Source organism: Megalobrama amblycephala, linkage group LG1 (assembly GCF_018812025.1).
Source record: "Megalobrama amblycephala isolate DHTTF-2021 linkage group LG1, ASM1881202v1, whole genome shotgun sequence".
Lineage (NCBI taxonomy): Eukaryota > Metazoa > Chordata > Actinopteri > Cypriniformes > Xenocyprididae > Megalobrama > Megalobrama amblycephala.
This window is the reverse complement of record NC_063044.1, coordinates 8413978-8479565: the sequence shown is the minus strand read 5'-3', so window position 1 is coordinate 8479565 and position 65588 is coordinate 8413978. Positions and strand designations below refer to the sequence as shown.

The 65588-nt window shown below is 38.8% G+C and overlaps 3 protein-coding genes and 2 long non-coding RNA genes across 7 annotated transcripts in view; 3 read left to right on the top strand and 2 right to left on the bottom strand.

Annotated features, from left to right (window-relative positions):
- Positions 1–7159: 7159 nt before the first annotated feature.
- LOC125243280 lies at positions 7160–11048 on the top strand. Of its 3 annotated transcripts, none has more exons than XR_007179008.1 (3): positions 7160–8199; positions 8286–10223; positions 10328–11048. XR_007179008.1 is itself a non-coding variant. In XM_048152810.1 (3 exons), the coding sequence occupies exons 1-3, from the start codon at positions 8143–8145 to the stop codon at positions 10516–10518; spliced, it is 384 nt and encodes a 127-aa protein (XP_048008767.1). In that variant the 5' UTR covers positions 7160–8142; the 3' UTR covers positions 10519–11048. The 3 variants fall into 3 exon arrangements, 2 of the variants coding, with proteins under 2 accessions (XP_048008767.1, XP_048008755.1); XM_048152810.1 differs by having other exon boundaries at positions 8286–8421; XM_048152798.1 differs by having other exon boundaries at positions 8286–11048.
- Positions 11049–21943: 10895 nt separating this feature from the next.
- LOC125243423 (gastrula zinc finger protein XlCGF52.1-like) lies at positions 21944–25037 on the bottom strand. Its single transcript, XM_048153079.1, has 3 exons — positions 24562–25037; positions 23148–23537; positions 21944–23063 (listed from the first exon to the last, which is right to left on the bottom strand). Exons 1-3 carry the CDS (start codon positions 24617–24619, stop codon positions 22486–22488), a joined length of 1026 nt encoding a protein of 341 aa, XP_048009036.1. The 5' UTR covers positions 24620–25037; the 3' UTR covers positions 21944–22485.
- A 3115-nt stretch (positions 25038–28152) lies between these two features.
- LOC125243853 lies at positions 28153–32776 on the bottom strand. The gene is made up of 5 exons (XR_007179150.1): positions 31740–32776; positions 31601–31646; positions 31381–31472; positions 31067–31194; positions 28153–30299 (listed from the first exon to the last, which is right to left on the bottom strand). It is a non-coding gene; the product is annotated as an uncharacterized LOC125243853 (long non-coding RNA).
- A 14066-nt stretch (positions 32777–46842) lies between these two features.
- LOC125242987 (gastrula zinc finger protein XlCGF26.1-like) overlaps positions 46843–65588 on the top strand; it is a 204154-nt gene continuing 185408 nt past the window's right edge. Inside the window, exon 1 of the mRNA XM_048152162.1 lies at positions 46843–48864. Coding sequence (XP_048008119.1) covers positions 47814–48864 — 1051 coding nt within the window. The 5' untranslated portion in view covers positions 46843–47813. The remainder of the gene's footprint in view (positions 48865–65588) is intronic.
- LOC125243763 lies at positions 59448–63053 on the top strand. The gene is made up of 3 exons (XR_007179116.1): positions 59448–59557; positions 59673–61623; positions 61739–63053. It is a non-coding gene; the product is annotated as an uncharacterized LOC125243763 (long non-coding RNA).

Below are 65588 nucleotides of genomic sequence, written 5' to 3'. Positions count from 1 at the left end.
AAAAAAACTATTCCTGCTGCCTGTTTTTAATGTTAAATCAAACAACAAATAACAAAGAAATCACTCACTGCTCTTGACTGAATAGTTTTTGTAACTTCAATAATGATTAATCTTTATTTATTTTATACAGTAAAGATAATATGCAGTGTTATTTTATATTTGATTACTTTACCCATTTTCTGTACCTGAAAACTACTGTTTATTTTATTTGAATATTTGCTTTATTGTACTTATTTGTGATGTTGCTTATAGTTTGATTGTTTGTTCTTATTTTCTTTATTTTTATTTGACAGTAGTCCTATTTTCCCTAAACATAGCACATACCGAACCGTACCGAAACCGTGATACGAACCGAACCGTGAGCAATTTGAACCGTTGCACCCCTAATATACACACACACACAAACACAGACACACAGAGCGGGTACGGAGAGTATTCAGACCCCCTTAAATTTTTCACTCTTTGTTCAACTACAAAATCATTTAAGTTATTTTTTTCCTCATTAATGTACACACAGCACCCCATATTGACAGAAAAACACAGAATTGTTGACATTTTTGCAGATTTATTAAAAAAGAAAAACTGAAATATCACATGGTCCTGAGTATTCAGACCCTTTGCTGTGAAACTCATATTTTTAACTCAGGTGCTGTCCATTTCTTCTGATCATCCTTGAGTTGGTTCTACACCTTCATTTGAGTCCAGCTGTGTTTGATTATACTGATTGGACTTGATTAGGAAAGCCGAGAAGAGAGAGGTAAAGAAGAACCCAAAGATCACTGTGGCTGAGCTCCAGAGATGCAGTCGGAGATGGGAGAAAGTTGTAGAAAGTCAACCATCACTGCAGCCCTCCACCAGTCGGGGCTTTATGGCAGAGTGGCCCGACGGAAGCCTCTCCTCAGTGCAAGACACATGAATGCCTGCATGGAGTTTGCTAAGATGGTGAGAAATAAGATTCTCTGGTCTGATGAGACCAAGATAGAACTTTTTGGCCTTAATTCTAAGCGGTATGTGTGGAGAAAACAGGCACTGCTCATCACCTGTCCAATACAGTCCCAACAGTGAAGCATGGTGGTGGCAGCATCATGCTGTGGGGGTGTTTTTCAGCTGCAGGGACAGGACGACTGGTTGCAATCGAGGGAAAGATGAATGCGGCCAAGTACAGGGATATCCTGGACGAAAACCTTCTCCAGAGTGCTCAGTGCCCGGTTGCATAAAGCACCTTAAGTTTTTCCCTTAAGTATGACACTTAAGGCGTGATTTCCCCTTAACTAAGGGAATGACTTAAGGGTGTTGCATATAATCTCTTAAACTGTTCACTTAGGTAAGGGAAACCGTTAAGTGTTTCACGACAGCAACCCAGGTTTTGCCGTTATAAAATTCTACTGTTGCCATGGACACGTTATTTGTTAATACATATCGTGGTAAGTTTTCACAGAAAACAACATAAGATGGATAAGGAAAACAAAAAAGAAAACCAAATATGAAAGAGAACGACCAGACGAGAAACTCAAATTGATAGTTTACTCAAAATTGAGATTTCTGCCGTCATTCACTCACCCTCATGTCGTTCCAAACCCATAAGACTTTCATTCATCTTTGGATAACAAATAAAGATATTTTTAATATTCTCTCATCATTTATGTCCATTTATTGAAAAACATCCATATGATTACGGCTGTGTCAGAAGCTCAAACGTGCGCGCAAGAACCAATGAGGTTTGTTTTTGCGTGTGATGTACGCACGTTTGCGCTTCCGTTGACCATATAAGATATGCGCTACATATGTGATTTCATCAATGTTTATGTGAATAAACCGCTAAAGTACAATTTGTTTATCATATAAAGCGGTCGATCGTGTCTCGTTAGAAGACTTGGATTGAACCTGCTCTCTCCGTGTAACACTTAAGGTGAAGTTTTATGAACCTTATGTTATACTTAGGGAAATGACGGTTAAGGGGCTTTATGCAACACTTAAGGGATTACTTAAGTGAAAAATACATACTTAAGGGAAATTCTTAGGGTTTATGACGTTTCACCTAAAGAAACCCTTAAGCAATACTTAACGGTTATTTTCTGCAACACCCTTAAGTTTAAGGGAAACATAAGGGCGATCTTAAGGGAAAATTACACTTAAGGTGCTTTATGCAACCGGGCACAGGACCTCAGACTGGGCCGAAGGTTTACCTTCCAACAAGACAATGACCCTAAGCACACAGCTAAAATAATGGAGTGGATTCACAACAACTCTGTGACTGTTCTTGAATGGCCCAGCCAGAGCCATAACTTAAACCCAATTGAGCATCTCTGGAGAGACCTAAAAATGGCTGTCCACCAACGTTTACCATCCAACCTGACAGAACTGGAGAGGATCTGATCCCCAAATCCAGGTGTGAAAAACTTGTTGCATCTTTCCCATAAAGACCCATGGCTGTTTTAGATCAAAAGGTGCTTCTACTGAATACTGAACAAAGGGTCTGAATACTTAGGACCATGTGATATTTAAGTTTTTCTTTTTTAATAAATCTGCAAAAATGTCAACAATTCTGTGTTATTCTGTCAATATGGGGTGCTGTGTGTATATTAATGAGGAAAAAAAATGAAGTTAAATGATTTTAGCAAATGGCTGCAATATAACAAAGAGTGAAAAATTTAAGGGGGTCTGAATACTTTCCGTACCCACTGTATTAAACTTTGACAAAGAGTAGCTTTTATTGTTATAATTGTGATTTCATAATATTTAGATATAAATCCAACAATACTTGTGAAAATTCAGTACTTCAGTCAGTCAAATAGCAAATAGTGGAGCTCTGCAGCATTTACTGGTAAAAGTGATTTTTTACATTTAAAACTGCATTTTCCAAAAGATGGGCAAAAATCTTACACTAAACCATGTCAAATTATCCATTACTATTTTTTCTGTAATTTAATTACATTTACTTCTGATGTAATTGAACTAAATACTGTGTTTAAAACAATTATATACAATACAATAGTGGATTTTCCATCAAAATTAGGGCTGTCAATAGATTCAATTTTAATCGCAATTAATCACAATTAATCTCACACTTATCGGGAAATTAAGCATACATCAGATTCAAGTGTGATTCTCACAAAACTGTATTTTTCAGCTTTTTTCAAGGTAAATAAATTTAGGTCTGCAAGAGGACACTTGCAGACTCCAAAAGGACACCAAATAACTAAATGATATAGTCCAAATAATTCATACATTTATGTACACTAAAGCATCCACAAAAAAATAAAAAATAAAAAAATAAATAAAACAATGTTTGAGAATTCACAGTGTATAGCATGCAACGTCAACTGGCGGCCCGTGGGCCAAATCCGGCCCGCTAGAGATATCCATCCGGCCCCCAGAATAATACTGAATTCAGGAATAGCCTTGTAAGAGGAAAAAGTTTAGGGCTGGTCCGAATACCATTTTTTGAGCTTCGAAGCTTCGGTAGTAATGAGCATATTTTTCTCTCTAATAAAGGCAGAATCTGTGTCTGTATGTCCGTTTGCATTTTTATTATTTCGAGAACCGTTCATCCAATCGACTTCACAAGGGAGTGCAGAGTCGCATTTGGTGTAATATAGATGGACACGCAAGACGTGACCCATTCAGAATTAATAAACTTTTAGTAAACTACAGTCAGAACAGCGCGAGCGGAAAGCGGCGCACCTCACGCGGGCAGGGCTCAAGCCTAGTTTACGCTGCACGCGTGTGCGGCGCGTTACGGCTGCGACGCGGCTACCGGAGCTGATACGCGGGCACTCTAGTCAATGCTCGTGTTTACACCAGCCGCGCCGCGGTGCGTTAGAGAAGCGTCCCAGAAGCGGCTCGCCGCGCCGCTTCGCTAAAGATATGCGCCTCGCCTATTTCTGACGGACGCCGCGTCCAAGACGCGCAGCTCAAATACAAAATAAAGTCAAAATAATCACTCTGAGTAAACTCCTGCTCATATTTCACATCATTACGATGCCAGAAACTGACGACAAGAGATTTGAAGTTGAAAAACTTGAAATTTCTTTGTTTTTGTTGTCCATAACTGGAATTTTAAGTGTATTAACTTCATCTGTATGGCTACCAGGGGCGGTTTCTTCATTAGGGCAATAGGGCGACGCACCACCAAAGTGAGAAAGGGGCGGACTTTTCCAATCACATTCAACCACAGAGTTACGCTAGCTGTCACTGTTAGGCTGTTTGTTCTGCCTCTGGATATAGTCCAATCAGCGTCGAGTCACGCTCTGTGGAGTACCGCCTCTTTTTGGGCGATTTCAGTCTGGCCGAGATTTGCCCCGAGTGCTCCCATAGACTTCCATTCAAATAACTTGAACAGCAGACACTGCAATGCATTCTCTATGGGTTCCGGGAGGGCTCGCACTAACGTGCCTTCGTCATCATACGTAACCTGAACTTTTCATACGATTGGTGGAAACAAACATACTTCTATTAATTTTCTATGCTGAAGTGACATCCAATAATTTCCTCAGTGCATTATTTACATTTAACAGATATATTCTCCATCTGCAAATGTTAGAAAGTCAAGAAAATATTTCAATTTTGCAGTCAGGCGTGGACGAGCCTTCAGCAAGCACAAACTTCCGTGAACGAGCGCGCCAAACAGACGGAGTTCAATCTGAGTAAAATACATTTTGCTAAAAATATTTGTTGTTGAAAATTTGTTTTTGTTGGCGAACATAATTATGCCATATATAGAATTTCGAAAACACAACCAAGTGTATTCGTACGATAGCAGTAACTGTGTAAAGTGACTGTTGTAGGGTAATCAAAATAATAATATTAGTCTGTTCTTTTGTTTTTATTTATTTTCATTTTTAGTTTAGTGTATTTAACTTCTGCTTTAAAAAACATTTTGTTTTTAGATTGTAAAGTTACAATTTTAGAATATAGCCTAGGCCTAATGCGATTTGACCCCTTTTTTGCACATAATATAGCATATACTATACAGTTACATTCATATTTGTTTTTATAGCCTTCAATATGAACATTGTTTTTAAGACAATATTGGGCAGGATGTAATTTTAAAAAAAAAATTAAATACAGATTGTTTTTTTTAGATCTCAGCCCTATTGCATGCTTTAAATACTGAATTTTCCATGTTTTAGATAAGCAGTAATGATACATTATTATATCACTTGTTAAATTATTATTTAAAGGTGCCCTAGAACATGTTTTTAAAAGATGTAATATAAGTCTAAAGTGTCTCCTGAATGTGTCTGTGAAGTTTCAGCTCAAAATACCCCATAGTTTTTTTTTTTATCTGCCTATTTTGGGGCATCATTAACAATGCACTGATTTATGACCCCGCCCCTGCCAATGCGTCTTCCCTGCCACACAAGATCCGCATTTACAAAGTTCACACAGTTTAACCCTCTGGAACAAGTCTTTTAAACAAATGTATGCATGCTTATACAAGAAGGATGGAAACAATGGAGTTTGAATGACTCACTGTATGTCTTTTCCATGTACTGAACTCTTGTTATCTTAACTATGAGTTTGAGGCTGTGCTCCGTGGCTAACGGCTTTTTGCTACACTGTTGGAGAGATTTATAAAGAATGAAGTTGTGTTTATGCATTATACAGACTGCAAGTGTTTAAAAATGAAAATAGCGACGGCTCTTGTCTCCGTGAATACAGTAAGAAACGATGGTAACTTTAACCACATTTAACAGTACATTAGCAACATGCTAACGAAACATTTAGAAAGACAATTTACAAATATCACTAAAAATATCATGTATCATGGATCATGTCAGTTATTATTGCTCCATCTGCCATTTTTCGCTGTTGTTCTTAATTGCTTACCTAGTCTGTTGATTCACCTGTGCAGATCCAGACGTTACTGGCTGCCCTTGTGTAATGCATTGAACATGGGCTGGCAATATGCAAATATTGGGGACGAGCCCCCGACAGTCAGTGTTATGTTGAGATTGTTTTCTGGAAGTCTTTTAAACAAATAAGATTTATACAAGAAGGCGGAAACAATGGAGTTTGAGACTCACTGTATGTCTTTTCCATGTACTGAACTCTTGTTATTTAACTATGCCGAGGTAAATTCAATTTTTTCAATTTTCAATTTTTAATATTGCATAATTTTGACCCAAAAGATGTATTGTTGGCTATTATATAAATATACCTGTGCGACTTACGGTTTTGTGGTCTGGGGTCACATTTAATGGAAACACTGAATTTTAAAGAGATGTTGTCTTATGGGTGTGGAACGGCATGAAGGTAATAAATGACAGAATTTAGATTTTTGAGTGAACTAACCCTTTAATTACAAGTAACCAGCCCTAATCCAAACCCTAACTCTTGCTCTACAGTAAGTCCACTTGAATGAAACGAATTCAGACACTGAGTGCGCCGGAAGAGCTGCTGATTTCACAGAGTTTGTGCTGCTGTTTAACAATCATTTGAAACTGGAAATTCATTCAGCATGAGCAAACCTTAATTAAACAATTTCATGATCAATTAAACAGGAATTTATATCTGAATGATATTATGCTGGAATGAATGGATTCAATAATATTAACTGTAAGATTATACTTCTGTATATTCTCTATTTCTGTAGATCTGGACATTTTAATAATGATCAAATGACTGAGTTCAGCTGTGAGAATAAAACCAACCTGTTTGTTCCTCAGTATCTTCATGTTTCACTCTGCATGTTTCTTCAATCTTTATTTCTTCAAACTCCTCTTTATTAAACTCAATCGTCATGTCTTCAGTTTCCTCTTTAATAAACTCAATCTTCATGTCTTCAGTCTCCTCTTTAATAAACTCAATCTTCATGTCTTCAGTCTCCTCTTTAATAAACTCAATCTTCATGTCTTCAGTTTCCTCTTTAATAAACTCCATCTGTAAGAAGAGAATAATTAACAGAGTTAAAAGTCTTCAATGACCTGTTGGACAAAAAAAAAACACTCAAAACTAACGCTGCAAATTAATAAACTTCATATTTCAGGCATTTATGATCTACATTTGGTATTTAATGAATTATAGATTATATTTAAATGATTACACTTGGATGAAAACATGATTTGTTAGTTTGTGTTTGTTGTTCTCGTTCATGTTCACTGTTTGAGCAGCACGTGTCGTGATTCACTGAATCATTTCTCAGTATTTGATTCAATTGACTCGGAGTTGAAAAGTTAAGTTTCTCCATCATGACTCTCCAGAGACTGAACTCGTGTTCATGATAAACTGATTTATGATATATAGAGAGAGAAATGAGACGCAAGTTTACTGTGTCTCATCGGTGGATATGAGCTTTACTCACACAAATATCATTCATTACAGTTAGATAAACAATAACAATGTTACATTAAATAGTAAATAAACTCATTTAACATCGCTGAAAAAACTATTGAAACTACAAAACTGTTTCTGTCGATTAAAACAACTTAAATTCTTAAAACAAACCTTTATTCAGCAGAATCACAGATCCAGGAGCGCTGCGCAGTCTTATGACGTCATGTCGTCACTCCAAAATAAAAGTCATGCATCGTCTACAATCAGAAAAAACAGTGACAAATATGGTACAAACGATGTTTAAAAAAATATTTGTGAAAAAACAGAAGAAGGGATGTTTTGAAAAGTTTTTTTTATTATTATTTTGTTAAAAACCACAGAGGAGCTATATACTATTTTTGGCAGGTGTTACAGAAACATTTTTACAAAAAAATCTTCTGATTTAACCTTGAGATTTGAAGTATTAGATAGCTTAGATTTTTTGCAACACCATCTACGATGACACTAATAATTCTTAATTTCTGATAGAAATACAAAATCAATCAGTAGTTATTAATAGAATAATGAGACACAAACCTTTATATTCTATTGCGTTTGGCCCCATTTATTTAATAGATACAGATTTTACACATTAACTTTAAAGTGTAAAAAAGGCAACAGTTATTTTTCATTATATGATAAACATACTTTTTTCTAGATCATTTAAAACTTGTCATTCTGATGTTGTTTTTTTGTTTGTTTGTTTTTTAGAGATCTGTGATTCGTGATGATTCGGATGATCTGTTTGAAAATTCCAGTGTAAACAGTAAAGATGACCATACAGACATTCAAGATGACGTCAGACGGAATCATGCACCATTTGCAATGAGTGAACAACATTCTGCTTGTACCACAGCATCAAAAAGAGCAAAAAACACCAGAGTAAGTGTTAATTACTTTAATAGAATAGAATAGAGAATAGCCCATGATAGAGGATTAAATGAACTGAATGGTCATTGTCTGTCAAGGCTAGAGCGAAGATTGCTGAGTACTCAGATGGTTCGAGTGAAGATGAGTTATCTGTCAGTGAGGAAGAGTACATTCCTGACACATCAGAGAGTTACACATCAGATAGTAGCATGAGCCTTACTGCTTCACCAAAAGGTAAAGAAAAAAGTTACAGACTTTGCCAGTCCTGAGCAGTTCAGCTGTGAACAGAATCAAAATGTTCAGTACTCAAAGCAGCGGTGACTTAGGGAGCTCCCAGAACCACGACATAGCCAAAGTTCCTGACACATCTTCCATTCTTGACAGCGCAACATCAGTAGTTATCCCAACTATAATTAAAAAGAAAGGTGGATTGAGAATGTACAGCAAAAAACAGCAGTGCTTTTTTTGTGACGGTGCTTTTACAAAAATTTCTAGACATCTGGAACGAAAGCATAGAAATGAGGTAGAGGTAGCGAAAGCATTAAGTCATCCAAAGGGCTCAAAAGAAAGGAGGATGCAACTGGAGTATCTACGCAACAAAGGGAACTTTGCTTACAACAGTACTGTTATTAATACAGGTGCAGGACTGATGATTTCACGGAAACTGCCCAAAAAGAACCTGGATGGGGAAAGTTTTATGCACTGTATTTACTGCAAAGGACTCTTCTTAAAGAAAACTCTGTGGCGACATTTCAAGGTTTGCAAATTCAGGCCTGGTGATGAGAAGCCGAAACCTGGAAAAACCCGTGTCCAGGTTCTTTGTGGCTTTGCACAACCTCCCCCACCAGGAGTAACTCATGGTGTTTGGAAGCTGTTAAATTCCATGAACCAGGACCAAGTGGCACTTGAAACTAGAAATGACTGGTGCATTTTAGAGTTAGGAAAGCATCTTTACAACAAGTATGGATCAAGAGTTAAAATGCATGAACACATCCGCCAAAAGATGAGGGAGTTTGGAAGACTCCTAATATGTGCAAGAGAGGTATCCCCCCTTACATCTATTAAAGAGCTCATTCATCCCTCAAACTTCATGCATACCATCAATGCAGTTAAAAGGGCTGCTGGCTACAATGAAGATACCAATGTATTTGAAAAGTCTAGTGTGGCTGTGAAACTTGGACAGAGTCTAGACAAAAAAGCAATGCTCATTGAGAGCCACTCTACTATTAGTGGAGATGAAGAGACAAAAGCTCGGCGAACACTGGAGGAAGCAAAATGGAATTCCCCACAATTACTTCCATTCACCGAAGATGTTAAGCTCCTTCATATATATCTTGATGAGCAAGAGAAGACCCCTCGCAAACTCTTGTTATCGCAGCCGTCGTCTCAGCAATGGGCAAAACTGGCCAAGATTACGTTAACTCAGGTTATGCTTTTCAATCGTAGATGAGAAGGGGAAGTGTCCCAGATGCCGTTGTCTGCATACATCTCCAGCAACCAAACGGACGCTCATCCAGATATTACCATGGCCCTCACATATTTATAAAACAAACTGTGTCAGTACTTCAGGCGTGTAGAAATCCGAGGCAAAAGAGGCAGAAAGGTTCCCGTGCTTCTCACACCTTCCATGCAAGAATCAATCAGCCTGCTTATTGAAAATCGGAGTAGGTGTGGAATACCAAATGAAAACCCTTTCCTTTTTGCACGTCCATATGCAATGACGTTTTTCAGAGGCTCTGATTGCATTCGAGAATTTGCTGTTGCATGCGGCGCAAAAAATCCTCAGACTCTTACTTCAACAAAGTTGAGGAAACAGATCGGGACACTTTCTGAAGTTCTTAATCTTAGCAACACCGAACTAGATCAGTTGGCAGACTTTCTGGGCCATGACATTAGAGTTCATCGTCAATTTTACAGGTTACCCGAAGACACCCTCCAACTGGCTAAAATCAGTAAAATTTTACTGGCTCTTGAAAAAGGACGCTTGGCAGACTTTAAAGGGCAAAATCTCAATGAAATCAACATTGATCCAGAAGGTAGTATACTATACAGTATACACCATACACAACATGGGTTCAGATTTTGCTTAAAATAACATTTACCTTGTGTTTATATATTTCTGTATTTTCTACCTTTTTAGAGGAAGTTACAGTGGACAGTGATTTGGAGGAGTCCACTTCTAGTCTGAAAGGTAATGATTACATATTGTCAGTTTGTTCCATTTATGTTTGCCTAATTAATGGAACATCGGATACCCATGTTTCTGTTGGCTGTAAAAGGTACAGTAGATCTGTTTGGTTAGGCTATCTGAAGATCTTCAGGATGCATTGACATATACATGGTTTATGGTTTAAGACGGTAAAGGGAGGGGCTGAGGTAGTTAAAGAAGTAGGCCTGTAAGGACAGAGGCCCTTTCAATTTAAGTAAAAGAATAAAGCTGCAGAAAGCCTTCCGACAGTGCATGGAGCATTCACATAAACACTTTCATTGGTGCAGTGACCCAGATTGGGACAGATTTATGGGGATAAGTGTAAAGGAGACAGCATTGCAACTGCTGGCATTTGAATATTTACAATATTTATATTGTTTGAATATTTTGCTAACTTAACATAAGTTGCTTATAACATATATTTGCCTGTAGAATGTTGGGTAAATCCCTCCCTGATGCCTCATAGGACCCATTTTGCTACCCAATTGACTTTTGGTCAGTTTGCACATCCATCTACCACGCCGGATACCCAGATTCAAGACCCACTTGGGGAGTGGTTTCTGGTATCAGAGGTGGAAGTCATTAATTACAAATACTCAGATTACTGTAATTAAGTAGTTTTTTGGGGTACTTGTACTTTTATGAGTAGATTTTCAAGCCTGTACTTTTTACTTGTAATATTCATTAATCCATGTAATCTACTAAGTTACTTTTAAAATCATAGTTGAGTACTGAGTACAATTTTAATTCATATCCAAACCTTTTATCTGCATTTTTGTAGCCAGTAAGGTGATTTGATAGCAAACAAGCCGATGAAAACCGGGTCATGAGGACGGAAAACAAAACAAAACAAAAAAAGGACGTTAATGATTGATCTTTCATTGATTCTGAATGAAGAATTTAACCAGTTAAAAATGTATTCATGGATATTTAATCAATAGTCGTGGCTCCTCATGTAATTTAGTTTTTTGTCTGCCGGAGACATTTGCTTAATAAGGAAATACAAACTTAAATGAGAAAAAAATTAGGGAAAAACACTTGTTTTGCATCTTATCAATTATTAATGATTAATAGATTGTTGGCATGTTAACTTCTGGTAAAGGAAAACACACAATTTCCAGCCCTAGTCTGGAGAAGTGACGGTGACATCAGTGGTTAAAAGTAACTAATACTCTGAATATTTTCTTTTAAATTTTTTTTTTTAGTTTTTTTTTTAATTTATTTTTTTACAAACTGGACTTTTACTTGAGTATTTCTCTAACACCGGTACTTTTACTCGTAATTGAGTAATATTTTAGCAATGCACTTAATTGTACTTGACTACAGATTTTCAGTACTCTCCACCACTGCCTGTTATGCACAACAACACCTAATTAGGCTAATTCATAATGAAGCCAGCGAAGCAGTTAAGTCGTTTGTTAATTCTCTCACATATCCTTTAATTTACGAATTTTACTGTATTAAATTGTTATTTGGTCAGGCAGTTCGGACATCTCTGGGGCCTGTATAGAGACAGAGCGACACGCGTCATAGTCTGAAGACCACGCCCACCGGGGGGAAAACAATCCAACCGTCTCCATTGACTTTGTATTGCGTGAGGCTGCCTCTTTGTCTTTTCTGACTCATTACAAAAAACAGAACAATGTCTAAAAGCTGCTATGTGACCAGGTGTACAGCTAACAAGCTAAAAAAAAAAACAGAAATAAGTTTTTATAAGCTGTCGACCCCAAAAAAACGAATGTTTAAGGACACAAAAGCGGATACAGGCAGTGAGACAGAGCACAACGGATCATATTACTATAAGAAATACACTGGAGGGGAACGTAATTGGCGACAGGTGGAATAATTATTTGACATGGTTAAAAATAATGAATGGTTTGTTTTTGTTGGTTTGTTTAGCATATGTTGTCGCCGATTACGTTCCCCTCCAGTGTATTTCTTATGCTGCGTTCACACCGAACGCGTCTGGGGCGTCAAATTCGCGCCAGACGCGTCTAGTTGGACGCTTGAACATTTTGAAGTCAGACGCTTCGGACGCGCGTAAAATTCGCTCAATTCGCGCGTCTAAACAAAGTGTGTTCAGACGCGAATTCGCGTCATGGGAGGGGCTTTCATCTCTTTCTGCACAGATCCTCTGAATAAACACATAATCTCGTCAGATGGAAACCTGTAGCGGCAATTTAACTCGGTTATGCCGGCCGGATTTTGAAGGTGGGCTAGTATCAACGGCTAAAATCATGCAAAAAGTTTTACAACTAACCAGATTGTCCGATTTCTTCGCTTATTCTTTTCCAGGCAAGGTCCTTTTTATTCCTGTCTCGATAAAAATATAATGACACATCATAGAGCTCAGGGTGGCAGCGACATCTTTGTTCTGGTCTCCACCGCTGATCACATCATAAACACGTTACTACCAAAGCAGAGTCCCTGATTGGTTAACGCGCCGCGAATTTACGCCAAAGTTCAGATTTTTCAACTCGGGCGTTTGGGCGTCAGACGCTCAATTCGCGCGTCAGCCGCGTGAACGCTCAATTCGCGCCGCGCCATTCGCGCGTCAACGGCCGATTCGCGCCGCGCTAGACGCTTGATTCGCGCCGCAGGACACCTAGACGCGTTTACATTGACTTAACATGTAAATCAGACGCCTCAGACGCCCCAGACGCGTTCGGTGTGAACGCAGCATCAGACGCGCGTAAAATTCGCTCAATTCGCGCGTCAAACAAAGTGTGTTCAGACGCGAATTCGCGTCATGGGAGGAGCTTCTGCCTGGCGCGGTACTGTACCTTGCTTGATAATGGCGGATATGGATGTTGCTGAGAGAGTAGGTTGGATTTATTTACTTCGTAAAGCCCATCAGCGGCGTCGGCGGGCTCGCCGTGTCTGGGTTCATGAGATTGTCCAGAGACGCTCCCAGTTTGGTGAGTTTCACCATTTACTCCAGGAGCTGCGTCTGGATGACGGCCGCTTTCAGCGGTACTTCCGTCTGTCTCGGTCCCAGTTTGATGACCTGTTGGCCCGCATTGGTGCGCGGATTTCGTACCAGGACACCAACTACAGGCGCTCAATTCCAGCGCAGAGCGCCTGTCCATCTGTCTTCGGTCATAAATACTAATATATTATTTTCTGGTTGGATTAATTAACATTTGTAAACTTTAAATAACACACACATATATATATATATATATATATATATATATATATATATATATATATATATATATATATATATATATATATATATACATATATATATATATATATATACACATATATATACATATATATATATATATACACACACACATTGATTACAGATCAAAGTGCATTTATATATATATATAATTGCACTTTGTTTAATCAATAGATTTGTGTTTTGTTATGAATTTGACTAATATAATTTATTATCATTATTTATCATTAAAAGTTTTGGATTTCATGTCCAGGTACTCCTATCTGTAATCAATATGCATGTACTAGTAAATTTATTGTTCTATAGTGGTTTTAGTGTGCCATCTATAAACTGTTTTGCTGCTGTAGCAAACAAATCTCAGCATATGGTAAAGTACAACATTAAGCATTAGTCCATATAATTATTAATTAATACTATATAAGTGCAAGTACATTTATAGTATTTATAACTGTTTTTTTCAGGTTTCTCGCCACTGGGGACTCATTTAGGACCATCGCCAACAGCTTCAGGGTTGGGGTCTCCACAGTCTGCAGCATTTCCCCGACGTGGTCACTGCCATCTGGGACTGCCTGGTGGGGGAGTTTATGGCTGTGCCCTCCACAGATGACTGGAGGTCCGTGCGGAGGACTTCCATCAGCGGTGGAACTTCCCGCTCTGCTGTGGAGCACTGGACGGCAAACACGTCGTTTTAAAGGCACCCCCCAACTCAGGATCCCAGTTCCACAACTATAAGGGAACCTTTTCTATAGTTCTCCTTGCGGTTGTGGATGCACACAGTCGCTTCCGGGTGATTGATGTCGGGGGATACGGCAGGACGAGCGATGGTGGGATACTGGCCAACTCTGCCTTTGGTCAGGCGCTTCGTAGTGGCACACTCCATCTGCCACCTGACCATCCAATACCCGGAGTGGACCACAGAGGACCCCAGCCCCATGTCTTTGTAGCAGATGAGGCCTTCCCGCTGCGAAGAAACCTGATGCGTCCATTCCCTGGGCGTGTCCTTCCCAGAGAGAAGCGCATCTTCAACTACCGCCTCTCCCGTTGGTGGAGGATGCTTTGGGATGCTGTCTGCGCAGTGGAGGCTGTACCGCCGCCTGATTGAGGTCCACCCTGAAGTTGCGGAGAAATGTGTGAAGGCGACATGTGTTCTCCACAATTTTATAAGGTCCTCAGCAGCGAGACAGGCACCTGCAGTGAGGAGGTTGTGGCCACCGGAGAGGAGCCGCTGCCAGGTCTGGGACGGGTTGCAGCCAATAACTCCTCCAGAGAGGCACTCCGAGTGAGAGACACCTTTATGGCCCACTTTTCTGCGGAGGGAGCAGTCTCATGGCAGCCCACTGAATAATTTTTCTCTCATGTCCTCCCAAGGACTGACCCACAACGGCTCTTTTAAGAGCCACCCACAAAACTACAAAGAGCTTGACTATATATAGTTATATCTCTTTTATAAACATACCTTGTATTATAATGTGTTATTCTCTTGTTTTTTCCCTGTTTGCAGGTAATGGCTGCACCTCAACTCACTTGCACTTATCAGGAGGTTCTAAAGTGACTCTGATGTTGCCTCGGTTCCAGGCTTCGTCAGCTCCATCACAACATGCACATTTATTTATTCATAACTGTCACATAACACTAACGTTTGCTGAGTGGCAGGTTATCCACAACAGTTGATAAGGTGAAGTGATTAAAACATGATAAATAGTAAAACTTTAAATAATTTTTTGCACAGGTCTGTTTAAAAAGAAACAATTATTTGTTGTCTTGCTATACTGTGTTTTTGCAATATGACATAGTACAAATAAACAAATGTTTGCCATAAGTAATCTAATCTTACTGAAAAAATAAAATTATTATTTTTTTAAATCAGACTGGAATTTCCTGTGAGATATATAATGGTTTACTCTGTTGTGTGCCACACCAAACTTTTGGTCACTACAAATATAGAATTAATAAAAACATAAAAATGATTGTCATTAATAATAACTTTAATAATATAAAAATAACATTTGAACTATTTACATGTGACAAATTAACATTAATAACTTTATAAAAAAAAACATTTAAACTATTTACATGTGAGACAGGAATAAAAAGGACCATTCATTGGAAGAGGGACGATGGGATAGTGAGGGACACAAATTAAAGAGGAGAAAGGAGACAAAGTCTGTTTCATTCCCTGCAGAAATTGCTGCCTCATTTAATTTAAAAAAATCTACTCCGTAGGATCCAATGTTTCCAAATTAAGCAGAACAGTGCTGCTTTCATAAATTAATTTATGCATTTGAAATTTGACGAATTCCTTCGTCTGAGGCGGCAACTTCTGCAGGGACGGAAGCAGACTTAAAAGAAAATGCTCATCCTCGGAGCAGGGAGGAGGTTGAGGCCTGGATCTCAGAGCTGTTAACAGCTCCTTTTCAAAGTTCACAGACTCTTCCCGAGGCCTTCTCCTCCTCTTCGATGGTGGTACTGTAAAAAAAAAAAAAAAAAAATAGTGCAATGAGAAGATGTTCACAGAAAAGTTTAACTGAAAATCTGAAATAAGGCAGTGCAAATGAGCAATAACTCAATTGAGCAGAAATGAATACTGTTTATTGGAAGCATATTAGCAAAAGAATAAATGCCTGTACACACCAGTGGGTACAGCAGCAGCTGACGGGCCAGCCTGAGCAGGAGAAGCAGCAGCAGGCTCTGGCAGAGGGGACTCGGGCTCTGGTGGAGGTGACCCAGGCTCACTGCCTTCCAAAGAATCAGCGGGCTCTGCCATGGCAATAATACATATTTAATACAACGCATTTGCATATTATACTGGTTAGAGAAATCCTTTCGTTGTTCACCTGAAATACATAAATACACAATATTTTTTCTCTGTGTGGCTACACTTGTAAACACACCTCCTGTCTCCCATAGCCCTGCTGCTGCTTCTGCCTGACTCTGGTGGTCATACCCTGCGGTCTGCTCAGTCCTGTCACTACTCTCCATATTCCCGCTCGTCTCCCGCGGGGAGACGAAGGGGTCGAGGAAGGACAGGACCGCAGAGTACTTCCACCTTTTGGCTGACTCTGCTGCTGCTGACCCACTCCTTTTCTCTGTCTCCTTTCTCCTCTCTTTCAAATATGTGTCCCTCAGACTTTTCCATCGCTTTCTGCACAGATCCTCTGAATAAAAACATCATCTCGTCAGTTGGAAACTAGTAGCGGCAATTTAGCGCGGTTATGCCGGCCGGCTTTTGCTAGCTTGCAGGTGGTCTAGTATCAACGGCTAAAATCATGCAAAAAGTTTTACAACTTACCAGATTGTCCGATTTCCTCGCTTATCCTCTTCCAGGCAAGGTCCTTTTTATTCCTGTCTCGATAAAAATATGATGCTACATCGTACAATTCAGGGTGGCCACACACCGCAACTATTAACTTGTCCTCCATCTTTGTTCTGGTCTCCAGTGCACCGCTGATCACGTCATAAACACGTAACTCCCAAAGCAGAGTCCCTGATTGGTTAACGCGCCGCGAATTTACGCCAAAGTTCAGATTTTTCAACTCGGGCGTTTGGGCGTCAGACGCTCAATTCGCGCGTCAGCCGCGTGAACGCTCAATTCGCGCCGCGCTATTCGTGCGTCAACGGCCGATTCGCGCCGCGCTAGACGCTTGATTCGCGCCGCAGGACACCTAGACGCGCGTTTACATTGACTTAACATGTAAATCAGACGCCTCAGACGCGTTCGGTGTGAACGCAGCATTATAGTAATATGATCCGTTGTGCTCTCTCTCACTGCCTGTATCCACTTTTGTGTCCTTAAACATTCGTTTTTTTGGGGTCGACAGCTTATAAAAACTTATTTCTGGGTTTTTTAGTTTGTTAGCTGTACACCTTGTCACACAGCAGCTTTTAGGCATTGTTCTATTTTTTGTAATAAGTCAGAAAAGACAAGGAGGCAGCCTCACGCAATACAAAGTCTATGGAGACGGTTGGATTGTTCCCCCCCCCCCCCCCCGGTGGGCGTGGTCTTCAGATTATAATAAATGCGCTCTGTCTCTATGCAAAGGCCGTGTTTCGCGCTCAAAACGTTAACAGTCCATTCGGAATCGGAAAGCAAGCTGGCTGTGACTTGGAGGTGAAGTGCATATTACTTCCCATCAACGCCGAATTTCCATAAAATTAAGGTAAGTTGAAATATTATGTTGCCATAAAAATAACACTGCAGATTGTACAGTAGTCTGTATTTTTGGTTTGTGCTGTTTAATCTGATGTAGAATCTAACCAAAAGGAAAAACAGCGGGTTTGGTTTAGCTATAGGGCTGGACAATAATTCAGTATCAATATATCACAATATACTTTTATTCAATAACGGTGATATGATATAAAATATATTCATCATTATTTCACTTCAAATTCATCTGAGTCAATATCAGATTCAGAGTTTGGTTCCGTCCCGAACCCTTCCTCATGCTTTAAACATAAAAACATATTGCATAACACATACTTCAACATATTGCACTGTCCCCACCTTTTGCTCTAAGAATAAATTGGAACAAATCAAATCAAACTAAATGTGTAAGCAAACAGTCTCAAATGTTTTGGGCTTGTAAACATAATGTCGGTCTCCCCGGTCTCCCTGTGCATTTTGCTGGCTTCTATCGTTAGTTGTAGTGTTGCAGTTACAACTGCACTAGCAGCTAATACAAAATGAAGGATAAATATTGACTAAGGTTGAATTTTGTTTGCTTGCATAACCCAAAGAGCAAATATAGCTGCAGATATCTTATTATAAAAATATAAGAATTATTAAAACTCGTAAAATATTCTGACAAAGGAGCTAAATAAATGATAATTGTATAATAATAATATAATTACCTACATTTTAAGTATATGAAAGTAAAACAAGCACAGCCAATTTGATGGAGCTGAATTAATATCAGCCTTATGACTCCCAGGAACATCTGAGTGGTTTGGCATCATGAGCATCAACCGTGATGTTCCTGGGATAAGGCTGATATTAATTTTAATCACTTAATTATCTCATTACCTCCAACACTGATTAAGTGTTACATTAAACAGCCTGTAGTGTGCACACTAAGCAGTGTTCATTTCATCTGGGCAAATCCATGTGGGGCCTACATGGAAACTGGGTGCAAAACTGGCTGGGTCCCAGTTAGATAGCCCAGGTCAAACCCATTTGGGCTCTGCTGGCTGGGCCATATTCAGCCTAAATATATCGGGATATGACTTTTGGTCCACATAGCAGTAGTATCGCCTAGACGCAGTATATGTAAACAAACTTAAGGTCCTTCATCGCCAGACTGATGACTGTGTCACCGGAAGCGGCAGTGCACAAACATCACTATAAGCAGAAGTACTACGTTTCAGCGTGATAATCCCCTATTGTTGATCAAGTCGAAGACAAATTTGTGATAGACAAAGTTTTGGTTATCTTAAAACAACTACTTTACATACCCCGCAATCACATCCAAAGGTATTGAAGTTAGCTGTTAGACAGAAACATTGAATAAAATAATCAAACTTGCAATATAAACTGTTCAAAATGTCACTTCAATGTAGTAATTTGGAATGAGCAGCATACGGAGTCATCTCACCTAAAAAGCACCGCATGCATGCGCACATCCTTATCAATTTGTTCTGAGTCTCCAGATGTATATGATCTCCGCTGGTGTTGAACATCTGACAGCGCTTCGCATTTCACTGGCAGCTGTCGTGTCTGTGATTCGACTGGAAGTTATGTGATATGACATGATATATTCATGGAAAACTGTTTCTAATGTCGCTCAAATCTGGTGTGCATTTGAGGCTAAATTTCAACATGTAATGGAAAAAGGGTTATAGGTTGGCATAAAACTCCATGGTAAATGTCACCCTAGGGGTAACATTTTAGCTTACCACATGTGGAAATGTGTTACTTGAATGAATGATTTGAAGAGTTGCAAGTTGGAGCAAAAAAGAACCTTGCTAAATTGACTTATGCTCCCTTGTTTTTAGGTGCACTGAAGAGTAACGTTATAACTCAGAATGTGAACCGAAAGGATGTGGAAATGGCACTGGGGAAATGGTTCACAGGCGCACGTTGACCGTGGCGGGGAGAGGGCTGCATGAGCCCTAAGAGAAAAAAGAACATCGACAACACAAACGCCATGACTGTTTTGGATGTATTTTTTGGAGAGATGTTTTGTTTTCTTTTTTTCAGACATTTTTAAAAAAAATATATATTTTATTTATTTACCGGTACGTTGTAAAATTTAAATTGTTAAAGATTATGTTTGTTGTTCAATGTATTATATAATGAGTGTATTTTGTATTTTTGTATTTTTGGAGGTTTTTATTTCAGAGATTTTTTTTAAATATATTTTTTAGTTTACCGTATGTTGTGACATTGTTTTTTAAAGATAATTTTTTGTTGTTCAATTTAATATATTTCTTGCAGTTCAAAGCATCAAGTGTCTTGTATTTATCTTGTACTTACATTCATTCTTCGTTTTTAATTTTTCTTAGATTGTTTCCTTAAATGAATAGTTGGGCTTACCTTGCATGAATTGCCCAGTTAGGACCAACATAAGATCCTTACAGAGCCCACTTTAATCCCATATGGACATTCACGGTTGAATCATGGTACAAGCCCATTTTAAACCCCTTTAGGCAGGTGGGGCCCAAATGAGTCTGACACAAATTGCCCGGTTAAGACCCACATAAGACCCTTACAGATCCCACTTAAAACCCTCCTGGGCATCCACGGCTGGCCCCCATGTGGATCCCGGGTGCAAACCCACTTTAAACCCCTTTGGGCAGGTGGGGCCCAAATGGGTTTGGCATGAATTGCCCAGTTAGGACCCACATAAGACTCTTACAGATCCCACTTAAAACCCATCTGTGTAGCCATGTTGCAAAGCCCACTTTGGACCCCTTTGGGCAGGTGGGGCCCAAATGGGTCTGACATGAATTGCCCAATTAAGACCCATGCAGTACCCTTACAGGTCCCACTTTTAGCACGTCTGGGCTTCCACGGCTTGCCCCAATGTGGATCCCGGGTGCAAGCCCATAATGGGGCCCACATTTGCCGCCCATGAAGCCCTCATCTGGACCCCACATGTCATTGCTGGCTGGGTCTTGACCAGCGGCTTGTTGTGGTCGCTTCCTTTTCCCTTCTACTCATGTTGTAAGTAGGTCTTGTCTCGGGTTAAACTCAGGTGCATGCAGTGACCATTGCGACCTTCACGCCATATCACTATATTACGTTATCTGGGCCCATAAGCTGTTAACAGAGTACGCTCAAATAAGACGCAAACAACAGTGTACTCTTTCCCATATCTCCAGTCGCTCTGACTGGCACACTTTTATTAAACAACATAAGCACGTGTAATCATTCAATCAATGATTAGGTCACGTGACGTACTCAGCACTGTGTTTGGAATGCCTGTTACAGAGAAAAAAAAAACAAAGCTGGGAAAATAAGTTACAAATAAAATACAAATGAGAGCATAATACTTATGAATCTTAACAGATTGATCATTGTTTAGATCGGCTGATCGAATTGATCACTTGTAACTTAATAAGTTTTTTTTTAAATGATTGCAGTTTTTTATTCCAGTTGATGTAAAGTTCACATGCTTCTGCTTTAAGACTTATTTAAAACTATTTTATGTTTGTATGTGAAACATAGACATTTTGTTTTCTTACTCGTGTCCTCCAGTGAGAAGAATGACATTAACTTAAATCACATATTCCATGTTTTTATTTCAGACATTTAAGAGACCAACTTTCATCCAGATAATCCAGTGATCCGGAATCTTCTAATGGACAGAAACGGTTCTGGGAAAAGCTCATCTGGAAACACTATACTGAGAGATACCAGGTTTAAAGAGCACGAGTCTGAAGTGTGTGATGGTAAAACACAGATGGGAGAAAAACATGTGCATGTGATTATTTCTCCAGATCTACTGGATCCAGATCTGAATGAAGAGCAGCTGGAGATGAAGAAAGAGCAGCTGGTCTCTGGTTGTTCAGCAGATCTCAGTTCTGCTCACCATTCCTCTAGAGCAGTGGATCTCAATTCCAGTCCTCGGGACCCCTTGCTCTGCACATTTTGTATGTCTCCCTTTTCTGACACACTCAGTTCAGTTCATAATGAGCTGATGATCTGGTTCAGGTGTGTTAAATAAGGGAGACATACAAAAGGCTTGTTCGAGATGCATCGGCGCTGCGCAGACCGATCGGCGTATGACATCAAAGTACCGCGAGAGCGATTCAAAAGCATAGGTGTTGAATGCTCTCCAATCACTCTCGCGGTACTTTGATGTCATATGCCGATCGGTCTGCGCAGCGCCGATGCATCTCGAACAAGCCTAAAATGTGCAGAGCAAGGGGTCCCGAGGACTGGAATTCAGAAGTGCATCATGATTCTGTTCACACATGGAGATGAACTGGAGGATCTGGAACAGGCATTGATGAACATCTTAAACTGAAAGACTGTGCTGTTGACTGAATGTGGAGGATGATTTTACTGTTGCAATATCAAGAGTAAATCAGACATTCAGGTGCAAGAACTACTGCAGAAGATCGAAGGAATGATGGTGGGAGATTTATCATGGATTAAATGAAGATGAGCAACAACAAGTTAATAATCAGTTTTTAGGATATTTAGGTTATTTTTATAAATGCCTCCATTCATTCATTTATTCATTCATTCATTTTATTATGTTGTAAATGACAATAATAGAAACATGGCAGTTTGTTCACTAAGTGTAAGTCACTAGTTTGTCACACTGACCTTGAGGGAAAAATCCATACAGTCTGTTTTAACAGTGATTTGATCGTTCTGTTGTAGTTTCAGGAGAAGTTTTAGATTTTCCAAGCAGGAAACTACTTTGTTGTTCAGCACATAAAGATGAACTACTTATCATGATTTCAGACTGTGGTGATGTGGTTTCTCCACTGCATGGATCTTCATGTGTATCTTCAGGTGATTTTTAATAGTGAAACTCTTTCCACACTGATCACATGTGTGCGGCTTCTCTCTGCTGTGGATCCTCTCATGTGTTTTCAGAGATGATGACTTATTGAATCTCTTGTCACAGTGTGAACACTTGTAAGGTTTTTCTCCAGTGTGGATCCTCTCATGTGTTTTCAGTGATGATGAATCACTGAATCTCTTGTCACAGTGTGAACACTTGTAAGGTTTTTCTCCAGTGTGGATCCTCTCATGTGTTTTCAGATATGATGACTGACTGAATCTCTTGTCGCAGTATGAACACTTGTAAGGTTTTTCTCCAGTGTGAATTCTCTGGTGTAGTTTTAAATGGGTTGCTGTAGTAAAAGTCTTCTCACACTCAAAGCACATGTACTCTCTCACACCAGTGTGTATTTTCTCATGTTCATGTAAATATGATAGCAGTGAAAAACTCTTTCCACACACAGAACATGAATGTGGCTTCTCCTTTGTATGAACTGTCAGATGTTTCTTCAGGTTTGATGCCCAGAGAAACGTTTTGCTGCATTCATTACATGCGAACAGCTTCTCTCCGGTATGAACTGCACTGTGAATCTCAAGACTTCGTTTTGTTGTGAAACTCTTTCCACACTGATCACAAGTGAACAGTCTCTCTCCAGTATGGATCCTCATGTGTTCTTTAAGGCTTGATGATCGCATGAAACTCTTCCCACATTTATCACATGTGAATGGCTTCTCTCCTGTATGAACTTTCATGTGTTCTATAAGATGTCCTCTTTGTGTGAAGCTATTCCCACATTGATCACATGTGAACGGCTTCTCTCCTGTATGAATTCTCATGTGAACCTTAAGATGTTGTTTGTTTGAGAAACTCTTTCCACACTGAGTGCAGGTGAAAGATTTCTTGGCTCTTTTCTTTAGAAAAGTCTTTTTAGTCTTTGAGCGACTCAAAGGTTTTTCTCCAGGTTTGTCATGATGTTCCTCCTCCACTTCACTCAGTTCTTCACTCTCCTCCTTCACTTCCATCAGCTCTGAGTCTGAAATTACAAAAAAAAGTTAATTTTCAGTATATTAAAGTGATTCAAAATGAGGATTATGAAGTGAAAAAACATAAAAGTGAACCTTCATGTACTGAAGTAGACGACTGCTATGAAATATTCTGAACACTTTGATGCCTTTTTATATATTTATTATATGTCCCTGAAGCAATTATTATATTTAAAACATTATAGTCAAATCACCTTGTTTCTGTAGTGAGAACTATTACATATTTTAATGAATGACACAATTATTGCCATATTTTGACACCAACTTTTAGATTGATATTTATTTTACTAAAACTTTAATGATTAAGGGTTGGTCACACTTTTTCTTTCACAGACTTCCACACATGTGAATGTGGGACACTGAAAACAAACTCAACTGAATTTTGACCCTCAACCCTGTTATGAATTTTCCTCATCTTAAAACTGTGATGCCCAGGAAGTGACATCATCTGGGCTCTTTCTACAGCATGATGGGAGGACAAGAAAATAATCTCAATCCATCGTCTCATTTTTACACAAACTGTACAGTGTTGATCACATTCAACCCTGTTACCAAAGTTACTTGTAAGAAGAATAATCTATATAACTATGAATAACTTCCTACATTTTATGAAAAATACAACTTTATCAGTAACTATAAATCAGCTTTTGCTTAAATCAAGCTTACAACACTGTCAGCCATTCTGGAAAGTGAATTTACTTGATACAGTTTGGTGTTTACTGATATTACTATTTTTTTTATTTTGAAGCTTGTCTAAAATTTTGGTTACATTGTTGCAAATTTTGAACCAGATATAAAATAAATGTAAAATAATCTGCATTTTGACCTGATATTGACAATCGATATGAAAATTTTTCAAATCTCACTTTACTGATCATTTGTTGAATATTAGATTAACTGCATATCTAAATGTGTAGTTTAATCTTTCCAATATGAATGTTGTTCAGCATCATGAATGAATGAAGAATAAACACCAACCTCTTTGTTCTTCAGTATCTTCAGTGTGTTTCATTCTGCAGGGTTCTGGATCACTCATGTTCTCTCTGTCCTCTTTAATAAACTCAGCCTTTGCAGATTTCAGCTCTTCCTGATGCTCCTTTAATGGGAATATCCCAGCATTTATTGATGCATTCCAGTGGGAGGAGCTTCACTGATTGTGTGACTACTGTGGGAGGAGCTTCACTGATGATGAATCCCAGTGTGGGAGGAGCCGATCTGACCAAAATAAAAAATATATCAGTTACAGGGTTTGTTTTTGATATATAAATGATAACAATATAATGTAACTAAATTATTCCAAATATGGATAATGGTAAGGAAAACAGTTCTACACATAAAGACAAAAATAATTGTACATATATGTAGTCAACAAATACTCTGTCTGTTGACAACAATGAAATGAGCTTTAAGTGTCAATTTACAGCAGATCTGAAGACATCAGCATAAAAAATGAGGTGAAAACAGCAACTATTGACATGAAATAAAGAGTGTTTTCACCAGTTTCTCTGTTAATATTGATGATCTTCAGACTATCAACACTCATTCAACAAGACATTCACATCATCTCACTTTATTCTGAGTGTTTGCTGTTAGAAACTGATTATTGGAGTCAGGATATGTGAGAAAATCCTATAAACTGACTTTAATTGAAAGACAATACTGTTATTTCTCAAAAGATGACGTGGATAAAAAACAAATAACACAAAAACAAACACTAATGACACATCTTCATCAACTGCTGCTAAATAACTACAGGTGCTGGTCATACAATTAGAATATCATCAAAAAGTTTATTTCATTCAAAAAGTGAAACTTGTATATTATATTCATTCATTACACACAGCCTGATATATTTCAAATGTTTATTTCTTTTAATTTTGATGATTATAACTGACAACTAAGGAAAGTCCCAAATTCAGTATCTCAGAAAATTAGAATATTGTGAAAAGGTTCAATATTGAAGACACCTGGTGCCACACTCTAATCAGCTAATTAACTCAAAACACCTGCAAAGGCCTTTAAATGGTCTCTCAGTCTAGTTCTGTAGGCTACACAATCATGGAAAAGACAGCTGACTTGACCGTTGTCCAAAAGACGATCTTACACCCACACCTTACAAAAGGAGGGCGAGACATAAAAGTTCACTGCAAAAGAGGCTGGCTGTTCACAGAGCTCTGTGTCCAAGCACATTAATAGAGAGGCGAAGGGAAGGAAAAGATGTGGTAGAAAAAAGTGTACAAGCAATAGGGATAACCACACCCTGGAGAGGATTGTGAAACAAAACCCATTCAAAAATGTGGGGGAGATTCACAAAGAGTGGACTGCAGCTGGAGTCAGTGCTTCAAGAACCACTACGCACAGATGTATGCAAGACAAGGGTTTCAGCTGTCGCATTCCTTGTGTCAAGCCACTCTTGAACAACAGACAGCACCAGAAGCGGCTAAAGACAAAAGGGACTGGACTGCTGCTGAGTGGTCCAAAGTTATGTTCTCTGATGAAGAGGAAGATGCGATATGCCAGACCCAACAATGCAGAAGAGCTGAAGGCCACTATCAGAGCAACCTGGGCTCTCATAACACCTGAGCAGTGCCACAGACTGATGGACTTCATGCCACTCCGCATTGCTGCAGTAATTCAGGCAAAAGGAGCCCCAACTAAGTATTGAGTGCTGTACATGCTCATACTTTTCATGTTCATACTTTTCAGTTGGTCAAGATTTCTAAAAATCCTTTCTTTGTATTGGTCTTAAGTAATTTTCAAATTTTCTGAGATAGTGAATTTGGGATTTTCCTTAGTTGTCAGTTATAATCAAAATCAAAATTAAAAGAAATAAACATTTGAAATATATCAGTCTGTGTGTAATAATGAATGAATATAATATACAAGTTTCACTTTTTGAATGGAATTAGTGAAATAAATCAACTTTTTGATGATATTCTAATTATATGACCAGCACCTGTATGATTTGACGTAGTGTTGTCACGGTACCAAAATTCCAGTAGTCGGTACCGATACCATGAAAATTTTACGGTTCTCTGTACCAATTTCGGTACCACAGAAAAATCTATTGGAACTATTTTACTATTTTATATAGCCAATTTTAAAAGCATTAAATATGATTTGGAGTGTGTGTGTTTGTGTGTGTATATATAGGCTACCTCAATGAAATACATTTTGAAATATATATATAAAAAAATAATAAATAAATGCTCAAACATGTGTACTGTTGAAAAAAACCAGCATAAGCTGGTAAGGTAGGTTTTGAAGCTGTATGCTGGTCAAATGCTGGTCCTGCTGGTCCATGCTAGTCCTAAGCTGGTCCTGGACCAGCATAAACCAGCTCAAACCAGCATACCAGCTTCAAAATCTACTTTACCAGCATACGGTCGTTTTTTCAACAGGGGTAACAGACGTGCGTGTATATTTTAGCTATTCCGTCAGTGAAACAACACACTACAACCTGTAAAACAAATAAATGTCGGTAAATAATGGTAACCTAAATAATAAGAAAGTTAAATATTATTTCAAAAAGCATTCGTTTTTTATTTCCACACAAAGACGCGTCATATAGCCAAAGTCCCGTTATTACTTTGATATAGCTAGACTGCTCTGCTCTTTGAGAGGGATGTGGGACACGAGCAGGAAAGGACCATTTCTCTTTAATAATATCTTCATGTTATCTCCTGATGTTACAAACAACTGACACTTGTTGTAAAAGGTCCGAAGAGCGAGTTTTATCTTCAGACATTCAGGCTATGTTTGATTTAGCGCTGTCACAGAAAACGAAAGTAAAAATCACTGGCGTGTGAAACGCGCTATAAACAAATAAACTTGACGCGCCTTATAAAATCTAATAACTAGCACAAACTGTGTTAAATAGAAATTGACGTGCAAGCAAAAAAGTTTCTGTCCTATGGTGTTTTTTCTACTTTACCACAGTAAAGAATGCGAATAGCCTATAACAGGTCTAAATGCGAACGAAAGAAACGTTATAATCCCCTGCGTGAGTGAAGATTTAGGAAAAGAAACAGAGATTCCATGTTCAGTGGAATAACTAATAGAATATTGTTAAATTCTCTGATAATCAGGTGACCAGATCGCGATTCGGAAAACAGAACACGAAGCTTAAATGTATGGACTCACGCACCTCTCTCATTCTGCATGAAGCAAAATGTTTCCATGGCTGCAATGTCCCATTTAATTGCTAACCTATTATTTCTTCTGTAAACAAAGCTTTGTGCTTCACTCGTGTCATATTCACGTAAATACTTGCACAGTCCTATCAGTGGGTACCGAATATACCCGGATTCTCGGTACTACCGGTACTACAGAAATGCTGGTATCGTCACATTTTCAAAATTTCAGTACCGACTTGGTACCGAAGTACCGGTACTTTTGACAACACTAATTTGACGATAACCATGAAACATGGTTTGATTTTATGATAACATTCATTGTAAGAAAGTAATTTAGATCTTTAACATGTAACAGATTTATGTGCAGAAACTGAAAACTCTCCCCGTCTCAGACTCACAAATCCTGCTGGAAAGATCTCACTTAGAGAAAAACTCTGAGATTTTAGATTTCTACTTAAACTATATGCAATTTTTGTAAAGCTTTCATTCACGGTATGGACATCATTGTCACTTTCTAGAGCATGTTTTTTTTATTAATATGGTCATTTATCTAAAACTATTATAAATGTTTTGCTTTTAATTAAGTATGATGTTGTTATTAAACAGTGTTTTGTTTCTGAATGAAATCGGGTGAATCAATGATTTAGTGGTGCACTCATAAAGAGAGCCATTTACTTCATTCCTGAATGAATCAGCCGTTTGAACAAATCAAATGAATGAAGGAGTTGTTGGCAATCTCAGAAGCATAGACCAGGAGACTTTGGGATCTCTTGAAGCAGAAGTTACTCTTTATTGAGAAACACGTTGTGCGTCACTGTGGTCATCCAAAATCTAACTAAGGCAGTGTACATTGAAGTTTATATACATTCAAGGGGGAGGGATACATAGAGTAGAGGTGGAGAAAAACTAAACAATGCATGCAAATGCAGCGCAGGAAATCAGCCCATTCCCTACATTTCCCAGCCATGATCTAATCAGCATAACTGTGTCATTCAAATGCATAGGTGCTAATCCAAACAGTCTGACAGTATTGCCCATACCTTTACATTATCATAGAGACAAAAGCACAGCTGTAACTTGAGCTTGTCATGTCAAATGGTCAGGAGGTGCATAAAGACAAAAGGTTAGTGTCTCAGACACCTGGGCTGACTGCCTTGATCTCCTTTAGAATGTCATTATCTTTACCTCAAAATGTAAAACACAATGTACATAAAGTTTTCAGTTCATATACTATTACATTGGAACTTAGATATAACATAGTACAAATTTGTAATCCCACAATTGTGACACAACTCACACTATTTGTTTTTCATCTGTCAGCGCATGCAAATTTAAACATTTCATGACTTTAAATTTGTTATGAAAATGGCTGTAAGGCATGCTGAATCATTTGATAATGTCTAAGTAGAAAGCATAGGTCAGCTTTTTAAGTGCCTTTTGTTAGCAGTAGAGTAAAATTGTCTTCCTTAGGATAATTTCTTTTTAAAATAATAGGACACATTCCTAATGTTAACCAAAGACAAATACCTTGTTCGGAAAGGCACAGGTAATGAATAACATTTTACGGAGCACCTAAAGCAACATAATAGAAGAAGAAAGAAATTTATCCCCTCTCAATTTTTCCATTACCATGTCCCATTATAGGCTCTGTAGAATGCATTGTTCATTAATATTTTCTGTTCTATGCAATACAAAAAATAGTTTTGGGTGGATAATCTATTTAACGTAATTCCTTTTATTAAGTGTTAACATCTTTATGTAAATTATTATAAATATCTTTTACACAACATTTACAATTATTACTTATTTCATATGTCTGAATATGTACGTCATGAAATTCTATACAATAAATCATTAAGTGTTAAAATCTTCACGAAAAATTTTTATAAATCTCTTCTACACAACATTTACAATGATTACTTATTTCGTATGTCTGAATATGTACAAACTTTTTTAATTGTCCACTGCAGATAAACTTTTAGACAGTCATTGTGTTGTTGTCAACATTCTTTTAACATATTGAAGCAAAGATGTATAAATATCTCTTCCATAAGAGTCAGATGGTGCAAGAGGATCAATTGTTGATTTTACAATTTCCATCGCAGCAGCAGTCAGTGGGCACTGAATTTCTGGTACGTGAACTCCTCCAGCTTCATCTACGCTGTCAAATGTCTCCCAGTCTGTTCCAAACAGCTCCAGATTCTTAAATGTATTATAGAAAACTGTTGCATTATACTTTAAGCAACAGTAACAAATAATTTGACAACACAGCAAAAGTATATAGAATTTAATAAAAATTTAAGCTGCAATTCCTCCTCATCCTGGGTTGAATTCTGCATGTGTCCCAAAACCCACAGCTGGTTAGGGGTGAGTCCACCTTCAGACCGTAATGGGTGATTATCCCAGCCTTCAGAAAAAGTATGGAGGTCGCGCTGCAGGCGTGGGATGAATACATAGTGTGTACAGAACACATGAAGAGAATCAGATAAGTCCAACAAACCATCTTCCTCAAGGCTGTGGAGAACATCATAATACAGCTGTGTTACACCAAGCCAGACATCTCGCCACAGACGTTCAATTCTAAAAGGGGAAAACAATTTTTTTTAAAAATCAGTTTAGTTGGTCACACTTTACAATAAGTCACATTTGTTAAAAGGGATAGTTCACCCAAAAATAAAAATTGTCACTATTTACACACACTCAAGTTGTTCCATGTGCTGCATAACCAATGAGGTTCATTCTCATTACATTCGGTCATCAAAATCTTACTTGGTTTTCTGAAGATAAAAGTCGTACATGTTTGGAACGACATGAAGGGGAGTAATTAGACAATTTTCATTTTGGAGTGAACTATCCCTTTAATGTATTAAATAACATGAACTAACATTGAGCGATACAGTTAATGTTAGTTTAAAATACAGTCGCTCCTTGTTCATATTAGTCCACCTTACATTGTTAACAAATACAACTTTATATTTTAATGTGTAAGTAAATGTTGAAATGAACAATGATAAATGATTAATAAATGCTAAAGAGATAATTACTTGAATATGAAGAATGAACTAGTATTAACTAATGAAACCCTTAAACCTGTAAGATTTTTTTTTTTTTTTTGTACAGTGGAACATCAAAGGGGATGTCAGGCAGAAAGTTAACAAATCACTTTTATCTGCTAACATTCTGCTTTGGTTTTCCACAAAATAAAGTCGTACAGGTTTAAAATACAAGGGTGAGTAAATGTCAAATGTAGTTTCAGGCTAAATTATTCATAAGTTCTGTAACTTGAATGTTTATTATATAGTTTTCATAAATCCAAATTTACAGCAATGAGATGCTTCATTTCTTACCTTTGATTATGTATGCTTTTGCCAGTGATAAAGCTCCCTCTTCCTGTGCCTTTCACTCTGAACATGGTTTCTGGAACTCTTACATTTTCCACACCTTCATCACCCCTAACCCTAAATAAATACAACATCTAAAACAAAAAAAACATGAGAAGAAAACATGAACAAACACTGAACATTAACAGACACTCCACATATAAAGACAGGTAACTGGGAGAAAATGTGGAAAAACCTGCAACCTGCCTTTAAGAGACTTTGACACTACTAAAAATAGAAACAAGGATTGGGGAGCAGCAAAACTAGTTTAAACAACTTACCTTGAAGGCCAGCCATGGTTCTGCACAGACTTAAGAACGAATGTAAGGGCATTGCTCGAGCAATTGTTAGATGCTGGTTCCAGGTACATGATCTATATAAAGACAAAGATAAGGCATATACAAATATGTATTACAAAAAAATTAAACGAAGAAAAAAAATGCAGAACTACGAGACTAGACTACCTGTTATTAGTATTTTGTCATTTTAAAATTAACCTACCTTTCACGAGTACCCATCTATCCCCCCGAATATGACAATGTTGTACCTAAAAAGAAAAAAGGTTGAATTTTTTTTTTTTTTTTGATTGCATAATATTAGTTATTAGATTTCCTTAAACATAAAATAACTGTACAATTACCTTATGAGTTTGTGATTGGTGTCAATATGGACCAAGGACAAAGGTTGTTGTACGAAATATGTCCTCCTGACAATGCACCCCAGCTGTGTCATCCTTTCTAAAATGCCAGGAGCATCAACTTCCTGGTCAGTAAGGGTACTATAAGTATTTTTTGTAGAAAGACCTAATTCACGCATTCGGAGGAAGATGGTTGACTGGCTGACTTCTAAATTATTTGCAATGCAAGAAATGGGTAAAGACATGTCAATGAGTCGGGACAGCAGTTCCTCAGAAACAATGTACTTAGGCCGGCCTCGTCCACCACCAGATTCTGTTATTAGAATTGGGGAGGCCTCTTGTTCAAGCGCTGCATGAACTTTTCTTTGTAGAGTCATAAGGGTCTCCAAAATGTCATGAGGCACCTTAAAAATTGTGGAGGCAGATATCAAAATAAAGACTTCCTGATTTAGGATGTGGTGAAAATAGTCAAGGTCCAGCTGATGCCCATTTATAACAGTATTTACTGTTGACCTGAGGTGTTCTAATGTTTGTGTAATCAGTGGTTCCTGTGAAAGACGGATAAGAATTCAATATGTTAAAATATTACTGTCCGAGACCCTGGAGACTGAAGAGTACAGTGAAACTGTTTAAAAGCTTTGTTTAAAAGGTGTGCTATAAATAACTAATGCTCATAAACTGCTGTTTAACACTTTAAACAATAGAGCCTTGAACCTGGAAACAGTATTGTTTACGTCACTATTGGATCACTTGAGCTACACTGACCCAATGATAAACAGTGAAAACTTAAACAATAAATTACATGCTATAGTTATTTGGCATGAGACGCATTGATTATGTTTAAAGCATCATTTTATTAAGCAAAATTAAGTGCAACTCCGCCAAGTGACGAAATCTGACATTAAAAACAGCACTATTGCATCATGAATTAATAAAGCAGTAGTATAATCTATTAATTAATTTTAACAAGTATTTCTCAGAGAAACTGCACTCACTGACTGTACACTAGCCTAACGTTACACCTGTTATGACCGTGACGGAATTCACGACACATGTTTTTAAAAGATGTAATATAAGTCTAAGGTGTCCCCTAAATGTGTCTGTGAAGTTTCAGCTCAAAATACACCATAGATTTTTTAAATACATTTTTGTAACTGCCTATTTTGGGGCATCATTATAAACGCGCCGATTTATATGTGCGGCCCCTTTAAATCTCGTCCTTCACACCCCCAAAAGATCGCGCTTGCCTTGAACAGTGCCTAAACACAGTTTACATAGCTAACATAACCCTCAAATGGATCTTTACAAAGTGTTCGTCATGCATGCGTCGGATTATGTGAGTATTGTATACTGTTATATTGATTACATCTGAATCTGAATGAATTTGAGGCTGTGCTCCGTGGCTAACGGCTATTGCTACACTGTTGGAGAGATTTATAAAGAATGAAGTTGTGTTTATGAATTATACAGACTGCAAGTGTTTAAAAATGAAAATAGCGACAGTCTTGTCTCCGTGAATACAGTAATAAACGATGGTAACTTTAACCACATTTAACAGTACATTAGCAACATGCTAACGAAACATTTAGAAAGACAATTTACAAATATCACTAAAAATATCATGTTATCATGGATCATGTCAGTTATTATTGCTCCATCTGACATTTTTCGCTGTTGTTATTGCTTGCTTACCTAGTCTGATGATTCAGCTGTGCACAGATCCAGACGTTAATACTGCCTGCCCTTGTCTAATGCCTTTCATAATGTTGGGAACATGGGCTGGCATATGCAAATATTGGGGGCGTACATATTAATGATCCCGACTGTTGCGTAACAGTCGGTGTTATGTTGAGATTCGCCTGTTTTCTGGAGGTCTTTTAAACAAATGAGATTTAAATAAGAAGGAGGAAACAATGGAGTTTGAGACTCACTGTATGTCATTTCCATGTACTGAACTCTTGTTATTTAACTATGCCAAGGTAAATTCAATTTTTCATTCGAGGGCAATATATCTGAAAAATACAGCGACAGCGGACATTACTGAGTCCAATAAACTAACATGTTTAATGACATACAATGTTTCAGTGAGGGAAGAACAAAATAACTTACCTGAGGCGGCGTGTGGGAACTCCCTTGACCAGCCATTTTTGGAGTGGCGCGGAAAAAAGCTGGGTCCCTTTAGGTGAGTGACAGGATCAGGGCGCGCGCGCGCGCGTGTGCACTCTGTGTGATCGATGTATCTCTCACTCGTATATTAATGCCTGTGACAGCGATGACGTAATTTTGACAGTAGATTGTCGCTTAATGATTCGTACTTGAAAACAAGACTCGTACTCGTAACCCAGCAATCGTAAAACTATGTTTCGTGTGTGTAAACTACACCAGTCGTAATTTTTGGAGTCGTACTCAAACAAACGTGGCAGATGTCATAGATTTTGGAATCGTACCATCATAAACTCATGATTATGCTCAGATAATTTTGACAGTTTTAGAATTACGCACGTACGAGTTTCATTTATGCACATGTTATTATTGACAGCCTTTTTATTCCACACGATACCGGCTTGATTCCGGCAGTGTCGGCATGGTAACGGCTGCCACGATTGACTCGGGCCGGAATCGGGCAGCGAGTACACCAGGCATCCGGTCAGAGTGAGGCAGATGGAAGCGGGCCGAGTGGTAAGTTTCTGGCAGGCGAGAATCTAACAACAGGCGTCCAATCACAACAGACTTCCGGAAAAACTGAATTGACCAATGACATGTGAGGTTACACTGAAATAAGTAAAGTCCCGCCCCACAACTGACAAAAATAAAAAGTGTTCGCGCGAGCGAAATAGAAGATCGAGCGCGAGTGTGAGAAGTGATGACGCTCGTGCTGCGAGTCATGCCCGAGCACACGAGGGCTTGATCTGCGCGCAGAGGAGATGTCATGCGCGGGCGCGGATTTAAAATGAGCTCGCGGGCTTCCATTTCCTCGCGTGCAGATCTGTTATCCTCTCGAGGAAGTGAATTACTGCGCGCGCAAGCATCAGTTGTGCGCTCGGTTATTATTGGCATTATAATGCTGCCATAATTACTCCTTTGTATAGAAAATTCACATAAACGTATGAGAATCCATCAATATTTCTCCAAATGTACATGCTTTTAAGCTAAAAGCCCTGGGTGATGTTATTTTGTCAAGTGTTTTCATGATGATCTCACAGAAGTTTTTTTCTCAATGGCTGAGGTAAGGACTCCATTTCTCATATTCATAACTCCCGACGCATATTAACAAATAACGGTCACTATACGATGTTGAGAGTAAAATAAAGATTAAAATTTGAAGCTCGAGTCTTAAATCTTTTTAATGATGTACATTTATTTACATTTACATTTATTCATTTGGCAGACGCTTTTATCCAAAGCGACTTACAAGTGAGGAATACAACAAGCAAGTCGTCATGACGAAGCAAATAGACAAGAAGTGCTCACAATAAGAGTTATCGGCAGTGCTCAGAGTATCATAAGCTACAATAGAGAGGAAGTGAAAGGATAGGTATAAGAATTTTTTTTTTTTTTTATCAAGATGAGGTTAAGTGCTCACAAAAGAGATGAGTTTTCAGCTGTCGTTTGAATGTTGCCAGAGATTCAGCATTCCGGATGGAGGCAGGAAGATCATTCCTGGGACAGTGAATGAGAATGTTCTGGAGAGTGATTTCATGCCTCTCTGTGATGGTACCACAAGCCTTCGCTCCTTTGAAGTCAAGTCAAGTCAAATTTATTTCAGACAGGACCACTTTGGCAAGTTACTTGAGTTTATTGAACACAATTATCTTTGGCGGTATGGTTCCTTATGGGGGTTCTTGCTCCAAAATTAATTGAACATACAAGAGCTTTAACATTAACCCCCCGGAACCATCAGCTTGGAAATACAGAGACAATTAAGACACTAGTAATGTCTTTAAGAGCGAACGTGGTATCATGTAGATATGTGGGACGTCTATACTGTAGCTTGGTTATGAGGATGAGTGTCTCTGCAGTGCGGTCCATGCCAGCCGGGACTTGAAGCCTTATTGACTTTAAGGTAGTGATCTGAAACAAAAGAAGATGACAACCAGAAGGTGCACAGTAATATGCTCATGCTTATAATGGGGATGGAGGGAGGGTTGCGAGCAGTTTGAGCATACTTACCGAGCAGCAATGCCACGTATATATGTCCCGTGTCTAATAGGAGAATGGTAATGATTGGAGCGATTTGACAGCTGACCGCGTCAGCTGGTCGCAGCACTATGCCTACGTGGCCTGACTGAACTAACGCTGCGCTCGATTTCAGACAGGACCACTTTGGCAAGTTACTTGAGTTTATTGAACACAATTATCTTTGGCGGTATGGTTCCTTATGGGGGTTCTTGCTCCAAAATTAATTGAACATACAAGAGCTTTAACATTAACCCCCCAAACATAATGAGAAGGATTACTTGCCCGAAGTAGAACCCCCCAAAACCATACTTGTTCCATTCCTGCAAAAGAGAAAGACAATGTTATTAAGATATCCTTAATGTAGCCTACTGACTATCAGAGGGGCTTAAGTAGCGAGGGGTGTTCATCCCCTGCAGGGGAATGAACAGCAGGCCCCTGCAGTTACAGCAGCAAAGGGTGTTCTCTCCAGCGGGAGAAAACAGCAGTCCCTTTTTTTTTTTTTTTGCGAGAGGTGTTCTTTCCTCGCTGAGGGATGAACAGCAGACCCCTTCAAATATAGCAGCAAAAGGACGGCAGTCCCTTTTTTTTTTTTTTTTTTTTTTTTTTAAAGTACTGACTGCTGCTGGCCCCAATATACAGCAGTGGTGACTCTCCAGCGGGAGAAGCACAAAGCAGCATGCCCCCCTGAGACTGGCATGAGGGGTAGGAGAGCAGCATGCGAATGCTACAATAATGCAGTGTGCGATTTTTTTTTTTTTTTTTTTTTTTTTTTTTTTTATAGGGTGATTGTTCCCGCAATAGCTGCAACCATAAATATTTTGTTATTATGAGTGCAAACATTCTCGTTGAATTATAGCAAGAGGGGTTTGTCTTTCAGGCTTCACCTGTTCTGGCGCCGAAGCGCTAGTGTCCTGAGTTGAAGCGGTCTTACGCCGGGTTCACACCGCAAGCGGCAGCAGAGTGGAAGCAGCGCGTTACGGCGGGTTCACACCGCAAGCGGCAGCAGAGCAGAAGCAGCGCGTTACGCCGGGTTCACACCGCAAGCGGCAGCAGAGCAGAAGCAGCGCGTTACGCCGGGTTCACACCGCAAGCGGCAGCAGAGCGGAAGCAGCGCGTGAGCGTGAACTGCAGCTGCAGAGACGCGCGAGAATTCACACTGGAAGCGTTTGTACAGCGTCACGGCAGCGGCTCGAAGCTACATATAAAGTGAGTATCTCTTTACAAAGACAGTTATAAATTGTTTATATAATTGGTCATTGTTAAACTTGATAGTCTTGAAAGTTTGTTAACATGCAAGGTGTACAACACTCACATATATAAACATAAAATAAAAATAAATAAATAAAAGCCTTGTGTCATCCATTGCTGCTGTTGGAAATCTCAGAAGCATAGACCAGGAGACTTTGGGATCTCTTGAAGCAGAAGTTACTCTTTATTGAGAAACACGCTGTGCGTCGCTGTGGTCATCCAAAATCTAACTAAGGCAGTGACTTGGTAGTTCATATACATTCAAGGGGGAGGGATACATAGAGTAGAGGTGTGGACAATCTAAACAAAAGGATGCAAATGAAATACAGGAATCAGCTCATACCCTACATTTCCCAGCCATGATCTAATCAGCATAACTGTGTCATTCAAATGCATAGGTGCTAATCCAATCAGTCTGGCAGTATCACCTATACCTTTACATTATCATAGAGACAAAGGCACTGCTGTATCTTGAGCTTGTCCTGCCAAATGGTCAGGATGTAGGATCCGCAGATCTTAGACAGATTCTTAAATTTGTAATTCCACAGTTCCCCCTTTGAGAGTTCTAATAACTCTCACATAATACAAATTTAAACCTTCTTAAATCCCTTCTATAACATATGTTTGTTAACATAAGTTCCATCTTCCAGTCATGCAACTTGTAACAGTTACAGGCACATACATCTTATTCTGTGTCGTGTCCAACATTTACATAAGTGTTGTTCTTTAACTTGAGTATACTGTTGACACACATATACAACGCAGGGTGGTAACATGTTGTATAAACTACATGACACAGAAAACCATGTAGCATAAGCGTGGAAGTCCTAAAAGTCCATGGCGCCTGAATAGCTGTGGAGTCTGTTCCCTGTAGAGTCCATTTCCATGTTTGTCCCCAGATGATTCTTTGTCGTTGTGCAATTCTGAGTTGCTCAGATGACTCCATCATCATGAAGGTTGTTCATGGATATCTGAGGTGATGTTTTACACCAGGTGCTGCTTATGAGACATCATGGCATATACACATACCTGCACACAAGAAAACAAAGAGACAGCAGACCAGCAGTATTCATGCATAGACTTTAGTACGTTAGACCTCTGATGATCGTATAGTTTTTCTGTCTAACTCTGATCATCATAAACTTCTAGTGATCGTATAGTGGTTTTGTTCTTCTTTTTCTTAACCTAGTCTTAATCAATTTGACACCTATAGACCAGTAAGGTGGGGATAAACTGAGAGAGGGGAAACCTATGAGGAAGTCTTCACCACAGGGTTTAGCCCCCGAGGCCTTATGCACTTCGGTTCTTCCCTGGGCTCCTCACTGGTCTGTGTGTCCTATTCTCTCCCTGTAATTAAATTGCAAACTTTATTGTGCTACATCTCCATCTTCCATTGAAACATCAGTCATAGCAGACATCACAACCCATAGAGGAGTGAATGGAGTGTGCTGTAGCATAACATTTAAGGCTGTGAGTGTACTTAACCTGTGTCCCCAAATGGTGGAAGTGATAGTCAACTTTCTTTTGTTCAGAATGAGTCTTTCAGCTTTCTTGTAGATTACTGGGGAAATTAAGCACTCACAGCCCAAATGGTTAGCATGTCAGCAAGCAGTTGCTCCAAGAGTTTGGAGAAGAGGGAGGGGCAGTTTCAATGTAGCAAGTAGACTGAGTAGGAGCTGAGTAAAGCTGTTCATTTCTTTAAATGTCTTTTTGTTTTTCCTACACTCTTTCATCCAATGTCCAGGTTTACCACAGTAATGACAACTGCCTTCTCTCTTAGGACATTTACGTTTCTGTCGATTCTCTGTGTTGACCTTAAAGGATGCTGCTGCAATTTTTACTCTTGTCTTGACATCAGAGTCTCTTTCCCAAACAGCTAACCTATTAAAGTTGTTTTGCAGAGTTCCATTGGACCATGTGAGGTCTAAGAAAGGCAATGCATTTCTGTATTCTGATGAGAGCCCATCAAACCACATGCGGACCAGTGGTCCATTATCCTGTAACACCTTATCTGGAGTGTCAGCTATTCCACTGTATGCTGCAGCTAACTGACAAAATCTTTCAGTGTACTCACTTACAGTTTCATCCTTCTGTACACAACTAGTGATCTTTGACCAGTCTACCTTTGGTCCAACAAGGTTCTGTAACACTCTCAGAACTCCTTCTCTCAATTCGCCTTTGCTGGAATGCTGAAACTCAGAATTATTTACAGCACTTTCAAAATCATTGAATTCTGACTCTTTCAGGATTTGTGACATTAGCTGGGTGACGTCAGCTAGGGACATATCATAGAGCTTCATTTTTCTGGACAACTCTGTTCTAAACTCAGAAAAGTTTCTATGCACTGATGGCAAATTCTCAGCAATTCTTTCTATGTCTTCAGGACCTATAGTGGTACTGACCGCTTGTAACTGCAGTATGGGGGTTACAGATGGAACTGTGTCAACCCCTTTTGCCCTACTCTGAGCCTTTTGTCTCACTCCACACACTTCAACTGCATTTACATCTTTATCCATGAATCCAGTATTGCTATTGCCCTCTAGTCTACAGAAAGACTGTATCTCAGGATAGCTTTCATCTGACTGTTGGTCTTTTGAGTCACATTTGGTTGATGCCTTGTTAAGGCCCAACTTCTGAGTAAGACGAGACATTCGAGTGTGCAACTGTTTGTTCTGCTCTTCTAACTTAGCAATACGTTGGATTTGTTCTTGTGCAATGGATAGAGTAAATTCTCTGTGGCAGCAGACAATGCCCTTCATATTTTTCTTCCGAATACAAGCACCAAGTACCTTTTTGCATTCTTCAATGGACCAAACTTTTTCTGGATGAATCCCAAATTTCTTTGTCAAATCCAATCTGACTGACTCAGTTACTATTGAGTCTATGTGTTTTCCTAACAATGATTTGAACTCACTATCTGTCCATAAAGGGGTAGCTAGTCCACCTTTCTCAGTTGTTGGAATTAGTCTAGCGTTCTTTCTCAACATTTTGTAATGTCTTTCTGGCACAACAATACACTTCAACACCTCCCTGACAGAGCAGAGGTTAACCTAGTTAATACACATCGTAATGTATTCAACCTTCTCTGACGAGCAGAGTTGAAACAACTTGCTACCACACTTCAACAGTTATAACCTTCCCTGAATTAACAGAGGATGAACCTTCTTCTCTAGCAAAGTAGAGGATGGCTATTCTGTTAACACACCACCTTCCCTGATAAAACAGAGGACAACACAAATTATTAGCACTTTACACTAATTCTTCCCTGCCTGAACAGAGGATACCTAATTATTAGCATGTGATGCTAAACTTCCCTGCCTAAACAGAGGATAAACTTCATCTCTAAAAGAACATTTTTAGAGGATAACTTAGTTAACCAAACCCTACAGCTGTCTGTTAACTCTTCTCTGACGGTGCAGAGGATAACAACTTTGTACTGGTCTTAATGGTTCTTTTGGATAGAGTATCACTCACCAACCCTTGGGTGTACAGGAAAATTCAGCCTGGATCTTCTTTTGGATCAGATCTTTGTTGTGCTTGAAGTTCCAATCTGGATTGAGGTAAGAAGCTCTATCCGGGTCACGGCACCAAAACTGTTGGAAATCTCAGAAGCATAGACCAGGAGACTTTGGGATCTCTTGAAGCAGAAGTTACTCTTTATTGAGAAACACGCTGTGCGTCGCTGTGGTCATCCAAAATCTAACTAAGGCAGTGACTTGGTAGTTCATATACATTCAAGGGGGAGGGATACATAGAGTAGAGGTGTGGACAATCTAAACAAAAGGATGCAAATGAAATACAGGAATCAGCTCATACCCTACATTTCCCAGCCATGATCTAATCAGCATAACTGTGTCATTCAAATGCATAGGTGCTAATCCAATCAGTCTGGCAGTATCACCTATACCTTTACATTATCATAGAGACAAAGGCACTGCTGTATCTTGAGCTTGTCCTGCCAAATGGTCAGGATGTAGGATCCGCAGATCTTAGACAGATTCTTAAATTTGTAATTCCACACTGCACACGAATGAGGTAAGCTTTGTGTTTTACATCATCTGACGCATGAACATGTTTACAAGACTGCAAACTCGGCGAAAAAGACAGCAACTCGGGTTTGATTTGAGTATGCAAGAGCCTATGTGCTGTCTGTGTTATAACTAAAATAATGTTTATTTCATGACGTACTTCAATTCTTGTTAACACACTAGATATGCTTATTCTGTGCATTTTGAGCACTTTTGTGTGAAATCATATTTATTTTGTACATTAAAAGTGTACTTCACTTTAATTGAGCGTTAGCAACGCAGCAAAAATAGTTGAAAGTACATTGCTGCTTTAGATGAAAATGATTTGTGGTATTGTAGAAAAGAGTACCTCCGTAAGACATGCGAGATCCGATATAATGGTAGATAGGTATCTAATTCCTTCCTCCTGTCTGGATACACTTCATGGATAATGTCTCTAAACACGGTGAAAGCAACGTTAAATTCTGCCATGGTTAACTTGGTGAGTCTTGGATCGTATCTTTAGAATGACAGAATGTCCCCACAACCTCTTTCGTTAGTTTCTGCGCATAGCAATATTTTAAACAGTTTAATGTCATACCTGACAGGATTTGAGCCCGCAGTTGGGGAGAAATAGCAGCTGCTGGGGGCAAAAAGGGCACCCCGGTGGAAGCGGCAGGTACCGCAAAGCTTGCGAGCAGTTTGAGCATACTTACCGAGCAGCAATGCCACGTATATATGTCCCGTGTCTAATAGGAGAATGGTAATGATTGGAGCGATTTGACAGCTGACCGCGTCAGCTGGTCGCAGCACTATGCCTACGTGGCCTGACTGAACTAACGCTGCGCTCGATTTATATAGCGCTTTTTACAATTGGTAATTGTTTCAAAGCAGCTTTACATATTAGAAGCACAGAAAAAAGGGAAGTGGTTAAAAATAAGCTGTGCAAGCAAGCGTGGTAATATGTAACATATACAAGATGGTGCTACATTAAGCCAATGTCGGCTGACTCCCAGGGGTGGAAAAAAACCCCTAGGAGAAAAACCCAGCGTGCTAACACTGGGAAAAAAGTCCTAGGAGGGAAAAAACCCCTTGGAAGATATATATAATATATGTAAATGGATATGGAGATCAAAATCTGAATTATACATTTTTATTATAGAGATTAAAAATAGATTATATATAAATATATGTAAGCGGATACAGAGATTTAAAAATCTGAATTATAGATGCAGCCAGAACTGGATCTGTAGGCCCATTGTCTCCTGGGCTACGTTGTAGTCAGGTCCAGACACAGGTTCTCCATCTGATCTGGATACGGCCTGGATCCAGCACCCGGCAAACCTCAGGATAAGCAGAGAGACTGATATTAGCGTAGATGCCATTCTTATTCTGATGTACAGGTATATCTAGTGTTATAGGAAATGTTCTCGGTTCCGGCCGACCTAATTATTGCAGCGTAACAATCCTTTAACGGATTTGAAAAATGTTAATGTATTGATAATGTGTTATGTGTATGCAAGAGCAAAGAGATGCGTTTTTAGTCTAGATTTAAACTGACAGAGTGTGTCTGCTTCCTGAACAATGCTAGGAAGATTGTTCCAGAGTTTAGGTGCTAAATAGGAAAAGGATCTGCCGCCTTCAGTTGATTTTGATATTCTGATATTATCAACTGGCCTGAATTCTGAGATCGCAATAAACGTGAAGGACTATAATGCATTAAGAGCTCGCTTAGGTACTGGGGGGCTAAACCATTTAGTGCTTTGTAAGTAAGTAGCAAGATTTTAAAACCTATACGATGTTTAATAGGGAGCCAATGTAATGTTGAGAGAACTGGGCTAATATGGTCATACTTTCTGGTTCTAGTAAGAACTCTAGCTGCCGCATTTTGGACCAACTGTAGTCTGTTTAAAAGCCGAGCAGAACAACCACCCAGTAGAGCGTTACAATAATCTAGTCTTGAGGTCATGAATGCATGAACCAACTGTTCTGCATTTGTCATTGAGAGCATATGTCGTAATTTAGATATATTTTTTAGATGGAAGAAGGCGGTTTTACAGATACTAGAAACATGACTTTCAAATGAAAGATTGGTATCAAAGAGCACACCCAGGTTCCTAACTGAGGACGAAGATTTAATGGAGCACCCGTCAAGTGTTAGAGAGTATTCAAGGTTTTTTCGTGAGGAAGTTTTTGGTCCAAAGATTAGGATATCAGTTTTTTCTGAATTTAATAATAAGAAATTTCTTGTCATCCAGTTTTTAATGTCAGCTATGCATTCTGTTAGTTTTGTGAATTTGTAGGTTTCGTCAGGGCACGAGGAAATATAGAGCTGAGTATCGTCAGCGTAGCAGTGAAAACTAACACCATGCTTCCTAATTATCTCTCCTAAGGGCAGCATGTACAGAGTGAAAAGCAACGGTCCTAGTACTGAGCCTTGTGGTACTCCATATTGAACTTGTGATCGATACGACATCTCTTCATTAACTACTTCATTAACTTTGAAGACCGAAGGCTTCTGGTAGGACTGTAGTGTAGAGAGATGAAGAGAGACGTGACGTGGGCTCTTTTGGGCTCGTTAAAGACGAGACGTGCTGCAGTATAGTTTGTCAAGGTAATTACATTACATTTAACAGTAAATTTGAACTAATTTAAGCAAAGAAGCTTTGGTGTGTCTGCATGCCAGTGCAGGTTAACAGGTTAAACAAATGAGATTTATATAAGAAGGAGGAAACAATGGAGTTTGAGACTCACTGTATGTCATTTCCATGTACTGAACTCTTGTTATTTAACTATGCCAAGATAAATTAAATTTTCAATTCGATGGCACCTTTAAATTAGAACTAGTTTTCACATATATGAGCATAATTTGTCACTTTTTCACTTTTTAAAAAACAATCATTTATTTGTCATTCAGATGACCATCCTAATTTTGAAGGCTCATCACTTGTCAATTAAGAGATATATATAATTTACAAGAGAGGTATTAAAAGAAGGGCTTTGGCAATTTAAAAACTTGGAAGGCCATTTAAAATATTTTTGCATTATTTATGAAATTTATGACAGTAACAGGATTGACAATTGTCACAGGACTGACCAGAGTAACAGGGATGACGGGACACATGTTCTTCAGGATACACTCTACATATTTGTTTACATAATACTGTAAAGTTTCTTTATTAGTTTACTGTAAACTTTATTCAACATTATATTACTTTGCATTCACTTTGCATAGCTGTATTAGTGAAACATTCAATTTCTAAGAGATCAAGAGATAAGAGAAAAGTTTTCACAGAACTTAAAATATATGAAAGATGATCAGATCTTGGTCTTCCTATGATCATCTGAAACCAGATTAAATAGTTTACACATTTCATTTAAATATTACGTTTATATAATATATTTAAATAGTTAATACTTTAACAAGATTTGTGTACTAACAATACTAATACTAACCATACTAAAAACACTAACTAATAAAAATGTAACTGATGCTCACATTGACCCACTCACACTGAATGATACAGACATTTGATCACTAAAACACCTGGGATGACTTTTTAAAATGGTTGTATTTTACACAGATAAATGTTAAATTCAGTGTGGATAAGATGATGGTCATCCCTGTTACCCACATGTCAGGACCTGTTACTCAAGAAGTAACAGGGCTGACGGTAACAGGTTTGACAATTTCAAGCTTACTTGTTAATTTGCTAGCTAACAGACCAGATCACAAAATCACTATTGCAATTTTAATGGATATTACTTGTAGATGATGATTATTTTACATTAAATAAATAAGTTTTACATTGCATGAACCCCATAAATCACCAAAAATAGAACATTATAGAAAATAGAGAGAATTTATTGTGTTTTAACTGTTAGAATACTGGTTGAGGGATGATGTAACTTCTTGGAAGTGATGTCACTGAATGTATCATTATTTTACAAGGGGTTTTTAAGTGAGGGATAACAGGGCTGACATGAAATCAGGGACACAGATAAAATGATTTATATTTTATAAAAAATAATGTATACTTATGCCAAAACATTTCTTGACAATAAGACTATACTTAGAACAATATGCAAATGTGAGTTTTGTATCATTTTGCATTTAATTTGCAAATTAAAAGTCTGGCTGAAAAAGAACAATTATTGCAAGGGACAGGCCAAAAACCTGACCATGATCAGAATAAATGCAATTTTAATTATTTAAAATAATATTTAATTGAATTAACTTTGGCGTAATATTGATAAAACAATAGACAGTATTGACATGTTTTTAAATCACAAGTTTATTTGTTGTTATAGTACTTAAATGTCTGATTATTTCTGAGGGACACAAAAGGCACCAATTTTGTGGAATGACCCATTTTGTTGTATTATTGTTTTATTCAAGTTATATTGAAAAAATAACAGTAATGTCTTTCAAAAGAGCAGTTGTATAGTCTTTTCTCATATATTATCATATATTCTATGTTCAGTTTCTAACAGCAAACACTCAGAATAAAGTGAGATGATCTGCTAATGATCTGAATGTCTTGTTGAATGAGTGTTGATAGTCTGAGGATCATCAATATTAACAGAGAAACTGCTGAAAACACTCTTTATTTCATGTCAATAGTTCCTGTTTTCACCTCATTTATTATGCTGATGTCTTCAGATCTGCTGTAAATTGACACTTAAAGCTCATTTCATTGCTGTCATCAGACTCTGGGGATTTGATTACTACAAATATGTACATTTATTTCTGTATTCATGCTTTTAACTGTTTTTCATACAGTTCTTTACTACTTTTCTAGACATGTGCCATTATTCTAATGAAGAAACAGAATAAAGTTAGAATTAGAAATAAAAAGTTTTGAATTAGCATCAGTTGCTTTATGATAGCTCAAAATACTCTTAAATTGTCATTTTAAATCTTTATACTTTGCCACTATCCTTCAAACCACTAGATTTCATACATTTATCAGCAATACATTTTTAATCATTTAAAATATAATGAAATTTAGTATGATCTTTTATTCTTTTACATATCTTATTAAGTACAAATCAAAATGCTCCACCCACTTTAGTTATCTATCAGTAAAGCCCCTCCCACAACAGTAACATCATCAGTGAAGCTCCTCCCACAGCAGTTCATCAATAAATGCTGGATTATTCCCATCAGATGAGCACTGAAGCATCAGGAAGAGCTGAAAACTGCAAAGAACATGAGTGATCCAGAACCCTGCAGAATGAAACACACTGAAGATACTGAAGAACAAAGAGGTTGGTGTTTATTCTTCATTCATTCATGATGCTGAACAACATTCATGTTAGAAAGATTCAAGCACTTCTGCACATTTAGAGAAACAGTTAAACTATGAAATTAAACAATGTTCTTTTCTAACAAAAGCTCAGTAAAGGGAGGTTTGAGAAACTTTCATATTGATTGTCAACATCAGATCAAACCAAATATTTATTATTTTACATTTATTTCATATGTGGTTCACAATTCGAAAGAGTGTTTCTAGAATTTACAACATTGTTATTTTTTAGGAATAAACTGTAACACCAAAATGTTTGAAGTAAATTAACTTTCCAGAATGGCTGACAGGGTTGTGAGTGTAACTTGAGCAAAATCTCTTCTTACAGTAACTTTGGTAACAGGGTTCATGAATGCAGTCGTTCATTTGTGTAAAAACTGAGACAATGGATTGAGATTATTTTCTTGTCCTCCCATCATGCTGTAGAGAGAGCCCAGATGATGTCACTTCCTGGGTGTCACAGTTTTAAGAAATCCTCTGATTTTGAAAGGAGGAAAATCGTGTCAGAAGTAACAGGGTTGAGTGAATCATGTAGGACACTGATAATAACACATTTAAAGATGCAGTCAGTCTAGACTTTGAGCATGTGAACTTTCTACAGACACTGAAATGATCATGATAGGACGTGATATTTTTATAAAAACATAAATAACCACTCCAATGTTAAAATATACAATCTACTCCACTTTACTGCAAACTTCACTTGATTTACATGCATATGAATGGAGGTCAGAAATGATGCGTATTGTGAAAAAGCGCAATACAAATGAGTGTGAATTGACTTTAAATGAAAATTAATAATTTTGTCATTGATCAAATATGTTTAATAGTTCTCACTACAGAAACATGCTCTGTTTTAAAAATAAAATTTATGTAAGTCTAGATTTTCCTGCTAAAACAAAAGCTGAGATCAAACACCCTGCAATAAAACAATAAAACTCACCCTGGAGAGAAGATCTCAGAGAAAGAGCACAGGACACGCCTTGACCAAACTTTTCTCCTTGTTTATCTGGTCAATCCCCCCACCCCCTCTCCCTCCCTCATCAATTTAAAATGCAAAAAAGAGGTTAAGTTCAATACAAAAATCAATTCTGGTCTGGGTAATTAAGTGAAGCTGGCAGCTTAGCCGCTTGGGAAATTGGGACTTCTGTGAATCCCACAGTCAGGTATACATTTCTTACACTTAGCATTGATTGCTCAAAGCATACATTTAAGTATGTCTTATTTTTAATTAAATTGGCTTCTAACTGTCTAGTTGGCATAATACATTTTTACCTAACAAAATGTTATACTTTAAAATTAAATGACACGTTTTTTCTTTCATTTCAGAGCTGATGGAAGTGAAGGAGGAGAGTGAAGAACTGAGTGAAGTGGAGGAGGAACATCATGACAAACCTGGAGAAAAACCTTTGAGTCGCTCAAAGACTAAAAAGACTTTTTTAAAGAAAAGAGTCAAGAAATCTACAACCTGCACTCAGTGTGGAAAGAGTTTCTCATACAAATGTCAATTTGAGCGTCACATGAGAGTTCATACAGGAGAGAAGCCACACACATGTGATCAGTGTGGAAAGAGCTACAGTCAATCATCACACCTTAAAGAACACATGAGGATCCACACTGGAGAGAGACCGTTCACATGTGATCAATGTGACAAAGTATTTCTTAGGGAATCAACCTTAAAGAAACACCTGACAGTTCATACAAAGGAGAAGCCACATTCATGTTCTGTGTGTGGAAAGAGTTTTTCACAGCTGCAATATTTACATGCGCATCAGAAAACACACGCTGATGTGAGAGAGTACATGTGCTTTGAGTGTGAGAAGACGTTTACAACAGCAAGATGTTTAATACAGCACCAGAGAATTCACACTGGAGAGAAACCTTACAAGTGTTCACAGTGTGACAAGAGATTCAGTCAGTTAGCAAATCTGAAAACACATGAGATGATTCACAGCAGAGAGAAACCTTACAAGTGTTCACACTGTGACACGAGATTCAGTCAGTCATCATCTCTGAAAACACATGAGAGGATCCACACTGGAGAAAAACCTTACAAGTGTTCACACTGTGACAAGAGATTCAGCGTCTCATCAAATCTGAAAACACATGAGAGGATCCACACTGGAGAAAGATCTTACAAGTGTTCACACTGTGACAAGAGATTCAATCAGTCAGGAACACTGAAATCACATGAGAGGATTCACACTGGAGAAAAACCTTACAAGTGTTCACACTGTGACAAGAGATTCAATAAGTCATCATGTCTGAAAAGACATGAGAGAATCCACACTGGAGAGAAGCGGCACACGTGTGATCAGTGTGGAAAGAGTTTCACTATTAAAAATCAACTAAAGATACACATGAAGATCCATGCTGTGGAGAAACTAGATCACCAAGGCCTGAAATCATGATAAGTAGTTCATCTTTGTGCTGAGCAACAACGTCTCTTCTAAGGCTACGTTTACACGTGGGCGGCTATTTTCATAAACGGACATTTCAACCTCTCCGGTTTCAAAAATAACATCGTGCACACATGTCAGTTTTCAGAAAAGTGTTCATTTACACGTACCCGTGTATATATGCCGTCAAGAATGTAACGAGCAGCTCAAGCCCACGTAAGCCAATCAGAATCCTGAAAAAGAATCCCGAATTCCTCTTGAAGTGATTCGAAGTTGTTGCAAAATTGCTGATCTCCAAGCACTCATTCGTCTCTGCTCCTCGACATAATGGAGCAGCTGTATTTGCAAATGCAAACACACGAGAAGAGTTTGCACCAACATAAATGCGACTGTTACTCTAAACGCTTTCATGATCACATGTAAACATAGGTCGCACTTTTTGACATAGGTGCGAGCTCTGGCGCATACTGTGACGTTGGCTGCCTAAACACCCGTTTGTCTCAGTTTACATGCAAACGTGCAAACGAAGATTTTCAAAATCTCCACTCTGGCCGGAGTTTTTAGAAAGACTCGTTTTCAGAGGCGAATTCTCCGTTTGCGTGTAAACGAAGGGCGCAAACGAAGGGAAATGTCTCCGTTTTTCAAAATAACCATGTACGTGTAAACGGGGCCTAAGACACACACCAAATCTCTCCTCTCCACCTATAGTTGGCGCTGTTACTCTGTGTCTGCTGTTGAATTATCCTGGTTTTGGATGAGGAGCGACCCCTGATGTGATTGTGAAGCATTTAGGGTGTACAGTAGTACATAATAAAGTGCTATATAAATGCCTCATTCATTCATAGTTATCCATTTCTCAATATGTGTTCTTGTCTGTTCTTGTGAAACGTCATCAGTTGCTGTCCAAGTACTGTTTCAATTCAAAGTTCACATCTAGCCAAGTACAGTTCAAATCTCCGGATGTGTTCTTGATACACCCTTTTTATCACGGATGCATCGAGAAGTGACTTGTGTGGACAGCCAGAATGCATCTTGCACTAACCAACAAGTGTCAGTAGCAGAGGAGAAAACCCATGTAACATACTACTGTTATGTAATAATATGTAGTTTTAAGAGTTTTCAGGCAAGAGTGTACTGGTTTGAAGCTCAAATTTGTGGTTTATTGAGAGAATAAAGTTATGCCTTTCTTTACGTGAATATTTTGGTGGCGCTATGCAAATCTTCCCACATTGTGACAAACATGTGGGGGCGTGTTAGAATGAGCCGTTTTAGGTAGGAGTGGTTGACTATTAACTTTTATTAAGAACATCTCTTTGGATTTGAGACTTTAGTCTTTGCGACTTACCAAGAGCTTGTAACACTCCAAAAAGAAAGGAAGAATTTAAATTGCATCATATGACCCCTTTAAACTGTCTGTTTCTTTGGTCAGATGCTGCATTTTAAGTTGGTGGGGTTTTTTTTGTTTTTGTTTTTTTCCCCATTTCAGGACTTCAGCCTGCAATACAGCAAACCAGTGAAACAGGAGGTTTGTTTGTAGCCTTTTCTACAAACAAACCTCCTGTAGAATTAAATTATATTACTTATAATTTCATTCTTCACTTTTATGGACCAATTAGGAAAATCAGAAGATTTGTGTGTTTGACTATGGAGGTATAGGTCCTATAGGATGAATTTTCTTCTTTCTTTTTCCAGTGTCTGGATAGGTTGGCTCGCCATCAAAGAAAATCAATCTCACCTCAGGAAAAAAAAATCTGACCTGTTTCAGTGTTTCCCACAGGATTTTGTGAGGCTGTGGTGGGTGGACATTGGTTCCTCTAGGAAAATTTTGTACATTTTAAATTTAAATGCATAAATCTGGTGCATTCTGAGAGCAAAATTAAGTGACTAGATCAATTAAGAAATTTGTTCTCTTGTAAACAATTTTGTGCTCTAAAAGTAATTTATTTATTTGTGATGGTAGGGCACATTAGTCACGTACGCAACATATAATAGGCTAAATGATAGTTCATTAGTGGTCAAACATGTAGAGTATATATTTAAACCATTAAAAATACGTAGCAAAAGAGGTTACCTTTGTTGAATTCATTTATTAGTGGGAGCCTGTGGAACTAATGGTCACTCTTTGATTTGTTAACCAATCCAGAATGCAAACACACCACTTCATTATAGATAAAAATACACTCACCTAAAGGATTATTAGGAACACCTGTTCAGTTTCTCATTAATGCAATTATCTAATCAACCAATCACATGGCAGTTGCTTCAATGCATTTAGGGGTGTGGTCCTGGTCAAGACAATCTCCTGAACTCCAAACTGAATGTCAGAATGGGAAAGAAAGGTGATTTAAGCATGGTTGTTGGTGCCAGACGGGCCGGTCTGAGTATTTCACAATCTGCTCAGTTACTGGGATTTTCACCCACAACCATTTCTAGGGTTTACAAAGAATGGTGTGAAAAGGGAAAAACATCCAGTATGCGGCAGTACTGTGGGAGAAAATGCCTTGTTGATGCTAGAGGTCAGAGGAGAATGGGCCAACTGATTCAAGCTGATAGAAGAGCAACTTTGACTGAAATAACCACTCGTTACAACCGAGGTATGCAGCAAAGCATTTGTGAAGCCACAACACGCACAACCTTGAGGCGGATGGGCTACAACAGCAGAAGAACCCACCGGGTACCACTCATCTCCACTACAAATAGGAAAAAGAGGCTACAATTTGCACGAGCTCACCAAAATTGGACAGTTGAAGACTGGAAAAATGTTGCCTGGTCTGATGAGTCTCGATTTCTGTTAAGACATTCAGGTAGAGTCAGAATTTGGCGTAAACAGAATGAGAACATGGATCCATCATGCCTTGTTACCACTGTGCAGGCTGGTGGTGGTGGTGTAATGGTGTGGGGGATGTTTTCTTGGCACACTTTAGGCCCCTTAGTGCCAATTGGGCATCGTTTAAATGCCACGGCCTACCTGAGCATTGTTTCTGACCATGTCCATCCCTTTATGACCACCATGTACCCATCCTCTGATGGCTACTTCCAGCAGGAAAATGCAACATGTCACAAAGCTCAAATCATTTCAAATTGGTTTCTTGAACATGACAATAAGTTCACTGTACTAAAATGGCCCCCACAGTCACCAGATCTCAACCCAATAGAGCATCTTTGGGATGTGGTGGAACGGGAGCTTCGTGCCCTGGATGTGCATCCCACAAATCTCCATCAACTGCAAGATGCTATCCTATCAATATGGGCCAACATTTCTAAAGAATGCTCTCAGCACCTTGTTGAATCAATGCCACGTAGAATTAAGGCAGTTCTGAAGGCGAAAGGGGGTCAAACACAGTATTAGTATGGTGTTTCTAATAATCCTTTAGGTGAGTGTACATGTTTTATTACCAGCTGTAGATTCCAACCATCCATCCATCTGATGTAACGTAGTTAACCTACTTTGTGTATTTCCATTTTATGCAATTTTACAAAATTATTAATAGTAAATAAACAATACATTTCAAATCATCATGTTTGCAGCGAACAAAATATTTCAGACCTAGTGGAATAATAGTAATACTATCTAGGTCTGAATTGAAATAGGCTATATTGTATGTTTTAATGGATCACGCTACAAACATAATGATCTTATAATGCATTGCTGTGTCCGTTATGGCATAATTCATGCTTTTGCTTTAAAGGACATTAGACAACACTGCAAAATCAAGCTGTTATATTCAAATTGTCCAACATTCCCAGTTTTTCTAATGCATGTCCTTAATTTAATTTAATATGTTGGTAATAATTCAGTGTTAATAATAATAATATAATATAATAATAATAAGCCTTTTAAAGAATTTTAACCAAAACTGACATGGGTTTCTAGAGAGCAAAGGTTTTGTGGAGAAAAAAAGTGGAAGAAATAAACAAAGTCTGTATAATTGTTATAGTACAGAAGGGACGGAGGCAGATGTAAAACAAACAGTAGTGTTTATTGATACCAGCAGAGATATAGACAGAAGTGCAGGTGAGTAATACGTGATGTAGAGTTAGATATAGCAATGTTGAATGGTAATACTGTCCTTAATGTTGTTGTAGGAAGGAGAAATCTGGATGGTGCTGGAGACTTGGAACACTGGAGACTTGGAACACTGGAGACTTGGAACAGTCACACACTGGAGGATTAGCACACGAGGGAAACAGGAGACGTTAGAGACAGGTAAGTAGTTTGTCAGAAGTCCTTAAGGTAAGCATATGGGTATGTATGATACAACGAGACCGGACAGTGAGTGTGTGTGAGTGTTGGCTTCAAATACTGTGACTGATGAGTGCTGATGGGGTACAGGTGCCGGTGATTAGTATTTGGGTGATTGAGTGTGCTGGGATTGAGTGAGGGTGGAGCCTGGCATGTCTGTGACAGTACCCCCCCTCCCACGGCCCGCTCCTGAGGGCCGAGGACCCCGACGTCATGGTGGTCGTCCTCTTCCACGTGGGGCAGGTCTGACAGGGTGGCTGCCGTGGAATGTTTCAAGAAGATTGGGATCGAGGATATCATTTCTAGGGACCCAAGAGCGCTCCTCGGGACCGTAGCCTTCCAGTCCACCAGGTATTCTAGTGGACCACCACGGCGCCAGGAGTCCAGGATTTCACGAACCTAGGAGGAGTGGAAGGGAGGGCTCGGCGGCTGCCACGTCAGGCTCTGTGGAGGGAGAAACAGAAAGGTGGTGAGGTTTGAGTAGAGACACATGGAAAGTGGGGTGAATTCTGTACTGTGGAGGTAGTTGTAGTTGGTAAGTGACCGGGTTGATCTGTCGGGTGATGGTGAATGGGCCAAAGAACCTGGGACTCAGCTTCTTGCAGGGCAGACGCAGCCTGATGTCCCTGGTTGACAGCCAGACCTTCTGTCCCGGTTGGTAGGAGGGAGCATGGGAACGTCAAAGGTCAGCTGTCGTTCTGCATCTGCGCAAGGCTCTCTGCAGTTGGTGATGAGGTGAGTCCCAAACCCTCTCGCTCTCCCGGAACCAGTAGTCGACTGCAGGGACGTTGGATGGTTCCCCAACCCAGGGGAACAGTGGGGGTTGGAAACCGAGCACGCACTGGAATGGAGTGAGTCCGGTGGTTAACTGTTGTAGAGAGTTCTGTACGTACTCTGCCCAACCCAAGTACTGGTTCCAGGAGTCCTAGTGGCCGTGGCAGAAGGTACGCAGGAAGCGGCCGATCTCCTGAATCTTCCTTTCCATCTGCCCATTCGACTGAGGGTGGTAACCAGATGACACACACCCAGGAGGGATAGGAACGCCTTCTATACACGAGAAATGAATTGGGGTTTAGACATGAGTTCAGCTGTTTCCATGGCGTAACTGAAGAGGACCCACACACCGACTGATCTTTCTTCGGCTTAGGGGTTTTCCCGTGATGAAGTGGACTTGATAGATGGTCGGAGAGGGCGTGGTCTTGAGCTGGAGCTGTCTGCAGAGGGAGCCGGAGATGAAATTTCCTGCTGACCCTGAATCGAGTAGCGCCGCCACTGGAATAGATACATCAGCAGCAGTAAGGTTTACAACAGTAGTGAGTGGTTTCATCCTCTTAATGGAGGAAATGATACCACTCACCATGGGACAAAGAGGACGGGTGGGACATGCAGATCTGACATGCCCAGGAGCACCACAATACAAGCAGAGATTCAGGGTCAGCCAGCGTTGACGTTCAGCGGGAGAGAGTCGGGATGAATCCACTTGCATGGGTTCGCTGGCTGGTTCTGGAGGGCTGACAGGTTCTGATCGACGGAGGAGGATGTTGGAGAGTGGCTGACCCTGGTGTTCTTCGATACACGACTGCATACTTGAGTCGACGCAGATGGAGAGTTGGATGAAGCGTTCAAGGCCGATGGAATCCTCGTATGCAGCGAGATGCAACCGCACACTCGGTTCCAGGCCCTGACAATAAGAGGTGATGAAGGCTTGCTCATTCCATCCACTAGCAGCAGGCAATGAATGACAAAATAAACCTTATAAAGTTCATACATTACACGGTTGAGTACATAGTGCATAAGTACATAGAGTATAAGTCCATAGTGTATAGTACGTCATTTGGGACACAACTAGTGTGTACATGGCCACTGATGACTGGAGTAATGATGCTGAAAATTCATATTTTACAATATATTCACATACTAGAAAACAGTTATTTTATATTGTAAGAATATTTCACAATATTACTGTTTATACTGTATTTTTAATGAAATAAATGAGCATAAGAGCCTTTCCGACCCCAAACTTCTGAACAGTAGTGGTACTGGTACCCGTATGATAAAGTTAATAAAATGTTAAATGCATCTGAGATTGTGCTCAAGATTTCAAACAAAGAACTGTCTAATTGCAGCAACAATCTACCGAATACTGAATACTTAACTTAATGCACTGTGGAATTATCCCATACAAAAACTGGCATCTAATTGTTAATTAGTATTGTCGTCAACTATAAAACCAAAACAAATTTTCTCCCTCATCAAACAATAAAAACCTTTGTTTGCTTTGGATAACTATTAAGTGTAAATGGGAAAATGTCTAATAAGTGACCCAGTCATAGAGAACGCTCCTGTAAACAATAACATTTACAACCACTTCCGTTTTTTGTTGTTGTTGTTGTTGTTGTTGTTTTCATGTGAACAGCATGCTACGGAGCCCCGGACATGACATGCAGGAAAAACAATTGTAGGCTAAATCATGCGCACGATTTACTATTTCGGGAACAAATTAGTAAATCTAATTCGGAAATGAATTAGTAAATTGTGAGCAAGATTTATTTAATTTTTTTCTTGCATGTCATGTGCGGGGCTCCGTAGCATACATTTATGAACAGTAAGGCATATTTGGAATTCAATTAAAAATGTAGTTTTAAATAAATGTATCTGATATCTGGTCACCTGGCCTAAATCTTAAAACCCGTGTTCAGATTCTCCTCTTAATTCAAGTGTTATCACCTTTGTTACATAACAGATAGCTTCAGTAAAGTTTCTGAATCCATGAAACAGAAAGAGTGATTAATAATATGTTTAATTCAGTATTTATTTAGTTACTTTTAGAAATGTAGAAAGTATTTTGCACCTGCATTGCAAATGACAATGCAGTATTTTACAGCAAGTTGTTTAGCAACAGAAAACAAATGGTAAACTAAACCAAGCTTACATCATTAAATATTTATGTGCTGTGTTTAAGTGTCTGAGGGAAACTGTAAAACATTTTCAATTGTAAACATTTAAACATTCTACCTAGTGTGATGTTTTTTTTTTTTTTTTTTTTTTTTTTACAATTTTCATGCAAAAAAAAAAAAAAAAAAAAAAAAATATATATATAAGGAAAATAAACTATAAATAATAAACCAGCTCCATATCGGATTCAGAGTGATCAAAGGCTTAGGGCGTTAGTAGTGGGTACTCGTGCAACATAAGAAATGACGTACTGAGTGAACGAGACAGAGGGAAGTTAGTGAGGGAAGGGTGTAAAAAATTGGATTTAAAGGTGCCCTAGAATCAAAAATTGAATTTACCTCGGCATAGTTGAATAACAAGAAGTTCAGTACATGGACATGACATACAGTGAGTCTCAAACACCATTGTTTCCTCCTTCTTGTGTAAACCTCATTTGTTTAAAAGACCTCCGAAGAACAGGCGAATCTCGAACATAACACCGAACACCGAATCTCAACATAACAGTTGGGATCATTAATATGTACGCCCCCAATATTTGCATATGCCAGCCCTTGTTCAAGGCATTACACAAGGGCAGCCAGTATTAACATCTGGATCTGTGCACAGCAATATCATCAGACTAGGTAAGCATGCAAGAACAATAGCGAAAAATAGCAGATGGAGCGACAATAACTGACATGATCCATGATAACATGATATTTTTAGTGATATTTGTTAAACTGTCTTTCTAAATGTTTTGTTAGCATGTTGCTAATGTACTGTTAAATGTGGTTAAAGTTACCATCATTTATTACTGTATTCACGGAGATTATTTATCGTTAGCCATCGTTATTTTCATTTTAGAGGGTCATGAAACCCCAAAACACTTTTTTTGAGCTGTAAACAGATATGTATAGGCTGCACATCATTGAAAACACTAAAGGTACTCATTAATGTTATTCATAAGTGAAAAATAGTTATTTTTGCATTTTTCAGAGCGATTTCTGTCTTTCAGTTTGAAAAGCTGAATCAGTCAGAGCGAACGTCACAAAATCTGACGTCATTGTGTACTTTCGGCCCAAGTATGGGCTTGGTCGAAACATGCTGACGTAGACTGTTTTCGAGCGATTCTTGACATATATTCATTACATGAAGCTCATTTAATCCAATCACTGTGCTGTAGTATGCATAAGATTATAATTGCGGTATTATGCATGAGGAAGTATCACTTCTCTCGCCTCTGTCTCTGTTGTCATTCAGAGACATATCGTTGGTGTTCGTTTCCTCAGTGCTACAACACAATGTGTTTTCCTACGACGCGACCAGAGCAGAGGTTTGTGTGCATGTGGATTGTTTTGCTGTAATCTACCAGCACAATTGGAAAATATATTCGCGTGAGATCGCATTACAGCGGAGAATTCAAATGTCACAAAAGTGCGGCTCATTCACCTCTGCCTGCTCTAGCTGCGTTCAAACACGCGAGCCGTAGGCTATGTTTCCTTCAGCACAGCAGCACGTGTGGTGTTTGTATCTTGCTTGCGATGCGGTCAGAACTGGATTTGAATACGAACACATGAAAAATACGACTGTTATTATGATATAGACGCGGAGCACGCATATGATCGGTTTCAGCGCAGAGCTCCGCGATGAGTTTAATAACACTAGCCACGTGGTACATAGCTCATACAGAATAAAGTATCCGTGTTTAAAGTTTTTATTTCACACATTCTCCTGCACCAAACATTAACCAGCACGGTGTAGTTATGCACACATATTTCATCAAGTCTTCTTCAAATGAATTATATGTGCAAACTGGACACTGATACAGTGGTGTAGCCTATCTGAACGCGACGACACGAATTATTCTAATAGACAAAAGACTGATTTTGAGACTGCAATGCTCGTAAACATAATCAAAGTAGCCTATTATTAGCCCTGAGTTTGTTGTCATATTCTCCGTGCTCATATATTAGTATTCATTATTCTGTATAATGAGTGTGTTCTATGTCTGTGCTTCATTGGTTGTTCTCTCCCCTCTTCTCCCCCTCTACACTCCCACTTTTCCAGAGCTTTACACGCCCATTTTAACAGACTTTTTCCAGCTCAGAGGTGTGAACGACCAGGGGGGTTTCATGACCCTTTAAACACTTGCAGTCTGTATAATTCACAAACACAACTTCATTCTTTATAAATCTATCCAACAGTGTGTAATGTATTGCAGTACATGCAGCATGCATGACGAACATCTTGTAAAGATCCATTCGAGGGTTATATTAGCTGTGTGAACTTTGTATATGGCACTGTATTATAGTTGAGAGCTCAGGGGGACAGGGAGTGCGAAGGATTCAAAGGGTGCCGCAGCCTGAATCGGTGCATAGTTGATGCCCCAAAATAGGCAGTTAAAAAAAATTTATAAAAAAAAAAATCTATGGGGTATTTTGAGCTGAAACTTCACAGACACATTCAGGGGACACCTTAGACTTATATTACATCTTGTGAAAGAACGTTCTAGGGCACCTTTAAATGCAGCCACAGTGTCTAAAGGGTTCAATAAAGGATTCTGCCTCTCTAAGCCCCTCCTTTCCGAGAGCCTACTGTGCTCTGATTGGTCAGATGGCCTAGTCTGTTGTGAACAGTGTTGGGTAAATTACTCAAAAAAAGTAATCCAATACAAATTACAAATTACTACATTAAAATTGTAATTTGATTACATTACTGATTACTGCATGTAAAAAGTAATCAGATTACTAACACACTCCTCTCCGTCCATTTTAGCACTCGTTCTCCGGTGATTCATTGAAGCGCATGCTCATCAAATGATGCATCTGTGCCAAACGTGATTTCTTTTAGAAATGCATTTTACCTAATATTTTTTATTATACAACAAGTAACGTAATTTTATTGACATCAGTAACTGTTAATCAAATTACATAAAAATGCATTTAAAATGTAATGCATTACATTACTGCCGTTATCGGGAAAAGTAATTAGAATACAGTAACGGTTACTTTGTAATGCGCTTATACCCAACTCTGGTTGTGATTGGTCTATTCTGCTCTGATTGGTCAGATGGACAGTCTGTTGTGATTGGTCAACTGACAGTGTGTCAGAACCGAAACGCCCATTACCATATCTGAATTTCAGCTCTTCCTCAGCACATGATACACAGTGATATGAACAGTAACATTGGCGTCGGTTTTATTGTATCAATTCCAGCACGAATCCTCATCTTTTTGAAGTGCATCAAAGTGGATTTGCTTTGGCAGTGCAGAAAACAGTGTCTTCTCAACATGAACTAAACTCTTCCAGTCTCTGCTACAACTAAAGTGTTTGTTTGGGCATGGGCTACTCTATACATTTTCTGGCAGCCAATGAAGACCATATGTGGGTGGGCATATGTAAATTTGTTACATTTGTATTTCCAGGTGGTCCAGGGTTGGATGAGGACCTATCAACAGCGCAGACCCTTGCTTTCAAGGGATCCTGATGCATGAAAATAAAGGTTTGCCAAAAAAAAAAAAAAAAAAAAACTACTTTACATTTTGGTGATTCTACACACAATCTCTGAACCTGGTCAATAGTCACTTCATATGTTGCCTCATCATCCTGTATTGCAGATTCACAAGATGGACAATTTTGAGCAATAAGCTACTGATTTTTCCCTGGCAGTTTGAAGCGATGAGCCTAGAAGAGCTTTAGTGAAATGAGAAATGACTCAAGCGTTGGGATCATACTTGTTCATCTCAGGTCTCCTCTTGCAAATATACTCCATTTAAAGTGCAGCGTTGCTGTCTGAATAGTAAGACTCAAGAAGGATGTTAATTTGCCACTGTTACAATTTATTTATTTATTTTAGTTTTATGTATTTTACTGAGGTTCTGTGCTATTAAATCCTTGTGAGAGCTGTTCATTTTACTGAGTATGCATGAATGTGATTGCTCACTGTGAGTAAACCAAGACCAAACAAGGTCATCGTGCTAAACCATCACAACACGCAAGAAACTGTTTTTTATTCTCCAAGAAAACTAGTTTGTCAAGAGAATCGCCCTGTTCAAAGCATGTTGCCGCCATTTGTTTCATTATGCTGGACACACTCATGCTCTGGCCAATTCATGAGAACACCTGCGTTAGATTTGAACTAACCAGAATGTGAGAGTGCTAAATTAAATATTTAAAGACAGACCCCGAAATAAACATTGTCATCATTTACTCACTTTCATGTTGTTCTAAACCTGTATCTATTTCTTTCTACTGTGGACTACAAGAGAAGATGTTGCAGTCCAAACAACATTGGACCCCAATAAATTTCATTGTATGGACAAAAAATAAATAAATAATGGAACTTTTTTTTTTTTTTTTTTTTTCAAAATTTGTTTAGTGTGTCATAATTCTGTAAAACCACTCTTGTAACATGGACAAAAGCAGTGAAGACATTTTCAAAATGGGTTAATTCCATCCACTTCCCTCTAGCAGTTGGTGGTTGAGAAAGGAAATTTTTGAGTTTTTGCAAATACACAAGAGTAATTGCTATTGCTAATCAGAAGCAGAACCAAAAGACATTCTCATTCTAGAGAGCATTTTATTGGACAACAAATGTGAATATACCCGTGAGTGCAAGATGAGTCATCAATATTTTTTGCCCGTTTTGCTGGAAAAATGTACACATATTGCATAACTTAGCAAAAATATATTTGCTGAAATATATTTGCTGCTTGTTTATTTAGTCAACTTTTGGAAATACACTTGTATAGAGATGACCTCAAAGCTAAAAGACATGTAATCACAAATTTTGTTTTATGTGTTCTTCTTTGTCTCTGTGTACAGTCATAAAAACTGATTGTTAAATGTGAGGTTTTGTGCAATGTGAACAGTGCAAGAAGAGAGCGAGTGATTCTGGGTGTGGTTTTTATTTATTTATTTATTTTGTGTTTTGTTCCACTGAAATTAACTGATGTTATCAATGAGTTTACAGTCTGGTGCTTGGTTGTTAAATATCATATGGTTCTATCAAATAATTTGGTAACACTTTATTTTACAGTGTTATTGTTACACAGGTTACATGTAGTTACTGTAGTAATAACTATAAATTATGCATAATTACATGCAATTAATCCTAAATCAAACTCTCATCCTAACCCTAACCCTATAGTAAGTACATGCAGTTAATTATTATTACTCTGTACTTAAATGTATAATTACACTGTAACATGGACACCTTAAAATAAAGTGTAACCAATTGTTCTTCCATTAATCAGTTCTTATATTGTGAGACATTTGGTCATTGTCAGCATATAATGTAACCCCTACATCAACAGTCAGTTTTCAGCTCCACACACACAAGGCTCAGACGAACCACATCCACAGCCAGAAATCTTCTCTCTTCCTTCTCTCCCCTCACTGAGGCAGAAGTATCTAAACTTCTCTCCATTCATCCTACTACCTGCCCTCTAGATCCCATCTCCTCACACCTTCTACCAGCCATTGCTCCTACACTTTTACCAGCACTCACACATCAACAACACATATCTCCGCACTGGCATATTCCCTACAGCATTCAAGCAGGCTCAGGTAACCCCACTACTTAAAAAACCCACAATACGCCACTTGTAGATAGTTACAGACCTGTCTAGTGAAAACACTTGAATGTGTTGTTTTCAACCAGGTATCATCTTTCCTTTCACAGAATATCCAGCTGGACGTTAACCAATCTGGTTTAAAGAATGACCATTCAACCGATACTGCGTTACTGTTTTGTCACTGAAGCCCTGCGGATTGCAAAAGCTGATTCCAAATCATCAGTTCTCATTCTGCTGGATCTATCTGCTGCCTTCGACACTGTATCATGAGATCCTTCTGTCCACCCTCTCATCAATGGGCATCATCGGAACTCCACTTCACTGGTTTGAATCTTATCTCACAGGTCTTTCAGGGTTGCCTGGAGGGGGGATGTATCCAAAGCACATCAACTGATAATGGGGGTTTCCTCAGGGTTCAGTTCTTTGACCCCTCCTCTCTTCCATGTACACTACATCACTGGGAACCATCATACAGACACATGGTTTCTCATACCATTGCTATGCTGATGACACAGATCTAGCTTTCATTTCAGCCACATGATCCAGCAGTAGCTGCACGAATCTCAAGCTGTCTGGCAGACATCTCGGCATGGATGAAAGAACATCACCTGCAGCTCAACCTGGCAAAGACTGATCTTCTTGTCCTCCCTGCCAATCTGACTCTACAGCACGATTTCACCATCCTGCTAGGTTCATCATCAATTTCCCCATCTAGGTCGGTCAGAAAAATTGGAATAATCTTGACCAGCTGACCTTCAAAGACCACATGCAAAGACAGCTCGGTCATGCAGGTTTGCACTACGCAACATCAGGAAGATCAGGCCTTTCCTAACTCAGCAAGCAACACAACTTCTCATCCAATCCCTGGTCATTTCTAGGCTTGATTACTGAAATGCTCTTCTGACTGGACTTCCGTCATGTGCAATCATAACCTCTTCAAATGATACAGAATGCTGCTGCACATATTTTCTTCAAAGGGCCCACGTCACACCTCTCTTCATCTCTCTGCACTGGCTACCACATGCTGCTCGCATCAAGTTCAAGGCATTGATGCTTGCTTACAGATCTACCACAGGCTCAGCACCCTCCTACTTCCACTCGCTCTTACGAGTCTACATCCCTACCAGAAGCCTGTGATTGGTAAGTGAGCAACGGCTCGTGGTACCATCACAGAGAGGCACAAAATCACTCTCCAAAACATTTTTGTTTACTGTTCCTTACTGGTGGAATTCAAAAGACAGCAGAAAACTCATCTCTTCTATTCTAGTTTGTGCTACTCTAAGCAATGATTGAAACTTCATATTATGAGCACTTCTTGTGTTTATTTGCGTCTTTATGTTGAATCACTTGCTGTATTCCTCATTTGTAAGTTGCTTTGGATAAAAGCATCTGCAAAATGAATAAATGTAAATATAGAATCTGTTCTGTGTCTTCTGAAATCTAGCACCTAGTGACACATGAAAGGAGGATTGTTCTAAAACCGAGTTGGTTGACTGTACGGAAAGCCGAGTTGAAGTCAAGGAAAAGTTTGCAAAAGTTTGGAATAGTTATGAAGTGATTTCTGGTTTGTCCAGGTTTACCACATTTTAACAGACCTGCTTGGCAAACTGCAGGCTGTTCATATCAGGCAGCAAAACAAGCAAATGTTTTTACAATATCAGATGTGAGTCCTGTCAGCTCCTTCAATTTGTCATGCGCCTCATGAATTAACACATGCAACCATTCTATCTTTGAATAGGATTCCCACTGCTTATAGGTCTTCAGTCCTGCTGTGATTTCAAATGATCCTGAAGAGCTTGATGAGCTGGTTCAGATGTGTATGATTAGGGTTGACGCTGAACTCTGCAGGACAGTGGGCCTCCAGGAGCAGGGCTGATGACCTAGGGCTTATAATTAAAAAAAGTTCAAACCAATTACTGGAATATTAATCATTCTATGCTCATTTATAGAGCACTTTAAAACAACCGAAGTAGACCAAAGTGCTGTACAGAAGAATATATAACATAAAATACCCAACTCATACAAGACATAGAATACAAATAAAACAAATTAAGAAACAAATGTCAAAATCAAGAGTCAAAGGCCAAAGAGAAAAGGTGGGTTTTAAGAAGTTACTTAAAAGAAGACAATGAAAAGGCCTGTCTAATGGGCAGAGGCAGATCATTCCACAGTTTAGGAGCTGCCACAGCAAAGGCACGGTCCCTTCTGAGCTTAAGTTTTGTTTTGGGCACATTCAGGAGTAGTTGATCAGCTGACCTGAGAGAATGGGTGTGTGTATAAGGGTGTAACAGCTCCGAAATGTAGAGTGGGGTAAGAACATTTAAAGATTTAAAAACAAATAAGAGAATTTTAAAATGGATCCTAAAATGGATGGGCAGCAAGTGAAGTGAGGCTAAAATAGGGGAAATTTGCTCGTATTTGCGTGTTCCAGTTAACAGCCGTGCTGCAGCGTTTAGAACCTAGATTTTGAACCTAAAAAAGCTAGATTTAAAGCGGAACTCAGTAAGATTTGCAAAGCTCCCCCTACTGGTTCCTTCAGTGAATCACACTGTCGTAAATACTCCAAGCACAGCTCTGGACTACAACAACTACAACGCTCACTAGCGCAGTAGTTTTCCAAATACAGTACAAGAAATCTTGATGGAGGTGGGTAATTTTTAAAAATTGTCTTATAAAGTCATAATATATACATTGTTTTTGAATTACCGTAAAGCATTTTGTCATTCTCACGTGAACGTGAACATGAGGCGAGATTGTGTCGGGTCGGCGCAGCTCAACTTGCAAGTGCTGTTTTTTGGCGTAGACGTGCCAGAGGGGGTTAGTGCTCGCCTCAAACACACCACTACAAGTCAATTAACCATCGTAAGGACTTAGAAAACTATTTATGAAGATAAAAAAAATAACTTAGTTCTGCTTTAACGACTGCCCTGATCTGACTGTCAAGGGTCAGAGTCGATTTTAACCCCTAGGTTAGTAATGGTTGGTTTGTTGTACTGGGCCAAGGCCCCCAGATCAACAGAAGGGGTCCCAATGGTGCCACCAAAAACCATCACCTCTGTCTTTTTTACATTAAAACTTAAAAAGTTAAGAGACATCCAGGTCTGTATATCGTCAAGACAATCGAGTAACGGTCTGACAGTGTTGTTCTTTTTTAAGAGGCACATAATTCTGGCTATCGTCTGCGTAAAAATGGAAAGACATGCCGTGCTTCCTGATTGAACCTAGCGGGAGCAAATACAGAGAGAAGAGAAGAGGGCCTAAAACTGAGCCCTGTGGAACCCCACAAGAGAGAGGGGCAGAGGAGAACTCAGAGTCACCACAGCTGACACAGAAAGTCCGACCTTCAAAGTAGGACCTAAACCATTCGAGCGCTATGCCCATGATGCCCACCCACTGCTCCAAACGTGAGATCAGGATTTCATGGTCAACATGAAATTTAAAGCGTTTTAATTTAAAGCTGATGTACTTGCACATTCAGTTTGTACTGGATGTATTTTTGTTGAACTTCTATTAAAACTAATACTGTTACTACATATGCTTTAATTCTTTCATCTAAAGGGTTGTGTGCACTGACAGCATGAAAGCATATTTCACTTTCAAGTAGAGTTGGCCAGGTTTTGAAGCAAAATAATTTAACTTTATTCAAATGAACAGTGACAAATTTGCAGTTATCAGTGGGAGATGATGGCAATTTATAGTTGCAAAATGCTGTTGAGTGTGAACACTTAGCAGCAAACAACAGTAAGCGTGAACACATTTTACATAATTTTCTTCATGCTACAAGGCACAATTCTTCATTTAAAAAAAAAAGAAAAGGCAGTAACATGTTTGATATGTATATGGATCCTTAATCATGTTCAGATATACATTGTGTACCAGCAAATATTATTTTGCATTTTCATTTGCTGTAACAGCAATGTAGCAACTCATAATGTAATAACTACACATAATGTAAAA

Bases quoted from the DNA above. Each gene is read 5' to 3' on its own strand.
- LOC125243423 (XM_048153079.1), bottom strand. From the start codon at position 24,619: ATGAGTGATCCAGAACCCTGCAGAATGAAACACACTGAAGATACTGAA. The intron at 23,538-24,561 runs GTTGGTGTTTAT...AGGAGAGTGAAG, and splicing joins AGATACTGAAGAACAAAGAG to AACTGAGTGAAGTGGAGGAG. The intron at 23,064-23,147 runs CAAAACGAAGTC...AAACGTTTCTCT, and splicing joins GTGTGGAAAGAGTTTCACAA to GGGCATCAAACCTGAAGAAA.
- LOC125243280 (XM_048152798.1), top strand. From the start codon at position 8,483: ATGTTCAGTACTCAAAGCAGCGGTGACTTAGGGAGCTCCCAGAACCAC.